Source organism: Amblyomma maculatum, chromosome 1, assembly GCF_055883805.1.
Source record: "Amblyomma maculatum isolate TAMU_Amacu chromosome 1, ASM5588380v1, whole genome shotgun sequence".
NCBI lineage: Eukaryota > Metazoa > Arthropoda > Arachnida > Ixodida > Ixodidae > Amblyomma > Amblyomma maculatum.
This window is the reverse complement of record NC_139344.1, coordinates 56,849,262-56,921,063: the sequence shown is the minus strand read 5'-3', so window position 1 is coordinate 56,921,063 and position 71,802 is coordinate 56,849,262. Positions and strand designations below refer to the sequence as shown.

The 71,802-nt window shown below is 46.2% G+C and overlaps 2 protein-coding genes and 1 long non-coding RNA gene across 3 annotated transcripts; 1 reads left to right on the top strand and 2 right to left on the bottom strand.

Annotated features, from left to right (window-relative positions):
* Positions 1–13,031: 13,031 nt before the first annotated feature.
* On the bottom strand, positions 13,032–14,361 carry LOC146202438 (uncharacterized). The gene is made up of 2 exons (XR_014703710.1): positions 13,679–14,361; positions 13,032–13,123 (listed from the first exon to the last, which is right to left on the bottom strand). It is a non-coding gene; the product is annotated as an uncharacterized LOC146202438 (long non-coding RNA).
* Positions 14,362–15,944: 1,583 nt separating this feature from the next.
* Positions 15,945–31,533, top strand: LOC146202437 (endonuclease G, mitochondrial-like). The gene is made up of 4 exons (XM_084588190.1): positions 15,945–16,100; positions 19,048–19,160; positions 20,814–20,994; positions 31,169–31,533. The coding sequence occupies exons 1-4, from the start codon at positions 16,053–16,055 to the stop codon at positions 31,253–31,255; spliced, it is 429 nt and encodes a 142-aa protein (XP_084444316.1). The 5' UTR covers positions 15,945–16,052; the 3' UTR covers positions 31,256–31,533.
* On the bottom strand, positions 31,270–64,045 carry LOC146202436 (28S rRNA (uridine-N(3))-methyltransferase). Its single transcript, XM_084588189.1, has 8 exons — positions 63,824–64,045; positions 62,977–63,007; positions 62,676–62,878; positions 56,767–56,837; positions 52,747–53,035; positions 49,072–49,334; positions 32,442–32,595; positions 31,270–31,408 (listed from the first exon to the last, which is right to left on the bottom strand). Exons 1-8 carry the CDS (start codon positions 63,869–63,871, stop codon positions 31,325–31,327), a joined length of 1,143 nt encoding a protein of 380 aa, XP_084444315.1. The 5' UTR covers positions 63,872–64,045; the 3' UTR covers positions 31,270–31,324.
* Between the last annotated feature and the right edge of the window lie 7,757 nt (positions 64,046–71,802).

Below are 71,802 nucleotides of genomic sequence, written 5' to 3'. Positions count from 1 at the left end.
CTTCCACGACATCAGCAGTGAATTGCCGACCACGATCACTTATAATAACACGGGGTGCGCCGTGGCGAAGAATAACGGAATGCAAAAGAAACGACGAAACATCAGCAGCTTTTGCGGTAGCAAGAGCAGCGGTCTCCGCGTATCTGGCAAGATAGTCAAGGCAGGCGATAACCCAGCGGCAGCCCTCCACAGTCTTTGGAGAAGGACCGAGCAGGTCAATTCCAATCTTTTCAAAAGGTGAGGTAGGTAGCTTTACGGGTTGTAAAGATCCGGCCAGCGTGGTGGTGCATGCCTTAAGTCGTTGGCATTTTTCACATGTCGCAACGTATTGCTTGGTGGTCTTATAAATTTGTGGCCAATAAAAACGCTGGCGGATTCGGTGCAGGGTACGACAGAAACCTAGATGTCCAGAGGTAATATCATCGTGCATGGCATGCAAAACCTGTGCACGGAAACTTTTTGGGACGACCAAAAGGAGGGCAGCACCGTCAACTGAGTAGTTCTTCTTGAACAAAACACCATCTTCAATAGTAAACTGCGTTGACTCTGCTCTAGTGACCGGTCGTTGCGTTGTTCTCGCCTAAAGGTCGCCATACTAGGTAACGTTGACGCGATTGAGGCTAAACACCCGTCGAAGCCGTCTTCATCGTTAACGGAAGTCCGCAATAGGTGCCGTGACAAGCAGTCTGCATCACTGTGATGTCGTCCACTCTTGTACGCGACACCAAAGTTGTATTCTTGCAGGCGTAATGCCCAGCGCGCCAGACGACCAGATGGATCGCAAAGTCCGATGAGCTAGCATAGCAAATGGTGGTCAGTAACTAGGGTGAAGTAGCGTCCATATAGGTATGGTCGGAACTTATGCACAGCGAACACAACTGCGAGGCACTCCAATTCGGTAACTGTGTAGTTCCGTTCACATTTTGTCAACGTGCGGCTGGCATATGCAACAACGTGTTCAGCCCCACTATGCAGCTGCACAAGCACCGCCCCAAGACCGACGCCACTGGCGTCAGTGTGGACCTCAGTCAGAGCAGAAGGGTCGAAGTAGCGCAACAGTGGTGCTGAAGTTAGAGAAGACTTGAGCCGATTGAAAGAGATTCGCACTCTGGGGTCCACACAAAATGCGAATCCTTGTGCAGTAGAGAAGTAAGGGGGTGGGCAAGTTGCGCAAAACCAGCAATGAGGCGACGAAAATAAGAAGAGAGGCCAAGAAAGCTCCGAAGACTTTTCAGGGTGCGTGGAGTTTCGAAGTCGCGTACTGCAGCAATCTTCTGCGGATGCGGTCTGATACCATCCTCGTTGACGAGGAACCCAAGAACTAAAGTTTGTCGCTCTCCAAAATGGCACTTCTTCGAATTCAAAATGAGGCCCGCTTTGCCAATGCATTCAAGAACTTTATGGAGCCTCTCATTGTGCTCTTGGAAGGTCTTTCCAAAAATGATAACATCATCAAGGTAACACATGCATATTTCCCATTTGAGGCCACGAAGGATAGTGTCCATAAATCGTTCGACCGTTGCGGGAGCGTTGCATAATCCAAAGGGCATTATATTAAATTCGTATAAACCATCTGTTATTACAAAAGCAGTCTTCTCACGGTCGGATGGATGTAGAGGTATTTTTTGCCAATAGCCAGATCGCAAATCAACAGAGGAGAAATATGACGCCGAATGCAGACAGTCGACAGCGTCATCAATGCAAGGTAACGGGTATACGCCTTTCTTTGTTACCGCATTCAAACGACGCGGTAGTCTACACAAAATCGCCAAGAATTGTCTTTTTTTCGCACCAGGATCACAGTTTCGGCCCACGGACTGGAAGATTCTCGGATTATTCCTTTGTGCAGCATTTCGTCCACCTGTTCTTGAATTATCTTGCGCTCTGCCGGGGAGACTCTGTAAGGTTTTCGGCAAATAGGGGGTGCGCTTCCTGTGTTAATTTTGTGCTGCAGCCGAGAAGCTGGGAAATGGCTACCCGATCCATTTGAGGCAAAGTCGAACACTTGGGCATGAGTTGTCAAAATGTCTTGCAGAATACGACGTTCACTAGATGAGAGCGATTTGTTGACCATGCCCTCAAACTCAGCACAATATTCAGACGTGTCTTTCGCGGCTCCTCTGCAATCGGAAATAATTCCAATGGTATGAGTCACATAATTCTCAAATCTCGCAAGTGTCAAACCAGAAGGAAGACGAACAGGCTCTTCTGACACGTTCACAGCCCAGAGGTATGCGCGACCATCCTCCGCCTCCACGACCCGCAGCGTGGCACCAAAATATTTTTTTTTTTTCGCTCCATTCGAGACATCTGGCTCGACGACTATTCCATGTTTACCCATGAAGGATTCAGATGACTTCACGGGGAGAAACGTCGCCGTCATCACAGGCAGCAGCACATCTTCCTTCAAGGCGAGAACTCCTTGATGACTCTGAGACGTGTTGTCTACTAATGCGGGGATAATGTTCGGCTGCAAACAAATTTCACCGGCACTAAAGTCTAAAATCGCACCACACTCGCGCAGAAAGTCAACACCCAAGATAACGTCATGCGTGACACGTCTCAATACAACGAATTCTGTCCTATAGCACTCGTCACCAATTACAACTGAAACTGAGCACAGGACAACCGGAACAAAAGTTTCACCCCCAAATCCACAAAACGTACTGTTTTTGTCCTACACAAACATAACGTTCTGTCGAAGGCGGTTCTTAAATGAAAGGCTCATAACTTACACAGCGGCACCAGTGTCAACCAAAGACCGTTTTAACATTGTCTACACACACTGACACTTTATTCTTTAGCATGACGATAGGTAGAGGTATGCGTGAAATTGACCGTCCGGCGACCTTACCTCCATCGGTCGCACCACCTAGTTTTCCAGCCGTGGAGAAACAAAGCGGCGACATGAGGATGGCGAACGGGGTTGTCGCTGCGGTGGGGGAGTGATGCTGCGATCGGACACAGGGGAGTCATTCCGTGCGTGGCGTTGAGCGGAAGAGGGCCGATAGAAGGTAGCGGGTGGCTGCTGCTCCCACTGGGCACTATTCGTGAAGCGCGGTGCTCGTTGGACAGGGGGTCGGGTAAATTAACGACGCGGGCAAAAGCGGAAAATATGTCCGCTGCCCCCACAGCCGTAACATACGGGTGGGTGGCTGGCGGCTCTGGTAGTTCACTTCAGGATCCCTTGGAGGCCGAGATTGGGCAACAGAAGTGCGACGAGGAGCACCACGAGGCACTTCACCCGGGTGGGCTGGACGCTGCTGGAAATAAGGGTGCGATGTTGGTTGCAGGGTCCGCTCCACGCCGTTGTTGTGAGATGGTTGGCCGTTATTTTGTGCAGCCCATGGCGTGTGTTGTTCCCATACGGACCTCTATGTCGGGTGGTAGGGTACATCGAAATTTGTACATTGCCGCTGAATATCCAGCTCCTCGCGTAAATTCCTCCTGACCATAGAAGTGATGTCTTCAGCCTCCGAAATGTCGATACCGGCAACAGTTGTCACATTTGAAAGACGGCCAAATTTGGGCGCTATGCGACGTGCCTTTAACGCCTGAAATGCCCGGCACTGATTGATGACATCTGCAACTGTGGCGGCCGATGTAGCTCAGTTGGAAGAGCACGGACGCGATATTCGGAGGTCGTGGATTCGGTCCCCACCATCGGCACGTTGTTTTTTTCTTCTACTTTGTGTTTAATTATCTTTCCCCAAAGCAGATTACATTACTAATTTCTGTGATTATCCAAGTAAAAATTTAAAAAAGGCATAAAATACAATCCCCAATGCTTTCCTTGTCCTCGCCGACTGTTCGCTTCTTTCCTTCACACACATATATATATAAGATGAGGTAGGGGCGCACAAACGAAAACAAAGGTTTATTTCCGACGTTTCGGCCGGGGCCCGGCCGAAACGTCGGAAATAAACCTTTGTTTTCGTTTGTGCGCCCCTACCTCATCTTATACATATTTCTGGATCAAGACTTTTATGAAATATATATATGTGTGTGTGTGTGTGTGCGTGCGTGCGTGCGTGCGTGCGTGCGTGCGTGTGTGTGTGTGTGTGTGTGTGTGTGTGTGTGCGTGCGTGCGTGCGTGCGTGCGTGCGTGTGTGTGTGTGTGTGTGTGTGTGTGTGTGTGTGTGTGTGTGTGTGTGTGTGTGTGTGTGTGTGTGTGTGTGTGTGTGTGTGTGTGTGTGTGTGTGTGTGTGTGTGTGTGTGTGTGTGTGTGTGTGTGTGTGTGTGTGTGTGTGTGTGTGTGTGTGTGTGTGTGTGCGTGCGTGCGTGCGTGCGTGCGCGCGCGCTATGAAAGTACTGGTAATGTATACGTCCTATGCTCTTGAGCTACAGTGCCTAGAATATACTGGCTAGTGCGACGAGCGCCCGCGCTTCCCTATGGACGAGGATGGCGCCATTTGCAATAAAAGCCAATAGTTATCAGCAGAGGGCGCTGCATGTCAGGAGGGTGTTGGGTGCCTCGATACCAGCGGCGCACTACATCGTGTGTGTAACTGCGCAACTCAGTGTATGCGTAACTGTGTATCTTTTTGCACTCTGGCCGGATACTGTGTGAGTGTCCACCCGATTCAAAGGGTATGGCCACCAGTTCATCATCATCATCACCACCACCACCACCACCACCACCTGAGCAGACCGATGCGATTTTCTCTCTTCAGAATACGGCAATCTGTTGGTGTTGTGCGCGCACGTGTTAAACCTGTTTCTGCGCGTCTTTTGCTTTCACGAAGGTGCAGCGGTTTATTTATGGTGTTGGTGTTTGCTCATGCGAGTTGTTCCGCCCTTCTACCTGCTCGGCGACGATTGCATTGGTTCTTTTTCGCGTTTTCTGCGCGCGTTCTGTGCCCGCCTGTTTCCTTTTTTCTTTTTTTTTCACTGTGTCGCCAGTGGTGAAGCGAGTTCCTGATTGTCTTTTCCCCAGTGCCTCTCGCTAAACTGCACAGAAAAATGCCAAAGAGAAAGCGGCGGTGCACAGAGAAGACTTGATTTGTTGGCAAACGGGGTTACCGCTAGAACAATGAGCGTACGTATTTTCATGCTTGCCGCGCACTCTGATTCTATGCACGCATTCTGCAGAATGGGAACGAAACATCGATAAAAATCACGGAAGGTAAACGGCAACTGCTTTGCTTGCTTGGGCGAGTCGGTAACCGTGCTGCAGACAGTGTGTAGCGCAAAAGGAGGAAGGACAAGAAAGTGTACACAATCAGAGAAAATGTACACCTGGGTTGGATACCCTTGTCCCTCGTCCTTTTACACTACACATATATCATATATGGATGCAGTTATATATTGGGCGCACGTTTCACCGTAAGCGGCATTACCAACGAGCGGAATTCCTGGCCGCGTCTCGCACGTGCCTATATTGTGTATCTGAGGGAGAAAAAAAAAAAAAAAAGCTTCGTCAGCCTCTTGATTCAAAAGACGGCGACTTTGGCAAAACCTGGTGAGCAATCACAGGCCGCGATGTACCTTTTTTTTTTTTACTTCATCATCATCACCTTAATTTTCATTGTTAGATACGTGTATGATGATTATCAGTATTACAGAAGGAGGTGCCGAAGTATAAACTGTCCGGGGGACCTCTTATCCGCTGTAAGTAAAGGTTTCTCGTTTGTGCTCTGCTGTTCATGCAATTCTGCCACATATGCCTGTGTTTGTTATTACAGATACAAAAAATGAGTGTTGCGCGACTTTGTTTCTTGTATTGTTCACCATATACCCAATATATAAATATAACTGCGCGTACGCGTTTACTTGTCAGCAAGTGTACAGTGCACAGAAAGAACCATATATGCATGTCAATACAACTGAAGCATTTCACTTTGTTCTAAAAATTACAATTATATTTTATATCAATAAATGCCTATGCTTTAATTGTTGTTAGAATAGAAATTTCGTGTGTCCCAATGATGGACTGCCGCCGCGTTCCCCGGTCAATTGTATGTTCGAAACTGCTCTGAACTTTCTTTCCCTTTCTGTTACTTGAATTGTTACTTCCATCCCGGAAAAGCACGACCCTGTACACGTAATTCGGAGTATTTAATTCGATTGTTTCTTCACTCGTGTCGTTGCCTTTTAGAATGTTAATTGCTGCCCTCTAAATGTTTTGTGTATTCCTCGTTCTGAGCCTATAAACGTCTTCTTATTTTTGTTTCAAGTCGACATGTCTTCGTCTCATTCTCCACGTTTGCTTACCGGCTACACCGGGCATCGAACGACCCCCCCCCCCCCCCCCCTTTTGTCATGTCTCGGTGATGACCTCCGGTGTTTACAGAGCGCGTGATAGTGTCATTTGGTTAATGTAGCTCGTTGAACTACAGCCACAAGAGAGCTGTATACTACGTTCATTTCGCATTCATCAGATTCTCGTTTATAGATTGAATCACGCATGTTCTACAGCTGCCACGCACTTGTTCATTTTGCACTCAACGCACAGTGGACCGTGGACTCCCTTTCAGACCGATGCGATCAGCCGATGAGCTACGAAGCATAACTTTAATGATATCGAAGATGCTTCAAAACAAGAAAAAAAAAACGGCTACGCGCGTAAAACAGCGTCTGCAAATGTTTCCCGCGCTTAACACATGTATTGGTATAGGACTGGGGAGCCTATATGAATGGATGGATAGAATATAGGAGCGTCCCCTTTGAAACGGGGTGGTAGCAGTAGCTATCATGCTCATTATTCTTCCTATATCTTAATTATTGTTTTAGATTGGTTAAGTATACCATCATTCTATTTAATGAATTTTTGTTTCGACATTACTACTATTATGTCACTTTTCTGCTTTTAAGCAGAAAAGTGATATTGTGAGTCAACGCTTTTTAGGTATAGGTATTTAAATACTTTAGCTGCCCATCTGTTACTGTCCAATTTCTTCAGGTGTCCCTCATATAATATTTTACTCTGAGCTTCCCGTACTTCGAAAGATGCCCAGCCCATATCTCCCTGTACCGCCTCATTTGTTGTTTTGCCGTGGGAACCTGTAATGCTAATCGTCCGACGGCTCTCTGATTTATGTAGGACGTAACGCTAGCGCCACTGCGCGGTCTTTTAGCGAAAAAGACCGGCAATATCAATACTGTGGAGACGGGCGCGACGCTGCAGGCACTGCTCTCCAGGAGGCGCTGGACTATGCCCCAGACTACCCCAGACTGAGGATAAGAAAGGGGATTCTAAGGACCTTAAAAATTACAGACCAATCAGCTTACTGTCTGTTACGTATAAGGTATTTACTAAGGTAATCGCTAATAGAATCAGGACAACCTTAGACTGCAATCAAGCAAAGGATCAATCAGGGTTTCGGAAACGGTACTCTACTATCGATCATATCCATACCATCAATCAGGTGATAGAAAAATGCTCGGAATATAACCAGCCCTTATACGTAGCATTCATTGATTACGAAAAAGCATTTGACTCAGTTGAAACCTCGGCGGTGATGCAGGCATTGCGAAATCAGGGGGTAGACGAGCCATACGTGAAAGTGCTGGAAGATATATATAGCGGCTGCACAGCAACCATAGTTCTGCATAAAGAAAGTACATAACAAAATTCCCATAAAGAGAGGTGTTAGGCAAGGAGACACAATCTCCCCAGTACTATTCACAGCTTGTTTAGAGGAAGTATTCAGAGACTTGGAATGGGAGCAGTTAGGGATAAGGGTAGATGGAGAATACCTCAGTAACCTGCGATTTGCTGATGACATTGACTTGCTAAGCAACTCGGGGGATGAACTGCAAATAATGATTGATGACCTAGACAGGAAAAGTAGAAAGGTAGGCTTGAAAATCAATATGCAGAAGACTAAGGTAATGTTCAACAGCCTCGGGAAGGAACAGCAGTTTACATTAGGTAGCGAAATACTGGAAGTAGTAGGCGAATATGTCTACTTAGGAGAGGTAGTAACCGCAGACCCGGACCACGAAAAGGAAATAACAAGAAGAATACGTTTGGGATGGAGCGCATTTGGCAAGCACTCGCAGATTATGACTAGCAGCTTACCGGTATCGCTCAAGAGGAAAGTATACAACAGTTGCATCTTGCCTGTACTCACCTATGGGGCTGAAACGTGGAGGCTAACCAAGAGAGTTCTACTTAAGTTGAGGACAACCCAGAGGGCTATGGAACGAAAAATGGTAGGGGTAACATTAAGAGATAGAAAGCGTGCAGAGTGGGTCAGAGAAATAACTCAAGTTACCGACATTCTAGTAGAAATTAAGAAGAAGAAATGGACATGGGCAGGACATGTAGTGCGAAGAGAGGATAACCGATGGTCGCTGAGGGTAACAAACTGGATTCCAAGGGAAGGAAAGCGTAGCAGGGGGCGGCAGAAAGTTAGGTGGGCGGATGAGATTAAGAAGTTCGCAGGGGTCAAGTGGATGCAGCTAGCACAGAACCGGGTTAAGTGGAGAAATATGGGAGAGGCCTTCGCCCTGCAGTGGGTACAATCAGGCTGATGATGATGATAATGATGACCCCAGACTAACCCCAGACATATGGCGACCACCAGGTCACGTGACCTTGACAGTGGTCAAGGGCCTCTTGGTGGCCTACACTTGACTACGCCCCAAAGTCATATGGAGACCACAAAATTATGTTACCTTGGCATTGACAGTAGTCACGGGCTACTTAGTGGCCTACGTACGTGACTATGCCCCAAATTAAGACACATAGCGCCAGGCTTAAAACAAAGGTTTGACCTCTAAATCTCCCTCAACGTGAAAACCGTGCATACCCGACGGCTCGAACTACCTGGCGTAGTGAAGCTTTCGCTTCAAAATTATAGGCCCGTTTCATCTCGATAAGTTGAGCGGTATCGAGCTGTACACGGGCACAGGCCGCTCGGTAGCCCTTTCGCTCGGGCTCGGGCCGGGCCCAGGCCAAGTTATATTTCTTTCGGGCGGACCGGGCCGGGCCGGACACCCCGATCACGAACACATGCAACATTTACGAATGCGCGATTACGGCCATAGTGCGAGTTAGACTTGATTGTTCTTGTTCCAGTGTGTACATGGCCCACAGCCCGACGGCCTGCAAACCATTGTGCGATAAGCGTCTAAAATGCACAGTATCTTCCCGCGTCCTCCCCACGCGACAGCTTCCGAATTCAACAGTCTTTCCTGCCCGCCTCTTCGCCGCGAACGGATCTTTGGTAGCCGTCAGTGAGCGAGCAGAGGGTGGGTTATCTAGTTTAGTTTCGCACCTCCGCTTTGGTAACACCGGCGCTGATGTTTACGTATTCGTTTCAAGATTCGCGCCACGCTATCGCCTGTCACACATCTCTATTGTGACTTACTCCTGCCTCGACATGGCTTCGTCTTAAGCTGGACATAGCTCAAAGCATCTGCGGTGCAAGACTGCCCTCTTGTGTCTCTTGTTGCAAAAATTTCACGCGTGAAAGGCTCAAGGTGAGCCAGACGAGCTCACCGAGTACTTGGCCACAAAATCAACCCCTTGTTTACGTTTAGAGCTAGCGCACTTTTGGAGAACCAAACAATCTGCTTACCGAAAACGGTTTCCTATCAAATAAAGTGACTCCAGCCAAAAGTTGTAGCACCGAAAGAAACTTTAGCGCTGCCGGCTTCGTTATCCAAGGGCGCCGGAAATGCCTCAGTTCAATGGATAACTCATTGTTTTTGCACAACAAGTTAATTCTACGTACAGGGGGGGTCAAAATATCCCAGGCCGCTCCGAACTGCCGCTGAGCAACTGCTCTCCGCTATCGCGGCGCTGTTATCGCATGCATGCCTCGCCGCGCTCGGGTTGCCAGGGTATGCTGTGAAAGGGTGTGAGGCCTCCCTCTTTTTCGCTCTCCTCGATAACGAAGATGGCAAAAAGATAGTGCGGCGTGCGCCTTTATGTTTCGCTCTTCGCTCTTCGAGTACGGCTGTGATGCAGCGCTTCGCGGAGCAGGCGGCTGTTTGCCCAAAAGAAAGCTCAATGCTAGCGGCTATAAAATTTAGCGTCTGCTTCATCCTACTTTTCTGCTTACGATATCTTGCGTTTACTTTCACATAAGCTCTTTTGCGGCTCATTGAGCCAATAGTTTGGCTTTTCATGGACTATAGGACTGGTATTGTTGTTTTATGTTCCTATTTTCTCGTTATTTACTACATTCAAATTGTACCGGAGGTCGCATAGTTGGATTGCATGTCCAACTGGTTTTAGTGCTCCGTTACTTCGAGGTTGCTGTCGCAAGTCTTGTATTATAGAATGAGTTTAGTGCTTCAGCGCAGGTAAAGCAAATGAATTCGCTTGTGTCTGCTCAGTTAGGACGTGTCGCGGATGGTTCTGTGGGTATTTCTTGCATTGCTATCCGGTTTATATGTCTGGCCCTAGCACTCATCCGCCCGTACTGAAATGCCGAGAAGAAGAGTATTTTACTATTATGCCAGAAATAAAGCGCTAACGTCTAGATTTAAAACAAGCCGTTATATAACCAGTAAAATTTGTTCAGATTAACCGAGTTGCTCGTACGCCGTTCCCTCGAAATCAGGTGCCGCGCTTTTCTTAGAGCCACTGATATAAAGCGTTAACTCCGGGGAGGTATAAAGATAGAATGTGGGATTGCCTACTTGAGCCAGGATGTGTTTTCGGTTGGCGTTGCCCCAGGGTTGTCCCCGTCTCGGCGTTCAAGCTTGTTGCATTCGGCTCAGCAATGGGAGTGACTCATATCGCACTTTGACAGCAATACGTGTCTCTACAGTACACGCGCTGCTGCCCAGTCAGAGAACTTTAGTAGCGAGAGCTACATTGGCCACCAAGAGCAAGCTATACCAGAGGCCGCATCAGGATCGAATTCAAGCCCTAGAGGATCTATTTACCTGGGCAAAAAATAATGTCCTGTTAAAGTGCGGTGTGTCCCTCCAATTGCTAGAATGTAGGCACAAGCCCACATTCTATCTTTTGTACCAATCCGAAGTTAACGATGTATAACGGTGCTTCTAAGAGAAACGCGGCACCTGATTTCGAGGGAAGGGCATACGAGCATTTCGTTTAAACTCAACAAATTTTACTGGTCATATGACGGCTTGTCCTAAAACCTACACGTTAGCGCTTGTTTTCTGGCATAATAGTAGAATACTCCTATTCTCGGTATCTTCAGTATGGGCGGATGAGTGCTAGGGCCCGAGATGTAAACATGAAAGCTGCAGAATATTAATAGCAAAGCGTGAAGTACCCACAGAACCATCCGCGACACGTCCTAACTGCGCAGACACAAGTGAATTCATTTGCTTTACCTGCGCTGAAGCACTTAACTCATTCAATAATACAAGACTTGCGACAACAACCTCGAAGTAAGGAGCACTAAAAAACCAGTTGGACATGCAATCTAACTATGCGTCCTCCGGTGCGATTTTAATGTAGTAAATTCTGAGAACATAAAGCAACAGTACCAGTCCTATATCCCATGGAAAGCCAAAGTATTGGCTCAATGAGCCGCAAAAGAGCTTATGTGAAAGTAAACGCAAGATATCGTAAGCAGAAAAGTAGGATGAAGCAGACGCTAAATTTTATAGCCGCTAGCATTGAGCTTTCTTTTGGGCAAACAGCCGCCTGCTCCGCGAAGCGCTGCATCACAGCCGTACTCGAAGAGCGAAGAGCGAAACATAAAGGCGCACGCCGCACTATCTTTTTGCCATCTTCGTTATCGAGGAGAGCGAAAAAGAGGGAGGCCTCACACCCTCTCACAGTATACCCTGGCAACCCGAGTGCGGCGAGGCATGCGTGCGATAACAGCGCCGCGATAACGGCGAGCAGCTGCTCCGCGATAGTTCGGAGCGGCCTGGGATTTTTTTACCCCCCCCTGTACGTCCTATGTTCTTATATATTCAGCAAATTTGTCGTTTCAAACGTGAGAACTGAGCATTTTAATATCTTGATAATGTGATCACCCAGAAATTATTTTCTTTTCATCGCTTCAACTGCAATTTGGCATGACGAGCCGTGCCGGGCTCGGTCCTGTAGAGTTGGGCCCGGGCCGGGCTCGGGCTCAAAATTTCGACCCGTGCACACTTCTGTATCAAACTGCTCCAGACGTCCTGTGCCTGCCAAGGGTGCACGCAAAAGAAAGAAAGAAAGAAAGAAAGAAAGAAAGAAAGAAAGAAAGAAAGAAAGAAAGAAAGAAAGAAAGAAAGAAAGAAAGTTAACGATAACAGCAAAGTAGACTGCAACCGTCGTTGATTGGAGTACCCAGCTTAGTTAGTCGTTCCGACAAGGTATATGTACAATGGTAGCGAAGGTTCCATAGGCTCCCATTGGTCCAAAAAATGGCGGCTCATGGGCACCGCCATATTGGGGGGCAACTACGTATGAGTGACGTTGAATGACGTCACGCATACGTATGTTTTTAGCGCGAATTTTAAAGTGGTCTTTTTAAAGAACCCGCCTTTTCAAGCCGGTATCTCATGAAGGTTGCCTTTCAGTGCGCACCAACCTTTTCCAGTCAAATGTGCTCGAGTTCCTGCTAGTTATGGCCTTGGTAATGTGCAATTCGGAACCCAATGAAAGTTACTGGCAAAGAAGGCAGCATAGAAAGGCAGCAACACTTTCAGACGCTGGCTTATCTTGGCTGGCTAAGAATGCAATCATGCATGATTCGTAGGGGAAACCTTTGTGGAAATACTGGTGCTACTACTTTTGAGTACAAGGTATGATGCACAAAGCACAGGCTCAAGTGCACAGTTTGCAATACAGTGTACGGCAAGTATGGTTTTCATATTCATGCTTTATTACAGCAACCAAACAAATACAGTGATAAAGCACACCAACAAAAAATACACCTCACAGGCAGCTCAAGCAGTAGTTTCTTTAAGCTGGCTATTCATCTTAATGGTCACAGTGCGGATAGAAAAAAGCCCTGCAGTTCCACGAACGTTGCCAGGTAGGAAATTGAAAAGCATAGAAGACAGTGCTGCTTCAATTGAGGCAAACATGACATGACATAAGTAGGCGCATCAACACGGGTAGCAGCTTTTTTGACGACAGATACGCAGACGGTTCGAAGTGCTTGAAAAAAAAAAACCCGCAAGTCTCGCAGCTGCCATGGTGTCTTCTTCTCCAGGCTGACGTTGTGGTAGCACCCACGCTCACGCTCGGCACCTGGACGTGATGCAACGTGCACGTTATTCACAATTGCGCCGTAAGGAATACTGCATACTCCAAACGCCAATGCGTCATTATTCCTGTCAATGCTAACTGCAGTACATTATATTTCCATTATATCTGAACTATGGTAGTAAATGCTCGCCCCAAGCTCTCAGCGCCTAAGAGTGCGGTTACGTACGCTCGTCCTCATGGCATGCGGGTAGCTATACTTTTCTATGGTTAAGATTGACGAGAATGAAGTGCGTTTAAAGTTACCCTAACGGTCATGCATATGCAGGATAGCAATAAGAAGACAGGCAGTAACTCCTGAGTGAATTCAGTTAAAGCACCCTCAAGGCCGGCATATACACGTGGCTGAATTTTGATACTACCAGTTGCGAGGGTCAAATTGGCTTCGCGGTGTTGGAAAACTATACAGTGTTGTGCTCAGACTTGTCAGGCAGCACAATTGGTTTTAAATTGGCCTTCCGGTCAGTGGCATGCGCGTGGTTGCTCCTGAGAGCCCGGTATCAAGTTAACGCTGGTGATAGCCGGCTGCATGAAACTCACCATAAATCAGACAAATGGTGGGCCTGGGGGGCCTCCTTCGCACAGCTCAGCACTTAAAGTGTGTGCCCTGTAGTGTATTACATAAATATCACCGAAAAAATGAAGCCACGTGCGCACGAACTGGTTACAGAAACAGAAGCCCAAACAAACAGAAACAGAAGAAACAGCCCAACGAAAGCATTCGGAGCATACCTAGAGCAGACGCCTTGTAGCAGACGACACTGACAACAGCTCACCTGTGAAAGTCCAGCGGGAAGCGGTGTAGCTTGACACCGACGCCACTGTCCATGCTGTCGCAATGTGCCACGGCGCATCGTTTCTTCACACGCCGCAAGCTCATCTTGAAATAAAGCGCTAAGCGCTTCAAAAGAACAGCGCGAAGCGTGCAAAGACGGAAAAAGACTTCGCACTGGCCGCACGTCGAAGGAAACGACAAAAACCGAGAAAACTGCCGCAGCGGTGCGGCGGGGTGCAAATTTTACAAAACGGTGACAGAGACGCGACGCGCAAGGACGACGAAAACTTCGCAAAAGGGGCATTTCGAGACTGGCGATAAGAAACCGCTTCGTGAGCTCCCGCGGCCACTGTGGCTGGGTGCCGAAACAAGGCCTGCAAAGTCAAGCTGCAAATGCACCGCACACTCATCAACAGGGGGCGTAACAAGAACGTTGCAAAAAATTAAAAATGGGGAGTAATATTTTGCTGAAATAGTTTACCTATTTTATAAAACGTGGCATTAAAATGTGTATTTCTTTATGTTGTTTTATAGCGTTTTTATTTGTGCTTTTGAATTTCATTATCTAAGTGTTTTGGCCCCCCCAAAGTGGCTGTGCTGCTGTCGCGCTGGACCGTTTTTGGGCCCAGCCTTCGCTACCATTCTGGTAACGAGTTTTCCTGTGTCTCTGAATTTGTGCATTTAGTTCACGGCTGAAGACACCACTAATGATGACACCACTCAGTCGTCGAGGGATTCAGCTTCTCGCTGCTGCCGTTGCAGGTTGGGGTAGCTGCCGAGCGTATGACCATTTTTCGGCTAAGAGTCACGTGCATGCGGCGACTTTATTACCACAGACCCCTTCGAGCATACCGGTTGAGCCTGTAACGGGCGCCAGCCGTCAAATGCAGATTATGCGCTTCGGTTTTCCTGGCACCGACTCCATCCGTTTTTTAGACGACTACGTTCTGTCGTACGATCGCAGAAACAGAACTGCGCATTGGGTCTTTGAACACCTTACCAAGGAGACCGTACAGAGGAACGATGAAGTAGACCGGAACAAGTGCGATTTTCACGAAGATTTGCAGATACATCCATATTTTCGGTCCCAAAACTCTGATTACAAGGGAAGTGGCTTTGACCGCGGTCACTTGGCTGCCGCCGGAAACCACAGAAAATGTCAAAGCGATGTGGATCAAACCTTCCTCCTTAGCAATATGGCTCCCCAGGCAAGTTGCTTTCTTTGTATTATGAAAGTAATTTTAAAATGTGAGATATCAGCTTCGGATTAACGTTTGCCTGAATGTCGGATAGAACCTTGGGCTTGTTCACGGTTGTGCTACGCAAGTGCAAATATATACGAGTTCTGAAATGTTAATGGTTCACGCTTTGAATGTATGCAAACACGCGTGCACGGCTACTCTTTTCTGTTAAGGAAAAAAAAAAAAACTATGGCTTACAGTCGGAGATTACTCTACAAACTATATATAAAAGCAACATGCATGTGAGAATAAAACTAAAAATTTGTATCTATTGTGTTCAATATTATAATGAGTTAACAGTGATGCATTTTTCAATATTTAGCAAGAGCTTTGAGCCCCAAAGTACTGCTAGTAGCAGACCTGGTATGTTATTATCAGCAGAATATTTAATCAGTGGGTGAGTATTTTGCCGCATTTTTTCAAAGTGGCAGCTTCCTGCACTGAATTTTTTTGTATTCACTCTCCCATGCTTGTTCATATTTGATCCACACTATGTGATTAATAAAAATGAAATGGAAATATTTGAGTGAGCTGAACAAGCAAAAGGATAACAGTTGTCACAGTTATCCATAAAAACTGCCACCTGATCACTTTAGCTTTAAAGACAGCCACAGTCACAATAACAGTGCCTTTCATTCCTGCTGTCCAGCACAACTGAAGTGCTGCTAGAAAAATCAATTTGAGTGCCAAAAGGCCTTGCATTCTTTCTTTCTTTATTTTGTGCCATCAACCGAAGCAAGCCATAATGTTATTTTGCCATTTTCATAAAGATATAAAGCTTGTAAAGTCAAAAGGTAAGCAAGACATTTGTTTGCTATTTCAGCAGCACGCACTGTGCTCTCGGTGGGAAAGGAGAACCACTTCTCTGGCAACTGTCTCACTTTATGTAATCAAGGCTATGGTGGCAACACTCATGTTTGGAAAGATCAAAAGTGGCACTGAGAAGGTGCTCCAATTTTCTTTTAAGAACTCTTTTAGAAACTTTTCATAGGCCCACTTGTACTGAAACCTAGTTGTGAAGTCAACTTGATCTAATTTGTCATGAAGTTAAAATTGCTCAACCTCTACAGCTAGCTCCAATGGTTACTGCTCATCAGTCATGGGGTTAAAAAGCGAAATATAAAATTATAAGTGATAGAAAATTGGTTTGCTTTACCACCTCATCGAAATGTGGCCACCATAGATTGGATTCGATCACATGGCTTCACTCAGAGCTGCAGGGTGCCTTAGCCACTGTACCACTGTGGCAAATAAGGAAACAGTTTGTCTTCAGCCTGACATTAAAATTGCATGTGGGATAGTTACTTTGGTCCTCACAGAAACTACGTTATTACTCAAAGGCAGTAAAAAACACTCCAATAGGAGCTCTTAGACCAAGTAGGGCATGGAGATATTTGTTACTCTACAGGCTCTGCTGGGACGCGGTAGTCCAAGTACCATGAGGTCACAAACAGTGCTTCATAAAATTTGCCAAACATTTTTTGTGGCTGGAACTGACACATCATGTACTGGGGTTGCTGTAGCAGTTGAGTAGGCCAAGGTCCCAGGTAGCACATAATGTTGGTTCCCAGTGCAATAAATGTACCCCGTGGGCAGTTGGATCTGGGGCAGCCCTTAGAAAGTCTGTATTTGCTCTCCGCAAGAATGAGTGGGCCAGCCCATGTTGGGATTCCCCATGATCAATCCTCCCATACCCATACTGGTATTATTGCAAAGGCTGACCAAGCCCACAACTAGCCTGCATCAATTCCCCGCTTTCTTTGTGAGGGTAGACCTAAACATAAATGTGAGCTGTATACAGGAAAAACCGAGGCATGCCCAAACGGGGCTGGCCAAGAAAAATCATCGTTGGCTCTGCATCAGGCACAGTGGGGCTGGAAATTTGGCACACCTGCATGTTGCCTGCTCGGCCTCTTATTGGCTTCATTAAGGACAGATTGAACATGGCCGTGAGCTTTATGTGGAAAAAATCTTGGCAGGCGAAAGTAGAGCTACCGATGCAATGTCACTGTTCAGCTTGTATTGGCCTTACCGTGGATGAACAAGCCAGCATCCTACTATGTATGCATTCTTTTAATTAGTTTACTTTGGTTAGTTTATGGGGTTTAACATCCCAAAGCCACTGAGGCTATGAGAGATGCCATAGTGGAGGGCTCCAGGGATTTTGACCACCTGGGGTTCCTTAACTTGCACTGACATTGAACAGCACGTGCCGGCTCAGTTTTCACCTCCATCGAAAAGCAGCCGCTACAGCCGAGATTCGATCCCACATCCTTGGATGCAACAATCAAGCGCCTTAACCACTGTACCACCGTGGCAGGGCACATTCTTTTAATTAGCCGGCCTGCATTATTTGTGTGTGTGAGTAATTATTAGAAGTGATTCATATTAAAATTTTGACCTTATTAACTTTGCCGTGGCTTCTGCTGTAGGGGTAACATTAAGAGATAGGAAGCGTACAGAGTGGGTCAGAGTGGGTCAGAGAAATAACTCAAGTTACTGACATTCTAGTGGAAATTAAGAAGAAGAAATGGGCATGGGCAGGACATGTAGTGCGAAGAAAGGATAACCGATGGTCACTTAGGGTAACAAACTGGATTCCAAGGAAAGGAAAGCGTAGCAGGGGGCGGCAGAAAGTTAGGTGGGCAGATGAGGTTAAGAAGTTCGCAGGGGTCAAGTGGATGCAGCTAGCACAGAACCGGGTTAAGTGGAGAAATATGGGAGAGGCCTTCGCCCTGCAGTGGGTATAGTCAGGCTGATGACAATGATGATGCAGACATTCACCAGCTGACCCAATAACAGCTCTTGCCAAAGCTTATTTACTCCATTACCTAAAATTGTGGTTTTAGCTAATATCACAGTCATGTAAATTTCACAGTGATTGCAGCACATATAGGACACATAGGAATAACTGTGCCACTTTTACCAGGATGCACTAGACCATGTGTAACTTTTTCATAACATGGGGTACCTTAAGTGGCACCCATGGGCTGCCCATATTAGGACTAACATTGTCAACTTTGTGGCTTGCCTGCAATAAAGGGGGGGGGGGGGGGGGGGGTAGTGCAGGCAGCTTACATTGCCCTGACACAGGACCTACTGGGGAACATCTTGCTGATTAATAAATAAGACATGGGCTACCTACTTTTGCCTAATATTTGCACAGTAAAAAGAGGTTTGACCTTTTTATTGTAAAAAAGGCCCTAGAGTGCCAGGTGTCTGATGACAACCTTGCTGCATGGCAAGGCAACTGCTCTAGTCATCTCCAAAGTAGCACAAGTACTTATAGAAAGCAGTGTACATATTCAAAACTTTTATACAAACAGAAAAGCAAACAAAGCTTAACGATTCCTTAGTTTTGATGCTCAAAGCATTTTTTTAGTCTGAGCAATTATTCTGACTCAAAACAAATTGTCTCGCATAGCGACTTGCCACAGTGGCTCGGAGGCTGTGACATTATGTTGCTGATTATGAGTTCATGAGCTTGACACCAGCTGCAGAAGCTCGTTTTCAATAGAGACAACGAGCAAACACCACAGTGCACTAAAGTTTCAATGCATGTTGAAATCAGTCCAGAATTTCTCACCCCGGTATGTCTCATAGCACAACTGAACCTCCTTTTGAATTTTGAAGCAAAACATTAAATCTCATTTCTGAAAAGCCACAATTTCACCCCAAGAGCCCATTCCAAAAGTCATTCCTATTTTCAACTGCGACATGCATTTGTATTTCTATATAGATCCCTGAAAGTAAAGGCCTTTGTGTATTTATATTTATATATGCCACAGCTATGAAGACTAGCTAAACCTCTAAGCATGCCTTGCATGCATGGAGGTTTATGAGGTGTATGGAGGTGTATGAAGCAAGAGTTGTAACAAATTTTTCCCTGTCAGGTTGGCAAAGGATTCAACAGAGATGCCTGGAACAGGCTAGAGAAGCATGTCCGAGGCATGGCAAAGCGCTACAAGAATGTCTACGTCTGTACTGGACCCCTCTACCTCCCAAGGTTGTATTAGACATTGCTTTTACTTTTTTTTCCTCCACAAATTGCACACAATGAGCAAAGGTAAAAGCACCTCATCAAAAGCATCAATACTGTCACAACATGCATTAGCTTGCATACTGAGCAAACTACTTCCGAGAGGTACAAGCAGCAAAATTTCAACTGCAGTCTCCTCTTAAGAGTACCACGAATGCAGTGCCTCATGAATGTCACTGCAAAAATGATTACTTTACATCACTATTTTATGTGATTTCAATTTATTAAGCAGTGAGACGTAGTACACCTGATGGCAGAGGAGAAGGAGTTTATTTAAACATGCCTTTCTTTACACTATGATTTAAAAAAAGGACAGAGGTGGGCTTGAGCTATAATTCTCTGAGCTATTATGGGGTGGAGGAGAGGGAAAGAAAGCAGATTATGGTGGGCGACGGCACAGAAAAGAGGTGCAAATGTATGCAAGCATGCCGTCTGCACTCCTGATCATAACCACAAGCCAAGATCTGGATTGCTTCGGAGTCACAGAACACCCAAACCACTGATATAAATTCCTAAGCCTCCGATCAGTGCGTAGTGCAAGGTCCTCTAGCAAACTCATTGATTGATTGATTGATTTATAGGAAGGGAAAGGCACGGTAACTGTCTAACTTGTTCTCTGTGGACACCTCAACTCCGCCGTAAGGGAAGAGAGGAAGGTGGGAGTGAAAGTGGAAAAAGAGAAAGAGAAGCCGTAGTGGAGGGCTACGGAGTAATTTCGACCACCTGGGGATCTTGAACGTGTGCTGACATCGCTCAGCACACGGACGCCTCTTCGTTTCGCCTCCATCGAAATGCAGCCGCCGAGGTCGGGTTCAAACCTGGGTACTCCGGCACAGTAGTCGGGCATCTTACCACTGCACCACCCCGGCGGGGCGGTCCTCTAGCAAAAGTCCATGTTGCCAATATGCTCCAGGGGATCAAGCAATGCTCATCTATTGCACATACATGGGTAGACTAAGCAGTCCAATGCTGCAAGGTCATCGGTCCTAAATCCTAAGGTGCGCAGGATTAGTTGCCATTATGACAGCAGGGCATGAAAATGCAGATATTATCTAGGAGAGTAGTGAGAAATGCCGAGTAGGACGTCTGGCGCTTTAGGGAGACTGAGAGATAAGTTTTAAGAACGTAAGGAGAGGGTGACCATCTATTCTTTGAGGTCGTACAATCTATGTCATTTCCATTATCCCAGACAAGAAACGAGCAAACACCGTAGTAGAAAATGACTTTTCCAGAGCACCATCTTGCTTGCTCTACATCTTGATTCAAGGTGGCAACGTCCTTGAGCATGTGTTAATGCTATACAGAGCTTTTTTTTTATATATATAAGTTTTGCACTTCTAACAAAGGGAAGGATATCGTAGTAGAGGGTTCACAAAATTTCAAGCATCTAGGGTTAACCCCAACTTGTTGGCTGAACCCATGTGGTTTAAATTTCTGAAGCCCTCAAATACAGCATCCCAACCTTCATTTCGAAACATTAAAGCCTGAATGGCTTTACAAAAGCATATTTCTTCTTTGCTTCTGAGCATGTCACTATCCTGGAAAGCACTTTGATTCGAGGAAACTCGTAAAATTCTTGTGTGCTACAAACCATGAAACAAGATTGTCCACTGTTTGCAGACTGGAAAGTGATGGAAAGAAATATGTAAAATATCAAGTCATTGGTGCCAACCACGTGGCTGTACCAACACATTTCTTCAAGGTTGTGGTGGCAGAAACAGAGAATTCAGAGTTCGACTTGGAAGCATACGTGTTGCCTAACGCTGTCATACCTGATGACACAAAACTTCGATCCTTCCTGGTAAGCTGCGAAGTCATACTTTTTATGTTGGTGCATTTCAGTTGAACTTCCAGATGGCACTGAAATATTTGATGTCAAAATATTTCAGAAACTGTTATACAGTCATGCCCCGTTAATATGACCCCCATTAAAATGGACGACCCGAATTATGGACAGTTTCATTAGAACTTCCTGCTGGGCGAGTTGGTAGTTCATCTTGAAGTAGGGATTTTTTAGCGCAAACAAAGACAGACAAGAAAGGCGAGACGTACACACACAAGCGCTAGTGTGTGTACGTCTCGCCTTTCTTGTCTGTCTTTGTTTGCGCTAAAAAACCCCTACATCAATATGGACAGTTTTTCTGGGGACGAAACCTTTTCAATGTATTTATGCTTCGTTAATATGGAAACTCGTTGTCTGGACAATGGACAGGGGAAGAATGCACACGGCCCACTTGGGCCCATGTATATTTGTCTCGTTAATATGGACAGTGCTTGAAAAAAAGCAGAGTCCGAACGCAAGTTAAAGAAGGGTGCTCCGCCCGCGATTCTACGTGACAGCCGATATGGCAGGATGCCTGAGCGAGTCCTGTGGGATTGGAAAGAACCAAAGTGGTCGTGTCACCATTATTGGGGGGGGGGGGGGGGGGGCAAGAGCGTAGAGTAACATACACAGTAAACCGAGGGTCAGCATAAGAAAGACTCCAAAAGGGGGGAACCAGGAGATCTCTGGGTGCAGCGGAAGTGCCACCGCAGTCAGGAAAACAGCAACATGTGGTCGCAATAAACTCTGCTGTGGTTGCAATGAACAGAGAGGCCGGTAAAAGCGTAGGAAAGAAATGACAGGAAGAAAGACAAGTGCCTACAGTGGCAGTGGGAACTGAAGTTTTCTTTCCCAAAGCACAATGTGTGTTCTGGACGCGCTTCCCTCTCATGCTCCTGGTTTTCGTCCCTGTTGTGCTGCCAAACTGCCACATTTTGCACACCAGGCGGTCCGCATATCGGCTTCGCTTTTAAGTCAATGATGCGGCCTTGACAAGGTCTGAGCTCTTCATAGTCAGCTAGCCGTCGTTCTAAACTGTACTTCAGCTTGCAGCGTTTTTTTTTTTTTTAGGAACACATAGAAACGGCGCCAAGAAGATGGGATGTTCGATAGCCCTCTGCATAGCAGCTTGCCAACTTGACTCCCTTGCTTCCTTATGGAAACTGTGCAAGGCAAAAAAAGAATCAGGACGGAAAGGCAGAAAGGTTAACTAGGCTAAAAAGTGCAAAGCATCAGGAGCCTGTAACCCTCAACTTGAGTCTGGCTTTTGGCATGACGGGAGTTAAACGCAAAAGAACAGAGCTGAACGTAGGCGCAAAAAAATTGTTGAGTACAAGCGGCAAAAGCCATCTCAGTCAATCCAAGTCGTGAGGAGCTAGTTTCGACAGCTCAGCTGTTTTCTCGCTTCAGGAGAATCTCAAGCAGCTGCTTTGCTCAGTGACGAGGTCATTTTGGAAGTGGCGGTGAGCAGAGAATCGCAGGCTGATTCATCGGCCAGTGAGGAGTTTGTGCTCGAAAATTCGACCAACACAAAGCCCACCATCACGGGTGTCGTGGTATGCGAGTCTCTTCAGACTGCACTACAATTTTTCGAAGACAACAATGACAGGGATAATGCACTCAAAATTGCCGATGCTCTGTGAAATTTTGAGTCCAGTGCACATTGTTATGTACAAAAGCAGTCATTAATTACAATTCTTTTTTTCTCAATAAAATCCTTTTTGTTTTTATTCATGACTCGTTATTATGGATGACTCGTTTTATGGACAGTTTTGGTCGGAAACCACAGTGTCCATATTAACGAGGCACTACTTGCCTCATGCATGCATATATCACTGAGGCATTTTGACACAGAATTATGCGCTACCACAGTCTGCTGCCCGGAAGTGACAGGGAGGTGAAGTTAATTCTCTGTGCAAAAAAGGCTGCTGTAGTATGGGTTGTCCAAGAGGTAAACTTAAAAAGAATGCTGTTTTAGAATTATATTTTACAGACTACCACCCTGAGCTCTCATTAGTCACCCTTTCTTCATATGAAACTCGCTACAGTAAAGGCATCGGACATGTATTTCAAAGCCCTTCACATAAAATATGACATCTTGGTCGTTGGACAAATTCGTCACTGTCATGCAACACTCATAAATAGCAGCACTGACTAGGGAATCCCTGTTGTATTCATTGGGAGACTATGCACCATTCCCTATACATGTGTGTTAGAGAGAGAGAGTGACACATTTATCATTATTGTGATGTAAAAAAACCAAAGTGCTGTTATGCAATACTGCAGTGTATTTATTTCCAGAGAACTTTGTTCTGAATAATAACTATACTCGCCTGCGAGTTGTGTACTTCTAGTGCAATTCGTTTTATAATATACTATATCATGCTGTGTTAAGAGTTAGCACATACTTCATTACTAATGCAATCTTACAAGCTTGAAGAAATGTTTTTACAAGCATTGGTATTGATAGATGAGGATGACATTTCACTTTTCAGTAGTAATATTCATCAGCCATGCAAATTTCAGTGAAAAAATAAGGTAAGCTACAATTTTCTGGGAGTAAAAGAAGGCACTACAGCAGAATATTTATTTGGAGTTTAACATATCCTAGCAACGTAGGCTATCAGGATGCCATAGTGGAATGCTCCGGGTCAATTTTGACCTCGTAGGGTACTTTAACGTGCATAGGCATTACAGTAAGGATTGAACTCATGTTCTCTTGCACAGCTGTCTTTCACTCGCAATTTTGAATGGACCTGAAAGTTATTTGGACCAGTTACTGTGGCAAAACCTCTGCAAGTCTGTGGCATCCGACGCTTGTTAGTTTGGAGTCCAGAGCTCAAGCCAGCCAATTCTGACAGCCTCTTGACTACATACCATGTCACAATATAACCAGCACAGAAAGCAATCGTCCTGATAGCCTCTCTGAAATGCACGCAAAGGTAGACATGGCTATGTTCAAAGGGCCCAGTCATTGAAGTGTGTGCCGCTTGATATTTTTTTTTTAACTTTGAGTTTAGGTTCAGACTGCTATGGTGGCTGCAATGGCAGCTTGTTTGTGCATCAATCAGCCGAGTAGTTTTGCGGTTTCGGTCGTCTAGTTTCAGACGCCAATTGGCCTAGGTCAGCAGAATCACTCATCAGTTGACTCTCTCGAGTTCACTCAAGCTCATATTCACACCATGATCCGAGTCATGAGTGAGTCCTGGCTCACAACCATCCCATGAACGGCTGTGAGCGAGTCATTTATGTTCCGATCTGATACAAGTCTCGAGCAAGTCCGCACTCTCGCTCGGCTCGCGAGTCTAAAACACACAGCGCAGCGAATGAAGGACAAGTGAGTAGATGGAAACTGCGCTGTTCCCGTCTACTCGCTTGTCCTTCATCCGGTGCGCTGTGTTGCACCAACTAGCTTAACTCTCTATTTTATTGCGAGTCTAGATTTGCATTCACATTGTGATCTAAGTCATGAGTCTGGTTTGAGGCTTAAATCATTATCTGTGGTTTTGTGACAGTGGTGTGCATTTTTCTTTCCCTCATTTGCTGACAGTGGAGTGCAAGCAAAATTTATTGCCGTGATCTAGAACACTTAAGGGCAAGGAGGCTTGGGAATGGCCCTGGGCGACTGAAGAAATTCCTGTGGAAAGTTTTCCTGCATGCACTCCCTGGCCTCATTTGTGTATTTTGCATACAATGAATGTCGCCGCCATTACACAGGCTTTCCTGGCTCTTTGGTTAGCCTACAATATTAAACTTTGTAATTGTGTTTGATAAGGTAAAAACCTTTTGTGACATGCCACCCACATGTTGAAAAGTTGAAAAATGATCAGCCACACTGCTTGAAGCACATAAAATGTAGACACCCATGCAAAGATAACTGTCTTCATTGGTGCCACTTTGGCTAAAGAAACCACTTGGCTGAATGATGAGCCTAAGTGCGTGTCGAGTCGAAACGAGCTAGAGTTCAAATGAGTCATGAGTCAAGATGAACGAGTGAGCCTGAATGAGCGAGTCCAGATGAGTTGGGGGTCAAAATGAGTGAGCCCAGAAAACCACTTGGCTGTATGATGAGCCTAAGTGCGTGTCGAGTCGAAACGAGCTAGAGTCCAAATGAATCATAAGTCAAGATGAACGAGTGAGCCTGAATGAGCGAGTCCAGATGAGTTGGGGGTCAAAATGAGTGAGCCCAGATGGATTGAGAGTTGTAACGAGTGGTTGACTCCAAATAAGTAGCAAGTTGGAATGAGTTTTGGTTTTAGTTCACGATCCCAAGTGAGAACTCTTGATTTTGTCAAGGTATGATAATTAGCGCATCACTGGTCATTTTTCTATAAGGTTTCTCACAGTTTGCCATGCTGATGCACTGCCTTCTCTTCTGTCTTTGTCGTTCTTCCTGCATGCTGATGCTAATCACACACTGTTCAGTGCGCGGCAGAGCCACTTGATTCGTGAAGAGGCTGCACAGTGTCGCACTGTGAACGGCCTTTAGTGGAGCAGTTGTGTGCCGACAATTCCATCAGCATACAGTAAAACGTTTGACCCAGCTGCAAGAAAAATTGTCATTGCCAAGCTGATTCCATCTCAAGAATAGACAACTATCGTGCAAAATTCTACCACATAAATTGATGGGGTTTGTACATTTTTGGCATTTCTGTAGGGCGATTTGTTAACTTAACATTTTTTGCCGATTTCGTGAAGTGCGAATTAACGAGGCTTTACATTGTATTGTCGCATAATGACAACCTGTAAACCGTACTTATTAGCACACTGTTTATTATAATTACATGCTATCTTTTCTGCTCGGAACAAGTACACAGTACGACTCGGGTTAAATCCCAGCCACTGCAGTCACGTCTCGACGAGGTAGGCAACACGCAAAACCTGGCCTGTGTCCTGTATGGTGTCGGTTCACGTTAAAACCCCAGGATGTTCCAAGTTAATCCTATCAATCCTCATAGTCTCTGTCGCTTCTAGACGTTCAACCCCCCAAATTGCAATTTGCCAGTTTTGAAGCAGTCCTTTCCAAAAACAGCAGATACATGTGAAATCTTACCAAAAAAAAGCATGTGATTGATATCCCCGACACACTTGTAAACCTAGAGTGTTGCATTTCTACTATTGCAGCTGGGGTAAGTGAAGTTTACTGTTATAGTCTGTGCCACAGCAGCTTGCACGAGACTGCCGCTACCAAAATTGGTTTTGGGGGGAGGGACATGAGGCACTTGTGGTGTGCCAGGGCATGAAGATCGCAGCCACATTAATTATGGGAGTAGAGGAACCTTGGCAGTGAAGGAGTGTTCAGGCTATGGCTGTGCTGCTGAACGTCGAGTATTCTGATATGAAGGAGCACTGAACAAGGGTAAATGGGGTACGCCTCAGTTCGCAGGTCGAGCCTTCAGAGTCACGCAAGGAGCAGTGTTGCTGTTTTCAATGCACACGCTGCACTGCATGATAGAAACGCCGCATGTCTGGGCAGTGAAAAATGTCAGCATCTTTGTGGTCTGTATATTTTAAAAACATTACTGGTCACTTGTACAATACCCTGCCGAGTACCCCTGCAATTGTTTACAGGACATTTCATTTTATTCTATTTTATTTTTTTTTTATGTCTGCATGAAAATGGCACACATGCTACAAAACTGTTTTGAGCACTGTGCAATTTATTTACTAAGTTCATTACTTGGCATAATAAAGCACTGTCAGGAGTAGCACACTTACTGAAAAAGCTGCAAATCATAGCAGATCTATAGCAATGGTCAAAGCAACCTCTAGGGCGGTGTCATTTGCGGCTGCACAAATATAATTCAGTAATAGACATATTTTCTTTACTAACCATTAAAATTAAATCTAACTGCACAAAATTGTTAAGTTTCTTCTGCTGATTTCAGATACGCAGTTATTTTCCCTGTAGCTCAATTAGTTCCCAAGATACTAGAAAAATCTAATATCCCAAATAGAAAACAAATTGCACACCAGACACTGATTTTTAATGCATAATTAGATACCATAAAGTGTAGGAAATGTAATGTTGGAAGCAGTTTTTAAATTAAGCTACTATTAAAGATTTAGAAGCCTACTGTACTTGGTGCTCCCAGCATGGTGATCGGTCAAGCCAGAAAAAAAATTTACAGATAAAAATGAGAAAACTGCTTTCAACATTGCATCCTTTATACTTCCAGCTTCACATTGCAAAAAAAAAAAAAAAAAAAAGTTATAGCTTTAGCTTTATTATGGCTTCGGCCACAGCAGCCTCAACAGTAAACAGTGAGGTGTGCGACTGTTTGGAAGCAAATGCTGATATCAGAATGGAGGCTCTCATTGCTGTTCTGCATTTGCCACACAAGCATCGTTCCAGGAGCCACATGTCTGAAAGGTGCTCTAATATGGGCAGCAAGGCTTCACAAACAAGGGGAGGCAGGTGGCGGGGAATGCCTTGGTGTAGGCTCACTTCTGGCTTTTTCTCAGAACCGTACCCATGCTTTTTACTTAACATGATTCATGCAATCCTCTTTTTCAATGGGTATGTAACCATACACCTGTTGTTCTTGCAAGGCATGTCCTACTGTCCCCGTCGCAATGCATAGTGGTGTACCACAGGTTGTGGCACTCGAGCAACTGCTTAAAAAAGGAGTAACGCTGCTTCGACCTTCATTTCTCCTGCCTTCTTTGTTGTGTTCTTTTGGCATGCACGGCTGGTAACCCGTTTCATGGGATGAGTCGCCCTCTTTTGGGTCTGACTCGTATGCAGCACAGTAGCTGGTTAGTACTATGTAGTCCAGCACCAAACCGCTAAACAATTCAATTACCGTGCCAATACCAGTTCGGTCATTCCAGCTCCTATAGGTGGCGCAGCGGCAGCACGACATGGCAGATGAGTCTGTGTTAGCGCATGTTTTGACAAGCGGGCCTGCTTCTTGATGTTATGGCGTCGTTTGTGTGAGATTTGGCATTTAGATAAGCAGCACCAAGTCATATCAGTCATAAATGTGGAGCTATCTATGAGTTCGGCTACACTAATTTCAAAATAAATGTTCATTGATACGAGTGCGCATGGAATCGCTAGGTCACAAGTGAAAACTCGGTCAGTATTGCCACAATGTATCAAACATGCTGCATTGAAGGGCGACCAACTCTTTAAGCGGCAGTTTTTCGGATATTCACCTTTTATTTTATGGCATGTTTCAGCCCGGCCATTGAGTGTATATATTGTTTACGTGCTCATATACCCAATATATAACAGCGTGTTTGTCTTCAGCATACATCATGAGGCAGTCTAAGAGGCAAATGTATGCTACTGTTTGAAGCAGTAGCCAGAGGGCCATTTGAGTTTAATGAAACAGCTGAAATTAATGCTCGAGGTGTGTTCTTTGCACTGCCGGAAGAAAAGCGCATGATCAAGTGGGAAGAAGACATCTGTCAAAAAATCAAACCCATTGCTCACCCCATCCAAAAAAATGAAAATACAACTGAAAAATGTGCACATTTCATATGTCGGCGCGGTATGGCCAGGAAGCGACGCTGACAAGTCTTATCCTTCATTTTGACTTTTTTTCAATTAACCTCGTGATGATGAATCAGTTGCATGTACTCACCTATGGGGCTGAAACATGGAGGCTAACCAAGAGGGTTCTTTTTAAGTTGAGGACAACGCAGAGGGCTATGGAACGAAAAATGGTAGGGGTAAGATTGATAGGAAGCGTGCAGAGTGGGTCAGAGAAATAACCCAAGTTACTGACATTCTAGTGGAAATCAAGAAGAAATGGGCATGGGCAGGGTATGTATTGCAAATAGGGGGCAACCGATGGTCGTTTAGGGTAATAAACTGGATTCCAAGGGAAGGAAAGCATAGCAGGGGGTAGCAGAAAGTTAGGTGGGCGGATCTGAGGGATAGGTGGGGTCTGTGAATTCTGAAAACGAGACGGTTGATGGAATTTCAACACCTGCAGTGCGAAGTTCGTCAATGAGCTGCTCACTGCTCGACAACTGCGCGGCGACGCTCTCCTCGTCCGAGGCAGCCAACTCGTCATTCAGCACCAATCCCGCGTGGCAGAATCAATTGCGCAGCATTGTGGGTGCCACCGACTTCCACACGTCGGCGAGCATACTAAGTGCTCCAAGCAAATCGACAGAGTAGGTTTTCCCACTGTCGAGCCACACCACCACCACCAATCACTGGATCACAACACCGACTCCGTTGAGTGCCTTCTCACTGCCGCGTTGCACGAAAAAAAACTCCTTATAAAATCTGGAAACAACTTCTTGAAGAACTGAAGCAGATTCAATTAAATGCAAGCCACAGTAGCGACATAATGTAGTTCTCGCATTAGCGCAACCACGGCTAGGCCTACTAGCTATGCTCGGCAATGCACGTGAAACGCACGGCAAACACACAAAGGAACAGGCAGTCGACGCGATCAAGCGATCCCTATTCTCCGGCAGCGAGCAGCGACGTTGTTCCAGAAGCGAAAGCTGCCAGGGAAATAATATAGCCTTGATATAACATCGGTTTAGCTGAGGAGTGGCACGCAAGGCTGGCACCGGTTTCGAGGCTATCGAAGGAAAAAGTAAACAAGAGTGTCCGAAATTTCGAGCCGCGTAATACGTTGACTTTATAAGGTATGACCTGGGGCCGGGAAAAAGTCCGAATAATCAAGCATGTCTGAAAAATTAGATGTCTGAAAAATCAGTCAACTGTATAGCCTTTCAAAAAGAAGTCAAAAAGCGCTACCATGTTGGACACTAGGTTGTGCTCGCAGCACAGGAAAAGCTGGCAGTCAAGCTGCCCCATGCCTGTCCCACAGCTCAGAAAACCAGTTCCTTTAAGGATTGTGACGAGGTCTATAACATGAAACTACTGTCGTCGCATGTCATGTGAGCAAAGAATAAGAAGCATCGGAGAAAGTTGCTACATACGTGCGTAAAGTGGAGAGACAATGCAAAGCGCTATTATTATTTTTCTGTATAAAAAATGTGCCTGATAAAATTGCTCGGGCAAGATGGCAAGCATATTAGGCAGGGTATCCTATGCATATCTAGGAAACATCCATTTCTTGATCAGAAAAAGCTTGCGTGGTGTACTATCGCGCTCGATATGACTTGCAAACAGTGAGCATATGGCCGCAGCATTTTCCGGAAGCATAGTGGGGCCGAAATGCAGCACGCCTGAATACTAAGTGGAAAGCATTCGCAGCCAGGTGTATCCCCCATGTCACCTGCTCAACAAAATCTGAGCTCATAACTTATCACAGGAGTCGGCGCGTTTAGCCTTGCAGAGGCAGAATTTCATGCTATGGCCGACAGTTTTATCAGGGAAATCAGGTCAACAAAATGAACGACGCAAAGTCAAGTGCGACATGAGCCTAGCATTCGACATACAAAGCGCTTGCAATGCGATTATGTCACTGCCAAGAGCACGGGAGAAGGCAGAGTGCCGGAACAGCAAAATTCTTTCTCTTTCGTTTTCAATTGAGTCTCTTGTCTCTACCACCATGCTTACAAGAACCGCTCCCACCACACTGCATGGGGTTGCAAGTCGTATTGAGCGGGATAGTACTTCTCATGTGTGAGGAATATAAGGAAGTGAGTGGCACAGGATGAAGACAGGGTGTGCGTGGTGCCTTTGCCATTGGGACAGAATGACATCAGATAACTGATTGCACAACTCTTCATTCGACTGCCTGAAAAGTGGGTGTAGTAGCAATCTATTCTGCACTGAGAGGTATTATGTTGCATCACATTTCGATATGTTAGTGGTTACAGTTTGGTTCAGAGAAATAGCAAGCTGTCCGGTTTGGATACAGGTATGCATTAAAGCTTCGTCACACTTTGTCAAGCTCACAAGCATGGCGATTTACTCAATCCTGTGGCCAGCTGGCAAAGCTGGCTGCACAAACTGAGGGTACAAAACCATGCTTGCTTTATTTGCAAGATAAGGCGAGGCATATCTGGGTACTTTTTACACGAACTTGTTGCGCCCCCAGTCTGTGGGGCAACAGAGCTTTTGTGCTCATTTGCATGTGCTTATGACATAGTAGTCTGACACCAACTCTGTGCATGTCTTGGCACCACACGATGCCATATAGCAAATGAGTTCTATACACTGCTTATGTTTCGTTTGACTGCCCAAGCATATAAATTTCTTTTGCTTTGCCAGGTCCCTGTGGACACTATTGAAAGGGCCTCAGGGCTGCTACTTTTTGACAAGATAAATAAGTTCCGCCATGTCAACAGGAAATTATGACTGTACATATATATAGTGGCAAATGTACATCTTCAAGCCATCTTCATCACAAGAGAAAGAGCTGCTGCCTCAGGACGTATCCACGCCACTGTCACTACTTTGTGCCACTGCAATCTTGGGCCGCAGAGTTGACAGGGAGATGAGAATGGCCTCCTGCCAAGTCGAAAGAAAAAAAATGTGCCAGAAGAAACATGAGCGTTTTGCTTACAAACATACCAGATAGCAGCAATGTACAAACCTTTCATCAATAAATAACCTAATAGCTGCATATACAAATATGTCCCAGTGTCTTTATGTGCCTTCATATATATTAAATTTAGCTACAAGAAAAAAATGTTTTGTACCTAGCCAATGTGCATGTGCCAAACAGTTCTGTGACATACTCTTTCAGCACTGACTGTCATCAGTCAGACATTTATGATGATCAGATCTCTATGGCTGACAAACAAGGCTCATATTCTAACTTGGGTGCCTATGAGAATTGAATCCCAGTAGTACTACTGACCATCTAGGTGAAGTGCCACAGGCAATTGTGGCATTCAGTTACTGTCAAAATCAGCAGTCAAAATGCAAAGTGTGCATTGCTACCCAAACATGCTTGAAGTGGCAACTCTGTTCTCCTCCGATATGGCATAAAGATCCAAAGTGACTTAAAATATCTCAGTTGCACCACTTCCAGAACAGTTGCTCATTCATTAGACCATGACAAAGGCACACCACCTCAGTAGCACACAGACTGTAAAAGAAGTGGTTGCAAAGTTTCTCGATACAAACTGCACAGAGCTGTGAAAATATATCATCTGAAATCCACATCATTCAAAACAAACAAACTTTGTGAGCAGAAGCATGAAAAATTCACACAGATCTGTGTATGACTGATGCTTGAGGGTACAATTCTTATCACACCTTATCACCTCCAGTTACACAGGAAAATGTTTGAAACACCTGAAGCTGCATATTGTAAACAAGGCACTTCAGCCAGAGAATCTGACAACTACATATCAACTTGGACCGTACCGTTAAGATTTTACTGTAGTAGCATGCTTCCAAACGTATTTTAGCAGGTGGCATCATCGCCCTTGACTGTACTGTGCCTTTAGTTTGAAAAAGTGATTTACATAACTGCAGCCAAGATATGGGAACATTTTGAGGTTGTAGTAATGAACACTTCAGATTAGTTGCATACCTCTGTTCGTATTGTCCGAGATCCTTGATTAGGGCATGTGTTGAGGTAGTGGCTGAACAAATATGCAGGGTCATCAACATCTAGAGCTTCATCTGCTTCAAGGGCTGCTTCCAAACCCTTCAGTCCTCCAAATACAACAAGTGCATGCTGAAAGCTGGAAAGGACAGAGAGATGTGCCATTACTTAAAGAAACCACACTTAACACAGCCTGTAAGGAATGTCTCTAATGCAGGCTAAAAGAAAAATTATATGTGCGTGTGCGTGCACCAGCATACACACACATATGGTAAAGTGTTTTATGCGAACACTTACATGTAACTTTGTGTTCAACCCATTCCTAACAAAATCACAGCAAACATGCATATCACGTCCACAGCTAACATTACAGTGCATGCTGCATGCTCTGCTGTGTTAGTGTATACTCAGCTGTTCCCGGATTAAAAATATAGAGGGGGTGTGTGTGTGTGTGTGTGTGTGTGGAGGGAAGGGGGGGTGATTTCTTACACTGCTCACAGATCGTTACTTTCAACCCAGAAAGAGATGCTATACACAATACTGAAGTGGTAAATACATTCCTGTGATGTTTTCTGCTGTGATTGCGTAGGCAAATGAAGCTGCAGTATCTTTGTAGCCACTTATCGAAGCCTTCATTGCTACAAGTTAAGACTGAATCGCCTCTAGAAGTTTTATTTATATGCTCCTGTAGGGAATTTATGGGGTCGCAACGGAGCCCCAGAACAAGTGGACCAGCGTGGCAGGCTTCTCAAATCGAACAGCCCATGCCATGCGTGCACATCGAGCGTGTGCCGTTAAACTTTTTCTTCTTTCGCCAGCTGGGAACACTGATCTTAGCACCTCCGCTTTACAGCGTCACTGTGCGCTACAGGGCCCTCTGCCCAGATGTAACGGCGAAATATATACGCTGACGGGGCAGGGATGAGGGTGTCTCGGCGGCACGCATGTCGGCAGATAAGCCAGCAACATCCAAGGGGAGCTCCTGAGGAAGTGTCTCCATTATGTGGGTTTAAAACGATCCAAGGAGACTACATGACCATTCAGCAGGATAGTCGCCAACTTTGTCGTCTTGTTGAGGACGCAGTACGGGCCGTCGTATGAGGGAGTAAGAGGCGCCTTTACAGCGGCTTGCTTTAGAAAAGCATGCGTCAAGGACGCAAAGTCTGGGTGCACAAAAACCTGATGATCAGATGATCCAGGCGGGACTGGGCGCAGGTGTTGAATGCAGTCCTGAAGGCATTGAAGATACTGCAGAGGCTGGGACGAGGGAGCCGAAAGAACGAACAAGTCTCCGGAAAGCCGCAGGAGTGCACAAGTTCGACCGCCGAACAGCAAAAGTCACGACGAAGAATGGCGTGTAGGCCAAGAAGCACCATATGAAGGTGGCCAACCCAATGCTCGCGATCCAGGCGAGCAGTGCCAGCAGTTTTGAGCTGACGATGGAGCCGCTCGACCATGCTGTTAGCACAGGGATGGTATGCTGTGATACGGCAGTGTTTAATGCCGAGTAGACAGGTGAGGGAAGTGAAGAGGGTGCATTTGAACTGGCGGCCACAATCTGTGGTAACAAAGCTGGGGCAGCCGAAGCGGAAAACCCATGCTGAAATAAAGGCTTCAACAACTGTTTCCGCAGTAATGTCCGGAATCGGCACCGCTTCGGGCCAACGAGTGAAGCGGTCGATCATCGTCAGAATGTACCAGCAGCCAAGAGAGGGAGGTAGAGGTCTAAGCAAGTCAAGATGAACAAGGTCAAAGCGACAACCAGGTGGCAGGAAAGACTGGGGTGGAGTCTTTGTATGGTGGGTCACTTTGGTGGACTGGCAAGCAAGGCACGAGCGAGCCCACTGGCGAACGTCGGTGTTAATGTTCGGCCAAACGTACTGCTCGGTAACGAGGCACAGTGTGGCTCTGATGCTAGGATGGCAGATGTCGTGAAGTGAATAGAAAATGGCACGATGAAAGGCCTCCGGGATGAATGGACATGTTAGAGCCGATGACATGTTGCACCAGAGCAATCTGAGCACTAGCGGATGAGGCACGAGCTGCAGACAGAGGACACGGGGGTGGTCACACAGAGCTTGAAGCTCAGGGTCCTCTAGCTGCGCCTGGGCCAGACATTCTCAGTCCACAGCAGATGTAGACACGCCGATGGAGGTAATGCATGAAAGTGCATCGGCTGCCTCGTTGTCGATGCCTCTGACGTGCCGGATATCTGTTGTGAACTCCAATATGCAGGCCAGCTGACGAAGTTTCCGGACGACGTACTTGGAAGAATTCGTACGGAACACATACATCAGAGGCCTATGATCCCTTAGAACGTAAAATGGCTGGCCCTCCAAGAAGTGGCGGTAATGATGGATGGTGAAGTAGATGGCAAGCAGCTCACGCCCAAATACATTGTAGTGAGTCTCGGCAGGTTGGAGCTTCTAAGAAAAGAAACCCAGTGGCTACCACTCGGAGTCGATTTTCTGCTGGAGAACACCACCAATGGCCACGCTGGAAGCATCCACCACGATACGAGTGGGCGCGGAAGTCCTAGGGTGGATGAGAAGGATCAAATTGGAGAGGTCTTGTTTTGCAGCTGTGAAAGCAGCCTGAGCTTCGAGAGACCAGGAAATCGCAGAAGAGGAGGATTTGGTTATGTGAAGAAGGTCGGTCAGGGGGTGAAGAACCTAGGTGCAGTGTGGGATAAAGCGCCGGGAAAAATTCACTAAGCCCAGGAACTCGCGGAGCTTGCGCAGGGTAATGGGTGCTAGGAAGTCTTTAACAATTTGGACGTGAGAAGGCAATAGACGAATTCCCTGCTCTAAGATGTGTTGGCCCAGGAACTCGAGCTCAGAAAAGCCGGAGACACATTTTTGCTTTGACGACCAAGCCAAGTTCTTGGAGGCATTGAAAGAGCTTCAGGAGGTGACACTCGTGATCTCGTGGAATATGACTAGCGACGAGGATGTCGTCGATGTAGGCAAACACAGCCGGGAGTCCGCGCGTCACTTCAGCAATGAATCTTTGGAAAGCAAGGGCATGAGCACATACTCAAACAGGCCGAAAAGTGTAGTGATGGCCGTCTTCGGGCTATCGGCCAGTTTGAATCAACAGGGATTCGATGGTACGCTTTGACAAGGGTCACTTTACTAAAGGTCTTGCATCCTTTAAGATGTCCAGTGGTCAGTGAAGTCTTGGATGTGTGGAAGGGGATAGCTGTCATGGACCATGTGTGTTGCCACACGGACGCCAGTCACCCAGTTCATGGGTACCAGATGGAGTGGTGAGGCCCAAGTGCTGGATGAAGGGCGAATAATACCCAGCTGGAGCATGTGGTCGAACTCCCGTTTATCAATCACCAGATGCTCACCGAAGAGGCGGTGCGGACGAACTGCGACGGGTGGACCACACGTAACAATGTGGTGGGTTATACCATGCTTAGGTGGCTGGTGGAGATTACAAGGCCTCGCGACCTCGAGAAAGACTGCAAGGACTTGGGCGTATGTGCATGACGGGACCAGCATGCGGATGCCAACGGAAGCGACAGCCGATATAATGCCAGTGATGGAAAGGCACATCGTGCTGTCGATGAGACGATGGCGACGCACGCTGATGTCCAGATCAAAATGCTTCAGGAAGTCGGATCTGATGAGTTAGTGGACGTCAGCGACGATGCCCATCGAGAAAGAGAGTAACAACTTTATTTGTCCCAGATGTTGTGAATTAGGGCAGGTGGGTCCTGTGTGGCCCCCAGGTGGTGGTGACATCCTGGGCCCATCGAAACGTGTGCTGCAGGCCAAGGTCCAAAGTGAGAGACCGGAGACCATCCGTGGTGATGGAGGTTGAGTTGGCCGCACGAAAGTCCAGGTGACTTAGAAGTACGCTCAGCCTTGGAGGACGACAGTACACCGACTTCGGCACCAATGTCGACGACGAAGCACAGGCCGTCAGTGACCTCACAGCGCATTTCCCGACCAGTTGCATGGTGGAGCGTATTAGCGGGCATGGTGTTGAAAAGTTCAGTGATACCAGCAAATACGCTGACTGTGAGGAATGAAAGAGCTCGAACCTTTCGGCGAAGACGAAAGGCGACGAGGACTTGAGGAGAAGCCGTGCTGGGCATGAGAGGACGACTGAAGGGCGTCGAGAGAAGCGGCCAGCTGGTCGATCCGGGTCTCTAATCGTGAAATGATGGAGGACTTTGGTAGAGAGGAGAGAGCGGTGACGGAAGGAGAAGTCGTGTCATGGACTCTCAGCTAGCTGGGCAAAGTGGTCAAGAGTCAAGTCCCCCCACAGCAGCCAAGATGAGGCGGGTGGACTGAGGCAAGCGCTGCAGGAAGAGCTCTCTCAACAGTGCACCGTTCAAGTCAGCGTTGCTTCTGCCCGGGAGCTACAAGGGGTGGTGGTCTCCAAACTCTTCGCAGGTGAGCAGCTGCTGGAGGCGCGCAGTCTCAGACGCCGTGGCGCGGTCCAGAATGCACTGCTTAAGTCGCTGGTACGGAGTACTGCACAAGGGTGTAATGATGACATCCGCCACCTCAGGAGGCAGGTTGGAAAGCCCCACAAGTGGCGACAGCGGTGGGCGACATCGGAGCGAGCCGCGGCGAATGGTGCTCACGTTCCATTTTCAATCCGATTGCGCGCTCTTTGTAAGCTGCCACGACAAAAAGGTCGAGCATTCGCTTATTGCTACTGCCTCAAATAGCGACGATGAATAAAGAGCCAAACTAGTCTGTCCGAATGACTGCTTCGCTTAACTTTCACAGCCATGCAAAACCGCTCGTTTGCAAAAACGACACCTGCTCGCGTCTAGGTGATGCCAAAAAAAATGAGCCTTGCCTTCAGCCAAGAAACTAGCTCCACAGTATTACTCGCACCAAATTTGGTCCAAAAAATTAACTTTTGGACACAGGGTCTGAAATATTGGTCATGAAAATGTACACCCTGCTATGGGCCACCTGGCAGTTCCTAAATGAAGTCTGAAATATCACGCAAGTCTGAATTATTGGTGTTCAAAACATCAGTTGGCTTACATTGCCGATAAAGAAGTTTTAAAAATGAGTCTTCTTTTAAGCTGACAGCCTTCAATTTCTTAATACTACAATGCTGTACTACCCACTTGCACAGATCGCACTCACATCTATCTCGCAGGGTTTAAAAATAACAATCTGCAAACAGTAATAAAAAAATCGGTATAAGAAGCCATCTGTGCTCTACTTGCTACGGTCATGAATCAGGTCATGTTATGTGCAAATGTACTTAGTTGTTACTGCAAGCAGAAGTACACAACTACATTATTCCTTCATGCATAATGTGGTTTGGCCTCATGCAACTTCAAGTTTTTATAAAGACTGTAAAGACTAGTGGTGAACTACAGTTTAATCTGAAGGGGGGAGACTGCGTCTGTGAGCAAAAAAATCGCGAAAACATTTAATTTTCAGAACTACAATTTTTGAAATTTCCAACTTTTTTTCTACTGGTTTATGAATTTTCAGAACGCTAGAGTCAATATTTCGGCTGTAATACGATTAAAGAATAAATATCCACGCACACTCGGGGCAGATTTTGATGCGAAAACCACTCTTTCTGCGATATGCAGTTGTCATTCCCCGGTAGTGATTTCCGCCATCTCGGTCTCATTTGAAAGAGCAGCTTTTCATGTTCAATTTCGCGGCATTGCTGCGTGTTTACACTATTGGTTGTGAAGAAAAAAAAAAGCGCCAAAAAAGAGTCAACGTGCGCTACTATTCGCTGGTCGGCGCACGTGACTAAAACCTGTCACCCGATTGGCTGACACGCTTCCCGTCATCTGCTTGTCACGTCTGTGGTGGGCGTCGGCACCAAAGTTCCGAACGACGCACAAGTTCCGAAAAAGTCACTTATTAACAACTCTGTAACGTTAACGACCCTGTAACGGTCTTACGGCTAACAGTATCCATAAATAAACAAAGAACAAGAACTCCGCGGAAACTGCAAGCATCGCAGATATGTCATCGCCTGCATCTAATCGTGATGTGCTGACCAATTTAGGCCTGACGTCAACGCCGGCCACGGACGCAGGAACTTCGGACAGCAGACGCATTCGCCGAGACAACCCGATGCTGCAACCTTCCGATATTGAAGCAATTAGAAGGAAAGCGCATGCAAAATTTCAAAAGATGGCATTGGCCCATGTAACAGAGCGCAAGGTAGCTTTTGTCGGCAGAACCGAAGATGCCCCGGCTACCGCTGCCGAGCCGCTCAATGACGCGACCTTCACAGTTATCAGTTGAGTTTCGTGAATGCGCTGCTAGCATGTGTGAAGTGCAAAGTGTCCAACGGTGATGTCAACATCGAAAAATTTGGCAACGAATATGGCCTTGCGGTGACATTAATTGTGGGTGGAGTTCGCCGCGTGTGATCGGCGGACAAAAAAAAAGAATCCATTCATTGGCTGAGCGTGCGATGCAAGCAACTAGCAATCAGCGTGGTGCACTAAATGATATATTCTTGGTAATGAATATATCTCATCGAGTTGCACAGAAACATGTTGCAAAATATGTCAAGGAGAAGCTGACGCCCGCGGTGGACCGTGCAGCCAAGAAGACAGCCGACTGCACACGATCCGTTCAGGAGGTGTACTCTGAGCTGAATCTCGGACACCCCGGAAATATCGCAGTTTCATTTGACAGCTAGCTCATGAATGACACGCGGGCATTCCTCGCACATCGGAATTGGAACAGTTATCAAACTTTTCACCGGACTTGTGCTTGATTATGTCATGCTGAGCAATTTTTGCGCCGCGTGTGAATGAGGCCCAAAAGATGATGACCCGGCGTGGAAACAAGGCCACAAATGCCAGAAGAACATCAACAAGAAGGTTGGTGAAATGGAAGTAGAGAGGCTGCACTTATTCAAGCGATCCCTACAACAGCACAACCTCCGGTACACAACCATGCTGTCTGATGGGGATAGTCGCACTTTCCTTGCTTTGCAAAAAGCAGAAGTCAATGGCTATATAGCAGTTACGAAGGAAGACTGCATAAACCATGTTAAGAAGCATATGGGAACTGCTCCGCGCAATGTGGTCTCGAAACAGAGAGGTTCTGGTGGAGAATCCCTTGGTGGCAAAGGAAAGCTTATAGGAGATCTCATTTCCAAGTTGAGCTCCTACTATGCATAGGCTTTGAAGTCGCACAGTGGTGACGTGGAGGCCACACAGAAGGCTGTGATGGCCACCTACCTTCATGTCACATCTAATGATGTCACCTACAACCACAGCTTCTGCCCAACAGGCCCCGAGTCTTGGTGTAAGCAGAATGCTGCAGAGGCCAGAGGTGAGACCATGCTGCATCGTCGACACAACCTGCCTCTTCATGTTTGTAAACCTTTGCTGCCAGTCTACAAAAGGCTTTCTGACAAGAGGCGTCTTGAGCGCGTCCAACGAGGCAAAACCCAGAACAATAATGAATGCTTACATTCAATGATTTGGGCACTTGCACTAAGGAACGCCATGCCTCACTTTTCACGGTCGAGGCCGCTGAGGCTGTGATGAAATTTAATGCAGGGAGTGAAAGAACTGTGACATGCATTCTGAAAGAGCTGCACTTGACTGCCAGCACTCAGACAACAAAATGCATGCAGGAGAAAGATAAGCAAAGAAAGAGTGCATGTGCACAGGAACACAAGTCTGCAAAAAATATGCAGTGCACGCAAAAAAAAAGCCATTTAAATGTTAGCAGAGTCTCTCAATACTTTTTTCTGGTCATGAAACTCCTTCGTAACACTATGGGAGAGGTTCATATACCGCCCGCGCCTGCCGCGCCGTGCCGCCACTGGGCACTGAAGGGCACCGTTGAGCTCAGCACTGTCGCGACCTGATCAGAAAGCATCGCCGCTGGTACGAATTTCGATGTCTCGTGTTATGCTGTGCGTTGACATCATGTAACTCGTGCACAGAGGAAACCATGCCGAACACTTGCTGCGTATCAGGATGCCGTTCTGGCTACAAAGGTGCAACCGAGAAGGTATCGTTTCGATTTCCTACTGACAAGGGGCTGTCGGAAAAATAGAAGCGTGCAATACCGCGGGAAGAGACGGGTGACTTCACTTTCTATTCTATATATGCGCGTGATTGTGAAAAGCACTTTCACGCTGCAGACATCATTCTTGTCAAGGAATTCACTGTGAACGATGACGCGGTATCACTACAACGGGGGAAGCCGGCGCTCCGACCTGACGCTATCCCAAAGATTTTTGAAGGCCTTCCAAGCTAATTCACAAATGTCTAAACCACGTAGGCGGTCGCCTGTAGCTCGGAAACACAGAGGGAGCTCAGCTGACTCAACTTGCATTTCACGCGACGCAAACAGCGATATCTGTTTGTAAACAGCTAGTAAACAGCCGTAACACCGAGGCGCAGCCGTTGCCATCGGCGCATTCCTGGTAAAACATTGCGCACACTCGTGAATTGCAGAATCTTGTGCTATTATCCTTAAGCACCCGTTTCTCGAATTCATGGCATAATTGCAAAACAAGCGGCCGGAAAAATCTTCAAGCAGAGATCAAAATCAATTCCACGGGAGCCGTAGCAGACGTGCGCCGAGGCTGTGGGCGGGCTCAAGAGAAAATGGCGGCGGCTTTTGGTCGGCGAGGACAGCGGAGTACCGCGACGACGTGCAGGCCGACACGCGCCCGACAAGCTCCATCTATACAACGTGGCGGCACCGTTGGCACTGTAGCCTGACATTGATATGCCGCTGACCATCACCATAGAGTGACAAGGGCAAATAAAGCACAGAAAATGAATTTGCTGACGATCTGCCAACCGATATCGGGTGACGAAGATCTGTGACTGCGCCCTAGCGTAGCGATCATGCGCAACGTGTTAAGGGGGGACACAGGTCTTTCGGACCAAAAAAATCACGAAAAAATCACTTTTTAGAAAATGTGATTTGCGAAATCAGTAGCTCTTTATCTACCTATCTGCTAAGTTTTTCATCTCTAGGGTCAGTATTTTAGTCACAATGCCAATTTATATAATCGATGTCGCCAAACTTTGGGCCGAAAACGACCCCCGAAACAAGCATTTTTCGCGAGGCGTAGCTCCCATTTTGTGCGCGGCACCGTAGCCATCTTGGTCTCATTTGAAAGAGCCGCCTTTCGTCTTCAAATTGCCGCCTCTGCTGTTTACATTTGCCCATTAGTCGCATAAAAAATAGCAAAAAAGAGAACGTGGCATTTGCAATCCCATTGGCTTTCGGGGTGCACGTGACGATAAGGCGTCACCGCATTGGTGGAGCTGGCTGACGGCGTCTGCTCGGCGCGCCCGAGCCGCAGGGAGATGGCGGAGACGTGACGCCGGCCACGCTTGGTTCCGAATCGCGAGGTGCGTTCACAGCAAGAATTTGTGAAAAAAGTGAAAAAAATAGTTGAGTGATCATCTCAAGTGATGCCCTGTCCCGGCTGTGTGCGCTCAGGCCAACGAAAGGCATGCGCCGAACGATCGTGTGTATGAGCCTGAAGTAGGCCTAGCGTGTTCCCCAGCACGGGAGACTGCTACTGTCAGCGGTCGCACCCGCCGCGACAGTGATATCGCAGGCCGCAGGTGAGCAGAAAGATAAGCTCAAAACAGAAAAAGCTTGAACTCGTGCCAACTCCAGCAACGAAGCGGTAGACGGTCTTCGTAGAGCTCGCCGCGCGTTTGCGCCGATCGGACCTCGTTCATAGTCCTTAGTGAATGTACTTGCTTCCAGTGTAATGCAGAGCACTGGGAAGCAGCAAACAGCTCCAAATTACATTTCTTTTCCGCAATAAACGTTCCTCACTGCAGTCTTGATGCGAGGGCGTAACAAAACGACGTACGATAAAAAAAAAAAAAAACGCTGCCTGCATGTGACTCGTGCAGCCGAAAAATTGACAACTGAAAGTGCTGCAACTGCAAATCAAAATGAAAGAGGCGATACTTAGATGCTGGAAAGCAAAGAGACTACATTCCCGGAGGTTTATAGCCATTTTATATTGCAAATGTGTGCATTGCACCAGTAAACGTCTGTTAATTAATGCCCTGTTTCTTTTTTGCTCTTTTCTCAAAACATGCATTGTCGACCACTTGCAGTTTTGCGGCCTTAATATCTCGGCACCTATTGCAGATAGAGTAATAATTTGTTTTTCACCATGAAGCCAAATATGTAGAGCACACAATGTTGCAAGTAGATTTTTTAATTTCTTCAAAATTTTTAAAATGGCTTTTTTTTTGTGGCCATTATATGCTATATTTTGACCCTTGAACTTCGTTATGCAATAAAACAACAAATAATTGCATAATCAAAAAACTGCTTGCAACATTGTGTTCCTCATTCTTTCTAGTGTCCAGCAATGTGTTCATCTGAAGTTTTTCTTCAGTGGTTATTTGGCAATTGTTCTTGTAAGAATTAGACTAATTGGTGTAATTATCATGAAATAATTGGATCACAAAAGAAATAATTGCAGTTTTGAAATCTGCACAAAAAACTACACAAACCCACCAAGTTGCATCAATTTTGACTGGTAAACAACGAAAATAGTTTTAAGACCAGTGTCCCCCCTTAAAGGTCCACTGAAAGGGGTCACCAAGAAGGGTAAACAATGCCATAACACTGATAGTTATTGAACCACCCATCATTCTCCCGGAAAAATTTTCGATCTAGCTTCTGCAACACCAGAGATATCGGCAATTAAAAATGACCCTTCCAATTTTCCCTCTCAACTCGTACGCCGAAGGAAGCCATAAAAAAATAAAGAATACAAGCAAGTTCAAAGCTCCGCCCAGACATACGTCACTTCGACGAACTTCCGGTTGCCGCGCTCACTCGCTGGCGTACTCGCGTCAACCCGTCCTCGCTCGCACACGCCTGAAGAGTTCGCCAGTTCGCGCAGCGACGGTTAGTGTAACCGCGAACCCGTGGTTACCCTATGTTATACGGCGAACCAAACCATGATTACACCACTAACCGCGGTTATCGCAAACCGAGCTTGGCGACCGCGGTTTGCGTCATTAACCGAGGTTATGACGCCGTCTTGGAAGCTACTCGTCGGCGCTCGAGTGCGCGAAACGTACGAGCGGGTCTGCTTCACAAAGTTATTCATTTGCCCACTGTATCACGTTTAAAGATCGATGTATAGAATATGGTGCCGCCCGACGTCTTCGATTACGGCCAATAGCGCAGCGACTGCGTACTGAAGCCTTGTCTTGCCTGCAATATCGTTTGAACGGCTTGTTGCTGAGCAGAATGTCAAAAAATGCACGGCCTTAGCTATGAAAGTACACGAGTTTGCAACGCTTGCAGCACAGGATGCCGCAAGCAGGCTGAGGTACGTTACACAATTACCACGGGGGTGGGGCGCGCGAGCGCGACGAACGACGGCACCGTGCGTGACCGTCCCTAGTCGTCGCTAGGCCTCAATTGTTTCGCTTCGAAGCCGCGGCGGTCGACGCTTTGGAACATTATCAACGCTGTCGTAAATCGTCTACTTATGAAACTGCCTTATAGTGAATCCTATCCTGCCATAGTAAAATAATTATAGGATTAACTCTGCCGACGCATTAATCGCAGAGCTAGTACGAGCAGATCGGATCAGCCGCAATGCACCAGCGGCAGCTGGCTTGAGCAGAAACTAGCTTGTATCACGGCTATCGCTCTTACCAGCAATTTGCTGCTGGTCAGCGATCCTCACGAGGGCTTCATACTTGATATTCGGCTCAGTATTCCAGACGCCAACAAATTTTAGCACGCTTTATTTCGGACATCGATGCTAACGATCCGCCGTGTCGTGCGCGAACGGTATACGGGAGGAAGGGCCACAGCGGCGGTGTTTACGGCAGTCGAGGAGGTGCTGCCATCGTGCAGTGCTTGACCGTGCTGTTGACGCCTCGTCGGACGACACTCCGGTACTCCTAAACCACGTTATATAAATAAGATATTTGTAAATGCAGCTTCGTTCTGCCGATCCCTGCGTCGCTTCGGTTGTTGTACTTAATGGGCAATGGCCACCTAACCGATAAGGGCGGCGAGCTGTGGAACAGCCCGCACAGAGTTCGAGCAGCGCACGAGCAGACGACTTTCGCAGCTACCAGAAGTGTGTCCGTGACGTCATGGCTGCAGTGGTCGCAGCGAATGGCAGCTTCTAGCAAGCCTTGCCAGTCAACTCACCCATGACGTCACAGATTAAGGAAACAGTTCCATGCGACATCGCCAAGCGACATTCTCCCTGCCCGCGAATTTAAAAAAAACGCTGTTTTTAAAAATTAATAATAAATCGCTGGCTTTGTTCCAAGGAGTTATACTTTGCGTTAATGCTCAAAAGGATGTGTTCTACACACTGAACACGTTTATCAGTGGCTTCTTGGGGGCCGTTTCCGTGGACCTTTAACACGGACTGCGGTGGCGTTTTCGCTTACGTGCCGCAAGTTTTGCGATCGGAGAGAACAGCGTGTAAGATAAGAGACACTGTTACAAGAGACATTTGAAAATGGTTTGGTTGGTTTTCCTATGTCCGCCATGTTAACAACATTGCATACAAGAGACATGGTTACAAGAGACACTCGGTTACTAAGGGCAACTTTTTCAGGTCCGTGGAGTAAATTCTTCACTATTTAGAAGAGACAAAACCCCGGTGTGCTCATGTAATGCATCTGGAACGTACCAACTCGTACATGATGCACTTCAGATTCCCTTAGCTAAATTCTGTTTCATATCAGCGTCGGAACTGGAGTGCTTCCCCATAATTCTCCATGATTGGAAAGTCAAAACGACATCGCATTACTGTTACCTACGAAGCAAATCAAAATGCATGAATGACATCCAGCATTTTTAACTCCTCACTGTTAAAATTTGATCACAAGATGAAAGCTTCGAATTCTGATGTCTTTCTCTTTGTGAATCATCTGAGGGTGATGAGCCTGTAAGCAACTCAGGGTGACGAGCATGTTAAGAATGCCTCAAAGATATTAGAACAACAAGAAGGCTTGCAAAGTGAAGTGCTTTACCTGCAGAATTTGGGAAGCAATACACTCTCCACTCACAAAAATACATATACAGTAAAAGCTTGTTAATTTGAACTTCAGTAATTCGAATTTCGGGATAATTCGAACCATACTACTTGGTCCAGCCTAGCTCCATAGAAGTCCATGTATAAAAAAGCCCGTTAATTCGAACGTGAGTTGGTTCTGCCACGGTTAATTCGAACTACGCGCCGCCGCGCCTGGGCGGCGTGCCGCCTGGCATATGGCCAGAGCAGGCCTTGTCGCGAGGCTGCAGCGGCTGAGTTGCCTCCAAAATGGGGAGAGAAGGTAAAAGCGGGTAAAACCGGTGCCAGCACCCGGCGCAGAGGCTGGAGGACAAGGGGTGGCAGCTGTGGCAACAGCTACGCCCTCTCTCTACCTCCGAGAACTGCGGTTTCCGGTTTTGAGCCGCCGATCCCAGAGGCCTAAGAATCTTGTCGTATAGCTGCAGTTGTTAACCGATGGATGGCGCAACCAGCACAAAAAATACAGCGAATCCAGTACATCGCAGCTCCGCTAGCAATCGAGAATTGAACGAATAGGAGGAGCCTTCGTCAACGTCTTTGTCTTGAACTCGCGGTGGTCTCGGCCGCTTTCGGTAGCCTAGAGTTTTCTGGTTTTCGGCGCGCTTACGACCTTTGTTGTGCGGATTGCTTGAAAAGTTAGGCCTCGGTGGTGTGCTTCGCTGTGCTGACGTGCGGTTTCAGAATGGCGTGCGCCCGCGGTAAATACCGCGCCAAAACACTGAAGGATAAATGCGACATCTTACGGGAAGCGGACGCTGGAGTCTTGTCGAAACAAGAAATCGCCAAGAAGCATGGAATGCCGAAGAGCACGCTGTCCACTTACATAAAAAATAAGAGGGCGATTGAAGACGCCTTAAAGGCAGAAGTTGCCAGCGAAAGGAAGAGGATGCGGCTGGCAAAGTACCCCGACCTCGAAAAAGCGCTTCTCCTCTGGATTAACGAAATGCGTGCTCAGGACATACCGCTGAGTGGCCCAGTCATATTGGCGAAGGCAGCGGACTTCGCCCTGCGGCTGGGCTACGACGACTTCGCAGCTTCAGATGGGTGGCTGCACCGCTTCCGTGAAAGGTATGACCTTGTGTTTCGTGCGGTGTCAGGGGAGATGAAGGCTGTTAACTTGGAAACATGTGAAAGTTGACGCTCCGAGGTCCTACAAGGCTACCTACGGAAGTACTCTCCGCAGGACATTTTTAATGCTGATGAGACAGGCTTATTTTTCAAGTTACTGCCTGCCAAAACGATCACATACAAAGATGACAAGTGTACGGGGGGTAAACGAAGCAAAGAGCGAGTAACGGTGATGGTTGCGGCAAATATGACTGGAAGTGAAAAGCTACCGCTGTTCGTGGTAGGAAAGTCGAGCAATCCTCGCTGCTTCAAGAACATCAGGTCCCTCCCAACAGACTACGCAGCAAACAGGAAGGCTTGGATGACTGGAGAGTCGTTTAAGCAGTGGCTCATGAAGGTAGACAAGAAGTTTGAGCGCTGTGGCCGCAAAATCCTTCTTCTTGTCGATAACTGCTCTGCGCACAAGATTGAAGTTCAAACGAATGCCGTTGAGTTGGCCTTTCTTCCAGCCAACACAACGGCAGTGCTGCAGCCCATGGACCAGGGCATTATAAAAAATTTGAAGACATTTTATCGGCGCCACATACTAGAAAGAATTATTCTATGCCAAAATTACGAAGTGACGCTCTTGAGTGCACTGCATATGCTTGTGCATGCTTGGGAAGTGACAGGAGCTACAATAGCCAATTGCTATCGCCACTGTGGCTTCACCACGCAAGGCGAGCACGTGGACGAGCCACCTGCGCATGGAGACTGCGTCACTAGCGTCACCGCTCCCATGTCGGACGTTCTGAAAGACGTTTCCTTTGCCGACTACGTAGACGTGGATGCGAGCGCAGTTGTCTGTGGTGTGACCACAGACGAGGACATCATTTCCCAAGTTAAAAACATAGAGCCTGTCCCTGCCAGTGACGACGACGAGGAAGACGACGAGGCACCGGTGCGGCCCTCCGCTGCGGAAGTCATGGCCGGACTTAATGCCGCCCGCCTGTTCTTCAGTTTTCAAGAAAGCGAAGAGGAAGCCTTCCGCAACATTCGCTCTTTAGAGCAAAAAGTGCTTGCTGTTGCCTTCAAAGAAAAAATGCAGACCACAATTACGGATTTTTTCAAACATTAAATTGAACTGGCGCCATGCCCTGCTGCTTCCTGGTCGCGGTGTCCTGTTTTTCTTCATTGCTTTCGTTAGTTCGAACTTCGTTTAATTCGAACTGAGATGGCGTCCCCTTGCGGTTCGAATTAACGAGCTTTTACTGTACTAGTATGAATAACTTCTTTAAGCTTTCCTGAACAATTTCCTGCTAATGCGTGTGAATGCATTTATGTACTGATGTGCAGTAAACTAATCAACACAGTGATTTTAGAATTTTGGGTTACAAGAGACATGTTTTTCGGGTCCCTTGAGTGTCTCTTGTAACGAGGTTTTACTAAACGGTGCTGCGGCTCGTTTAGTGGGGCGAGATTGGGGCTAAGGGTGCCGCAATGTTATAAATTTCATTCATAGCAGGTCTATGCTGTGCAGTTAGTTTCACGCCTGGCGTCTGCTCCAATGAGGCATACGCGTATATCATTAGTGTTGTCCTCGTCTCTCGTGCATTTGCCTAATGGAGCACAAGTCCTTACATAATCTAATATGACAATCACGAGACAATTTGAACAGTTAGGGGCAAATAAAACTAGAAATATGACGGTCGCCTGCAGCACCGACAGCGGATATATGCCCTTCAGTGCCCAACTGCGCATCTAGCAGTCAGTGCTGACCCTATATTAAACTTTGGCGGGAGTTTCGTGACCAGAAAAAAAGTATTGAGGGACTCTGATGCTAGCAAGCAATCTGATTACACTCCAGGAGGCTATTAGCAACTTTCCAAGGCGACTTGATGGATAATTTAGAAGTTTTCTTCAATTAACATCATTCTGCTTGTTTTCTTATTTTTCTCAAAATGCAAATTTTGGACTCCCGAGTGAATTTCAAAGTGGCATACCTCACTTAGCATCTATAGCTGAGAGAACCCCAATTCCTTTTTCAGCATGCAGCTAGGCTATCCAAGCATGCAATGTTGGGAGCAGATTTTTTAATTAAGGCTCAGAAACTTTTTTAATGATCTAGTTCTTAATTGCATGTTAGTCACAATTTTTTGTACAAATTTCATTCTGCTGTAAAATCAGTAATGATGAGAAAATTAGAAAACTGCTACATTGCGTTCCATTTTCTTTCTAAAGTCTAACCATGTGTCATTTATGAGCTTTTATTTTTTACTTTTCTCTATTGTTCTAGTGAACATTGGGGGCTAATTGTACTTTGAGAACTAATTGCCCTATCAAAAAGTAATCACAGTTTTGAAATCGGCATGAGAAATTAGTTAAGGATACGTAATTTCATTGAGTTTGGTGGAGAAATAAAAAAACTTTTTCCAGAAGCAGTCTTCCCCCTTAAGTTACACTGACAGAACAGGTTTAAGGCATACATTCTAACATCAAGAACAGCCACGAAATCATTCTCAAAGTGAATAGTTACCAATGGGGCAGCTCGAGTTCATCAACAGGCGTACCTCGCTCTGAGGTGCCTAGAGTGATGTCGTAACCACCTGGGAATGGGCACTCAGCCAAAACTGCACCAAGGCTACCAGCTACTCTGACCTCATAGCCCCAGTAGAGGCCTGCTTCTGTCCTAGGGCATGACGGTGACACTGCAGTGCCTCGGAGCTTTTTTCCAGGTGTTCCTTCCTTCAATTTCACAGTAACGCGCACTCCTGGCTGCAGGCAGCGGTCTATCTTCACCTGCACAAAAATTAAATGCACACTTGAAAGCACAATTCTTAAGCCAGGCATAAATGCAGCATCACGGGGTTATATTACAAACAAAAACTCAAATAGTCGAGTGCTAAAAGCATTACTGCACACAGTTCTCCACTGCTTGTAATGAGGAAAAGGCACTAGGCTATACAGTACAATTGACACAAAAGCTGTAAGCCTTCTATGAATTGCTCCACGTTACTGACTCAGCAGTTTGGGTGCTCGACTGCTAATCCCAAGAATGAGGCAATGAAATGCGAAGTGCCCGCAAAATGCGTGTTAGGAATCCCAGATGGTCGAAAAATCTAAAGCCCTTCACTAAGGCACTCCTCATAGCCAATGTCACTTTGAAACATTAAGCCCTACAAACCAAACCAAACCATGCATGTGGTTGTGTTTTGTTCTTTTTGAGTAATCCGCGCATGCGGTCACTGCCACCATTTAGGTCTTTCAGCGGAATGCAGGCAGCAGCGCTGCTTCTCCCCTTTCGAAGAAGAGGTATTCAGAGAAATGCTGTGAATCTCCCTACTTTCTATTTTTCCCCATTCAGTGTCGCATCCCCACAGGATCAATCTGAGTGCCATTTAGAGCCCTGTTTCAGCGAGAGGTCACAAGCAGAACATGAAAGTGGAGATCACCACTGAATAGGGCAGCAATAAGGTGCATAGTGTTTCCCTCCCGGTTCCCTGGCCTTTGCCAAGGAACCATGAACACGGGTGGCAAAACACATGAACCTTGTATGTTTGCCTGAGTTGAGGCCTGAACGAAGTCATGTTGTCTGCATAAGTGGCATTGGTGAGTCGAGAGGGCCTGGTTTGGCTAAGTCTCCATCCCAACCAGCCATTGCCAACAGTGACGCACAAACAGCCATGGATGTGAAACCTATGTCATCGAGGTGCACTTGAAGAATTACTCGTTCTTTTTCATGTTGCGTTACAAAAATTTAACCCTTTGGTTCGCCGTGCAGCCTATGCGTGCCCTTGGCTCTGCATGAACATATGTAGTCTTTGCTTTACACATATGCAGATTCATGAGCCTGCTTTCAGATGCTGCATCAGAGCTATCGATTGTACTGAAGTTCAGGGGATTTTTTTTATATAGCATTGTTTATTGACTCAGGGCAGCGTTTCTCAAATGGTGTCCACAAAGCAATTTTCTGGGCCCGCGAAACCTACGCCTATATACAAAGTTTGATGCCGCCATCGGTGAAACTCAAGCTCTGGCTGCACTGATGGATAGGGCTACAATGTAAAGCATCTTGGGTTTCTTGACAAGCAAGCGGCGCAGTGTAGGGAGCTAGGAGTTGAATCTCTTGCAGCGGCATGCATACTGGCGCAGACATGTCGATTCCTTCCCACGTTCACTGCAGGCCATGGGGAAGAAGCCGGCTTATAGAGTGCGCATTTTTTAGAGGTCAGTTTAGCCCTGACTCAATCCCAATCTCGCAATCTGCTCCCAGAACTGCGGCAGCAGTTCACAAAAGATCCCCCCCCCCCCCCCCCTTGCTTTCAAGGGGTGTCGCCGCATGGGTCCACACTGGGTGTTGCCGGGTACCCACCGGGTTTTTAAATGAGTAAAAGATTTCCTCCGGCCTAGTGCCCGGCTCTACTGGCATGAGATTCTCGAGAAAGGAGTCGTCTACCAAAAATGTCGCGCTGATGGGTCAGTGATTCGTTCCATCATTAGACACCTTTAAGTTCCGTTATTAGACACCCCATCTGTCGCGCATGTTTTTTTTTATAAATTGTTGGTTTGTTTGTTTTGTAAGGTTTAATGTCCCAAAGCAACTCAGACTATGAGACAGCGTTGTGGAGGTCTCCAGAAATTTTGACCGCCTAGGGTTCTCTGACATGCACCGACATCGCACAGTACATGGATGTCTTGCTTTTCACCTGCACCGAAAAGCGGTGGCCGCCGCTGGGATTTGATCCCATGTCCTTGGGTTCAGTAGTTGAGTGCCTTGACCACTGAGCCACCAATGCGGGGTCCCCGACACATCCATGGCTGAGAAGCATTGCCTCGGGGCATAAAGAGAGTTGTGATGAAAAAAATATGAGGGGGGGGGGGGGGAGGGGGGGCAATAAATGCATGAAAAAAGGTTGGCCACCCTAATGAAGTAAAGGAGAGAGTGATGAGATGGTCCCTGCGTCCAAGCAGTAGAATCTTGGTGATGCAAATCCAGTTGATACAAATGTTAAGATGATACCATCACATGATAGCAACAATGCTGAAAGCAACAAGCAAAAAGACTGAGGTTGTCCTGATATGAACTCTTTATTGGGCTGACCTGCACCCGCAACAGAATTCAACAACTCGACAGCAGCAGCAATAGCAGCAGCAATAGCAACAAGCGTGCAAGTCGGTCATCGAACTACAAATGCCCGCAGCATTCGGCAGTGCTAAATTTAAAGTTGACTAAGAAATGCATAGGTAAACTGGCCAAAGGAAACTGGGAAAAAAAAAATAAAACCCTGTGCACTGCACAATATTTTTTTTTCCTGGCAGAAATTTTGTGCCATTTTGAATTTTGGAGCCATTCCAAGATAGCGCCCCTCCCCCCTCCCCCCCTCACTTTGAGGGATAAATTTTGACCTTTATGTGGGAGGAGGGTGCTTGCTCTGAATTTTAAGGTACTTTCCCTTTTGCCGCTAACTTGCTGATGGTCTTCCTTCTTACTAGTTCCTTCTGTTCCATGCTCAAGTCCGGCTGATTCAAGATCTCATTATCCTATGATCACTGCACTGCACATTACATAGCACCCCCACGTCTTGCACGATGGCAGGAGGAGTGCACAATATGAAGTCTACTTCATTTTTAGTCTCTTCATTTTGGAATCTTCCACACCCACTTGCAGATCATCCATTTGCGCAAGAAGGTATCCATGATGCAGCTCACTGAGTAATAAAACACTTGTGCTCAAAATTAACTGCACCTTCCTTTCTTTGGAGCAAGAGCACAGGCACGTGGTGAACACTGCCTGAAGCCTACGTTATGCAGGTGAAGCACATCTAAAACCGTCCATTGTATCCACAGAGCCCGTGTATAAACGACAATACTAATTTTAGTTTAGTAGTGGAGGTCTACGGAAATTTCGACCACCTGAGGTTCTTTTAATGTGCACTGACATCACACAGCACGTGGGCACCTTGCTTTTCGCCTCCACCGAAAAGCGGCTGCCATGACCGTGATTTGATTCGGCAGCCTTGGGTACAGAAGAGCACAAATAAGGTCTTAAGGCATGAGACCAAAACAAAGTGCTGACCTGCACCTTAAAACCACACTAGCTGCTTCTGCCTCTCACCATTCATTACCAGCATCCACCTTTCATGCCTAAGCCTTATCAACGAGTGAGATGGCCGAAAGGAACAGCCCACGCAACAAAGAAAAAAAGCATTACCTCTTTGCTGAGCCCACAGTTGACATAAGATCCGCTGCCTTCTTTGATAGGCAGGCGTGCCACAATGCCTTCACGGTATGGACTCTCCTCAGTGGCACGCAAGTGATGAGGGCAGTCGAGTGGATTGAGCAATCCTGCAAACTGCAGGTCACGATGCAGGGGAAAGAGATGCTTGCGCAGGTACTGCGGACACTCTAGGTATTGTAGTACACGTGCCAACTGCACCACCCCTTGACCAGATTCACCAAGGCCACCAAACTCTCCGTCGACTGCAGCCCCCTTTTTACCCCTGCAATCAATGTCAACAGCGTTGCAGCTTGTCAATGTGCGATGGAAGGTGGCACTATTTTTGCAAGAGGTTTTTAGGCCACCTGGCTTTCTGCTTAACCATGTAGTAAGGCTCTGTTGGTAACATTGGCAGTTGATAGCTTCTGAAGAAGTGGTGATAAAATTTTTCCCCTTACCCCCTTCAGGTTTTGGGTGCTACACGAAATAAGCAGTAAAGATTAAAAGTGACACCCATGGCCTGGAAACCTTATGGTATCCCTAAATTCTGCACATTCAAGACATTATCTCCAATATACTAACATGACAGCACAAGTAGGGCAGGCAGTCCACAGTTACATCATGAGCAGAGGCAGATTGTGTCATGCCTAATAAAGACCTCAATTAAAGCTAAATGCAATAACACTGCCACAGATATAAATACCTGCCTAAAATTTAATTTCCACCACCACTTAAAGCAAATGACTGCCCAATGTTTACTTACCCTTTTATATGACAGTGGGACACGTTTGTCCCATGAGCATCAAGTGCTAGCAAATGGACACTGACTCACCCATTTACGACATTATTCATGCTGGATACTATCTATCAAACAAACCATTCAGCATATTTTTATCTTTTACTAATAGCCCTGCTTGATGTTCTATATGTTTCTACAAGCACAGGTATAATAGTTCGAAGTGGAACATCTTGGCAAGAAAAATTGACTTTCAGCTTTTTAGCCTTTCCCATCAGTAAGCTGCCTCACATTACTTCTTGAAGCAACTTTCAATTCTAATGCAAGCTTTCTTATACACTGAAAAGACTTACAAACATGCCACACCTGAGCTCTTTTTGAAAAGTTATTGGTACTAATGCTTAACCATTTTTTTTTCCTACAAAACCACTGGCTGAAATGGCTTAAAAGTTACATCATTAAAGTTCCAGAGCCATTCTGAGTTCAATTTTAGCATTTGTATTCATATGAGACATGCATGTATCTTATGACATATAAAAGGTTAAAGGTATACACAGTTCATCTGTTTGCAAAAGTAGAAAAAGGAATCTCTAGACCATGCTGATTGCTTTTCATATGCACTTGGATTTTCTTAGCCAAATATTTATTTCAAAAGAAGCCGTCTATTTCCTGCTTTCTCATATACTATTAGTACTATATTTGATGCCGCCACAGTAATGCCCATTGGCAAGATATGGGTAATTTTATCAAGATAAAAACTGTCAGTCTCGCTGAGCAAGGACACACAAAGGACTCAGTTGGTTTACATAAAATAACAAGGAACTGAAATCAAGAATGTGTAAGCTTTTAAGGCATACAGGACCAATGCTTCTACCTCCAAAATTTAATTTCCCTAGTGCTGACCACTAGCAACCTACATTTGATCAATCCTTGTAACAACTCTGTTCACACGAGCAACCAGTGACTCTTACTGGCTCAGTTCAGCATAAAACCACTACAAGCATGTGTTCTAGCTTCACTCCTCAATGACCACACCCAGCTATAGACAGAGACTGACTGAAGAAGAAGAAATAAATGTGGAAATTAAGACCAGGCATGACATCTTGAATGTTTCCCTTTGTGATGGAAAACAAATGTACGACAACAGTTCACAACTCATTTTTTTCTCTAAGCTAAGAATGCAATGCACTATGCAACCAGCTCCCCATATCTAGGTAGGATAGGCAAAAATATGTTTTGCAGCCTAAAAGCAAGAGCTTCACGGTGACCATTCTAGATAGCACCTCTTGTGGCATTGTAGAAAGGTTTATTGTATTTACTCGCACAATGATCGCACTTTTTTTTTTCCACAAACTGACGAAAACTTCAGGGTGCGATCATTTCCAGAGGTAAATTTTCCACAAAAATTTTTTGAGCACCGACAACGCAAACAAGTTGCAGGTCAGACGTCTTAGAACAGATATCTCGACTACAACCAAAAATAAAAGTTCAGCAAGGCTTATCTTCGCAATAAACGCGCACATTGTATAAGCATCACATGAACTGCCCATTTATTTTTTCTCAATGAGTACTCTAATCTTAGTCTGAATCCTCGCCATCCTCACTTTTATTGCTGCACGACTCATCATCAGAAACAGCAGTTTCATCGCTGGGAGCATCTTCTCAATCCCACAGAAAGTCGACTTCTGTTCCATCCAACGCTTTCGATATGCCAGTCTTCTTGAAGCTCTTGGCCACTACCTCGTCGGGGATACTGTTCCACGCTTCGATGATCTACGAGCAAAGCATCTCCATGGATGGCCTTCTGATGTTTCCGCTCGGCGTCAAATAATGCTGGCCCATCACCATCCACTCTGCATACAGTCTTCGAACATTGTCTTTGAATGGTTTGTTCAGCAACACGTCGAGAGGCTGCAGCAACGAAGTCAGACCCCCAGGGATCACTGCAGTGTCCATGCGCAGGCCTTTAAGCTTAGCACACACGCTGTCCACAAGGTGATCCCTAAAACTGTCCAAAACCAGAAGCGAGCGAAGCAGAAGTGCCCCTGGTCTTCATCCCCAAACAGTCTTAATCCAATCGACTATCAGGTCTGCAATCATCCATCCTTTCATTTGTACACGCATACGGATGCCACGGGAAAGTTACCCTTCGGAACAGTCTTCTGTTTAAGGATGACGTATGGCGGCAGCTTCCGCCCGCCGGCCGTCACAGCAAGCATGACTGTGCATAGCTGCTTTTCTGCGCCAGACGTCTTCGCGAGGACGCTCCAAGCACCCTTCTCGTTGAGAGTTGTGTTTCAGGGCTTGTCGAAGGTTAATGGAGTTTGATCGGAGTTTCCAATTTGTGACGTGAGGTAACCGCTTCTTTTGCAAAGCCTAGTGGACGAAGTGATTGAAGTCTATCACTTTGCTTTCATACGTGGATGGGAGCCGCTGGCACAGCGACATCCACCGCCTCAGCGAAAGTCCATTTCGTCACATAAAGCGAGTCATCCAACCGGAGCTAGCGCTGAAATCCTTTGCGGCGATTCCCAGCTTCCTGGCAGTTGAGCGTGCCTATGTCTGTATCATTTCTGACGATATTGCACAACCATCTTTGCGCAGGTCCCTCACATATTCTAGGACCGCCTTCTCAACATGAGGGAACTTGCCCGTTTTGGTCCGCGGAAAGCCCGGTGAATCTTGTTTGTAGCCATCAGCTTCTTGCGCTGCTTTTTCCAATAGCGTATCCAGATTTTGTCGATGTCGAAATGCCTGCCAGGAGCGCGGTTACCATGCTCCAGTCCATAACCAACAGCCTTGAGCTTGAAAGTGGCGGTGTATCTTGCATACCGCCCCATGGTGAAATGGCGTAAATTCACACAAAACCACAAAGCACGCTGCCGAATTGCTATATAGTGAACGCCGCAAAATGCATTTTAATCAAGGAATCATGGGAACTCGTTGGAATGCATTCTCTGCAAGATAACTGCCGATCAACCAGCAGGCGGCTGCCGCTATAACAGTGCAGGACATGAAAACAAAAATGGTGGCAGAGGCAAATTCCATGGCAAGTTTGGGGTGCGGTCATTATGCGGGGAATATAAAAAAATTGAGTGCGATCATTACGCGAATGCAATCATTATGCGAGTAAATACGATACTTGTGTTCATTTAGCAACCAATTTTTCTTGTAGCAACACAGGTCCTGGAATATTACTGTCTGCCTTCGAGCAGGTCATAGCAGTGACATGCAAAACACCAGAGAAAAACAGCATTCACAAAAATTGGCATACATACCGAACTGTTGATCCATCATCATCATAGACAACAATTTCATCCACACAAAAGACAACTGCTGCTCTTGCAATCTGAAAGTGACAAAGGTCTTTTAAGGAAAATTTGGCAGCTACCGCACATATTAGACACAAAACAGCCCAATGCCGCTGGAAGCTTTTGCAGAAAAATTGAGGTAAATTCGATTTAATTTTTGTTCTTAGTGAATTTTGACTGTTTGATCTTTTGTGGCTCTGTCGACATTCGTCGGGCAGCAAAATATGCCTCTATAGCCAAGAAATTCAGAACTGAAAATGGAATACTTCTTTCTAGCCACTTAGTTTATGTTGGCTGAAATTAGACGATGGTGAAGTCTAGCCTCAGAAATCTACAAACAAAAATGTATTTGGCATCACTGCAGTTTGCGTACTGAAATGGTTCATGGCAGCAATGCCTGCATTATATTTTATGGCCTTTCCTAGATATATAAAGCTCCGGTTTCAGTGAAAGCAGCCTCTTTATGATTATAGTGTAGTAATCAGTTGATATAGGCTCACTTCAATTTGTCCGTACTAAACACTCCAACTGCTAGCTTCTTTGATATAAAAACTAGATATAACCTAGTAATCACGAGTTGCTATGAACGACTCCCTTAAATATTCTATTACAACCCCTCAACATTGTTGTCAAAGTGTAAGTAAAGCATTTATGCCAAGCAAATCCAATTAAGCTACCTTGTGCAATGTAAAATCTTACCAGATTTTTTTGGCGTTCTTATAGTACTTCTGTTGCTGCTTCGTGCATGTGTTTAGATTTATTTTCAGACGTTTTAGCTTTACACGTTGTATTTAGGGAAAAGATGCGAGTTTCAGTTTATTTCTTTTAACGCGCAAGGCTTCTGCCATCTCGTCAAACAACAGGAGGGGCTGCACCATGCGCGCCACCATCGAGTGTATATTTTGTTCCTGCAGGAATGCAATCACGGACACTAACTCAGTAGAGAGGTGCAACGCGGCCGCTAGGCAGATGTCAGGCAAAAACTGATGGCGTCTCTTCCAAGCGCTAATAGATCCAAACAAGACAAGCACCGAGACGCAGAAACACCTGCAGAGAGCAATACACGCATTTCAAGGAAATACAACCCAGCTAGCGCTGAAGCTCCGAAACTAAACTTGTTCTCTATCGCTAGCGAAGTTTAAACAAGCAAACAGAGCCACACAGCACTTCTCTGTCCTCCGGCGAGAGTTTGGAAATGAATTGCCTTTTTTCCAGCTTTAGGTTTAGAGTTATAGAGAACAATGGATGGGTATAAAAGGCTGGCAGGAATTTCTACATGGAAATAATTATATTGAGGAATGAATATAAGTTTCAGGTCATAAGCTTGATACAATTTAAGGTTGTCTTATTGATATCTTTGGCATGTTAGCAAAGCACAACAACACAGCAGACGTGTCAAAAGAATAAAATGACAGCACAGACAGCTGCGCAGCTTTTCTTTTCGAGCCCATCTCCAGTTTATGGCACTAATCCAAATTGTTTGTTGGCTTTGCACATCAATGTCTCGCAAGTGCTAGAGTGAACTTTGGTTTACGTTGGCCTTGCCCGAATGGGGGATGTTCAATGGTGCCATACCATGGTGAAAAATGGAACGCTTTGAAAGAATAATTCTGCCACATAAGTAGCCTCTGTGCTAGAGGTAGTATGAAAAGGAGAATGCAGCTCTTCAGAAGCATGAACAGTAATGAAATCATGTAAAAGGCAAAAGCGGTGGCCACATTGCCAACACTGTAAAATCTAGTTAATTTGGCCTCCAGGAATAATGTTCGAATTATCCGAATGTTGGAATTATCGAATGGCCCTAAAACACTGCCGAAAACTGATTACACTACAGCAATTTTATTTGATGAACACCTTCAATATGGTTATCTATACATTTGACATGAAAGCTAAGCGACGACTTTTCGCAAGTTCGTCAAGTGTTTTGGTTTGCACACACTGTCGGAAGTATCGAAAAAGTGCTACAAAATTGCAAGTTCCACCGAGGCCCTTTTCGCAGAGCAACGCAGTAGCAGTGGTGCCTTGTTACTAATGGCCCCGTTGTGTTTTGAGGATGCTTCACTGTACGAGTTACAGTCAGTGCAGTGAAGCATTTTCAAATCACAACGGTTCCGCTCAACTTGGCGGACTCAAAGAGCAGAGCAAGCACGTGGATGCAAGAGAGAAAAAACATGAGCAGGTGTAAAGCGACGTGACGTCATCCCGAAATAAAACTAAATGGCCAGTGACGTGTGCTACAAAGTCTGAAACGGCAAGGTTGGCCACATCGCAACATCCACAATTTTAGTTCATGTATGCAAAAGAAGCCATGGTGGCAACTTCAACCTCGGAGCACCATCTAGTTTTCTGAACTGAAACCATTTTTTCCCATTGAACCGACTTTCTCTTCAGGCCTGGAAGAGACAAAATCATTGCCCAAAATAAAAAATAAAGACAATTTAGCACTCCTGAATGTTGCTGTAGGTGAGATGAGACCGAATTAATGCCTAATGCACCGTTTATGACCAATGAACAAATTCCGCGAATGCACACTTAAAGCATGTCATCCCATATGCTTTACGGCCGCTTTACTCTGGCACCACATTCCGCAGCGTGACCATCGCCTCTGCACTCACCATAACTTTGGTAGTGCCGCAAGTACTGAGATAGAGTATAGGGATAGCATGTCTGACTAGGGATGCAAGGGTCCCAGTGATTTAATCTCCATCTCGTCCTCCTATCTCAAAGGAGCTGCCCGAGTTCACAGCTCCTGCCAACTCAGCCATGACATGTATTCTCGTGACACCACACAACCCAACGATCAATCAGTGTGTGGCCATGTCATCTGCCAACTAAAACCAGCCAAAGACATGCTGATGATTTTTCTCTCAAACTCCAACGACGTTGACGCCGGATTTCCTGGAGAATAGGGCCTTTAGTGCTGTCAAGTTAAAAAGTAGGCGGGTTAAATAAACGCTTTATTCAATGTGATTTAACTTATAAAGCAAAACACTCTTCAGCATGGTTACTGTACTTACAATATTTAGCTGAGCCCCACATGTACAACTCACCTAATGACCTATAATTCCGTCCAATGAAAGCACAAGTAGAGTTCACTCTAGCACAACACATAGCATTTAATGCAAAGCTACTATCCTTAAAAGACTATAGACACCAAATTATTGGGGCATTTTTCTTCTTGTTAATGCGTAAGTCATTGCTATTTATCAATCCGCATGCAGTTTTTGCCTACGACCGCTAAATAATTTATAATTGATTTTTCTTTTCTGATTAGTTTTGGTTTCGATAGCGGAGAGATGGCTGTGACGTCACAGTCATGTCTTGATGCGTGGCATGAAAAAAAGCGATATAATCGCTCACTCTTGACTTGTAGTAGTGATTCCTGTCCTTGAGACAGGCTGGCTTTATCACTGTAGTGAAATCAAATGACACAGCAATGATTACACCACTGTATTTTCATCCCTCATGTGACCTAGACTTGATTGTGACATCACAGCCATCACTCAGCTGTAGAAACCGAAACAGTTGAAAAAAGAAATTGGACTATAAATTATTCAGCAGTCTTAGGCGAATGTGACGTGATGATCCGTGTACAGTAATGTCCTAGGCGTCATTACAAATGATAAAACACGAACCCAATTATTAGGTGTCCATAGTCCTTCAATATGGCAGATTAAGCAAAGAAGCCTCTTGTGATCAGCACATGGTTTCTATTGGTTGTCAAATTCCTTGCAGAATATTTTTAACAGCGGTTCACCTCGTACAGTGAGGTATACAGGTTAGACATTCAATAGATAAGGCTTTATATTTTTACATAGTTGTTTAAGCATAAAAAAAAAACTACAGTTACCAGTGTATAACGAAAATGGCCAAGTAATAGCTATAATATGACGACAAAGATTTTTCCTTGCAATCAGACAGACGGTGATGAATTTGAACTTGCCCATGACTGCAGACATACGCTGCAGTGAACTTTTTCAAAACATCACGGTTATAGAGAGTATGAATTTAAACCTACATGTGAACATGGCAACACAAACCACTAAGTAGCCTTCCTCCAGTTCATGTTGAACCACTTTTTGCAGGCAGGTATTGGAAACTACGCTTGTCATCGAAAAAATGCAGCAGGGGCCATCCTAGTCCAGTGGTGGGTTTCAAACCAACAATCTTCCACGTAGGTGACCTAGTGGCCTAAGCCACTAGGTCACCTATTGCCTCCTACCTTCTGTTCAATTTTTCCTAAATGTAGAAAAGGAGTTTTACCTTTCCCCACTACTGTGTTTTGATGACCTTGCCTCAAGCGGTGCATGAGCAACAAGGGCGCATTACTGTTCGGTGCAAGCATATTTCACCATGGATAATTCACCCATTCCTCAAGCCCCGCCTTTAAGGGCATGATGCCACTAGGTTATTGAGCCCCATCCACAGCTCCCCTTTTTAATTTACATTCTCATTCGTGAGATTTGCTACTTGCTAAATCACTATTTCCTTAAGTTGTGATATGTCATATCACATGTCATCTCATACACAGAATACATTTGTACGGTGCGACATTATATAAAAGATAATTCCAAAACAGATATAAATCCCTGCTTTAACCAAGCCGTCCAAATGCCCCTGCATTGCATATGGATTGCATGTCTTACTCGGGATCCAAGGGCTCAAGGTTCGATTCCTTTGTCGCCTTCCCACCCGACAGATACCAAGTTGGCAGCCAGACGCTCGGGTAGCAAGCTATACCACTTCCATGCCTGCAATCCATGTAACCTGCCAACTCCCACATGCCAAAGGCATGCTCACAATTTTTTGTCCACAAAAGATAGCACTGACCACAGTAGCAATATAAGGTTTTCTGCCATACATAATTTTGCAGGCTAGATTATAAACCTGCCATATATTTTGAAACAATTAAAATGCAATTAAATTCATGCACCTGACTACAGTGCGTATCACAGGGCCCCACTATTAAAGTCCTCCAATATGCCATGCCTCATTGTACAGATCCAACTTATTTAAGCAACGGTCCATCAGTAAAGAAAACTGATAGCAAACAACTACCACATTAGACAATAATTCCACAAAGCAGGCAGCCTCTGCAGTTTAAAATCTCTAGTAAGACATAAAGAGATAAAGACCTACTATAGACACAGTAAAAAGTCATGCAGCTTGCAGAATTAGGAAGTATGCAGTGCTACACTATAGGCTTGTCAATGCTCTGGCTACGCAAGAGTACACAAATTCCAGTGAACAGGCACCTCCTTTGAGGTAACAAACAACCAAGTTACTCAAAGCTAAGCCAGCCAAAGCACTCCTAAAACCATACTGCAGTTTCAAGGCCACTCTGACTGGCTTTGCTTCACTGCAGCTGCCTTTCATGAAAGCTTCACTGGCAGTGCAAGAGGCATTCAGCATAGCCGTGCACAGGGTTCTGCATTGGGGGAGCCAAGTTTCACTGCAACCCCCCCACCCTTCCCCTCACCTGGCCCCTACAGCCAAAACACAGCACGAAGATGAGGAATGGTTATAAAACATTTATTTTGATGTGATGGAATAGCAACGCAAACAAAATATTCTGTGCTTAAGAAACAAAAGTTTCGCCATGAATGCAGAATATTACTCGACGATGCGCTTCTCAAAATGGTTCCTTAATTAGGCCCCCGGCTTTCTGGAGGATAAGGTGGCTTGGAACGCAACAGCAAGAGTCCTCGGCACTCCCCCTTAGAGTATTAGGGGGGAGGGGGGGGGCACCCCCCTCTGCCCACCGCCCCTCTGCACAGGCCTATGGCACTCAGCTGACCAGCAAGCATGTTGTGGCATATTACATAATCTGTACATGACTACATTAGCAATGTTGCGCTTGTCATATACAGACTTACCTGGCCGGCCAAATACGTCCGCAATTCTGCATTTTGTGCATTGTCCATAATAGAACCTGGAACAGCAATGCTGAGAGTGTACTTCCGGCCTGTCAACGTTTCAGCATCTCCAGCAGCCTGCTGCTCACTGGCCTCCTTAGCTTTCTCTTTTTCAAGTTTTTTAATGAGTCTCTCCTCCTTCCATTTCAGAAGTTGCTGCTTCTCTAGAGAAATGAAATCAGAAAGCATGCATTACACCAAGTCAGTTAATAACAAATAAACATTTTGCCCACTATTTACTTATACTGCTTGTGCTACTTACTTTCCTTACGCCACGTTTTCCAGTTGCAGGGCTGAAGAAAAAAAAAATGAGAAAAAAGAAAGATCAGCCACTCTGCATAACAGAACACCAGCAGCAATTAATGAGATCGAAGTGTGTGGTCAGCAATGGTTCCAGTCTGAAGTAACCAGCTGCAGATGATATCCGCAGCCAGCAAGCACAGCGTGGGGAGAGATCAAAAATGCTGAGCACAGTCAAAGTTCTTTCACACAACACTTGTCATACTTATTCTAGCGGCAGCCTACTTATACAGTCACCTTGCTAGTAGTATGGTAAAACTCACTAGCAGCGAACGCATTTGAACGGCTGTATGTGAACTGGCAGAACAAGCCTGTATGTAAACAAAATTCCCAGAAGCGCTGTCATCTAACATGGCCGCAGTTTACTAATTGGACAACACATACTCACGCGTATGTATACGAGGTAAACACACGTAGTGCTGAACGACGCAACGTTCGTACAAGACACATAGTCTGGACACGGCCTTTTTAGCGCTTGACCGAGCCAGTACGGCACGGCAAGTTGCAGAGGCGCAGTAGAGCAAAGGATTTCGCTAAGACCGAGTTTCATGGACCTGACCGATGTAACGTGCAAGCCGCGTGAAGTCACATACCTCAACTTGCGATACCCATATTCGATTGTGTTGCGCGTAATAAAGCTGATGGTGTAGATACATGTGAAGCTCAGGAGCACAGAAGCCTAGCAAAAGACTAAATGATACAACGCCCGAAAAAGGCCATGTTCGGTTTGAATTGTGATATCTTGAACATTTTAGCCGCGCTTTCTATTGCCCTCGAGATCCAAAAGCATTCTTGCGTGTAATACGCACCTCATCTTCATTAAAGCGAGATTTTTTGCCAGAACCTTGCTTTTTCATTATTGTTGATGGAAACACAATCACACAGCGCTTCAAAGATCCAGCAAGGTATCGCAGGCAGTCAAACGGGCACTTGAATAGATGAACAGAGAACTACCCGCAACTACACGCACTGACGCGTGCATGGAAGCATGGGGAAAGAAGACGGGAAGAGAAAGAAAGCCGCTATATAGTGCCTAGAATAGCCGCTATAAAGGATGGCTGGAAATGGATTATTATTGACTTGAACTTCGACTACCTGACAGGTTGCCAGGCGAAAATGCATTTCCCTCCAAAGTTATAAATTTGATATGTTGAGACGTACTTTTTTCTATGCTGTAGTAGAGACTCAGTCGGAGCGTGTTGGTTATTAATGATTGAAATGTACAACGCAAAGAAATACAAGTACATAATGAAAATACATGGGACGCACGAGCGCTGACTTGCCACTTTATTAGAACCGTTTTGAAAAATTCTCCCGCCTCAACCAGAGAATCATTTGCGCTGCAACTGCACACAAAGCTTGCCTGTTTTTATCCCTTTTGCTATGTTTGACTATGGCGTATTGACAAACCATATCCCGTAGGAGCACGGGAGCACTCGAGCAGACGACGCTCCGACGCACAAGCACGTGACACAACGTCACTTCCTTTAAATTGTCTTTTGCTTGTTTCTATTTTTTTTTACGCCAAAGAAAGATGGCGGCGCACACGCGCGCGCCGACGCTAGCGTTGGGGCGTTGGTCAGCCAGACAAGCGCGTATCCTTCTACCATGGCTTAGTGGGAGTGCCTGTGGCTTAAGGGGTGCTGCGGCCGCATTTTGAGGCTTTATAAACGCAATGGCCCAAGCCGTGCCATTTGGATGCTGGATACTGTAATGCTTGCAGTTCGAAACAAGTGTTTTGGCCGTCATGTTTGACTCTGACAGCAAGCGATATTGTGAAGCCACGACTGCTGAACTTTTGCTGCTTAAGCATGCTGGATGCCGACTGTGCTGGTGCTGGATGTGCAAGTGCGTCGATTCCAAGAAAGCTGCGCAGCGCCGTTGGATGCTCGCCTTGGAGCCACTAGTCGCTGAAAATGCCGCCTTGGTTAGTAGCACTGCAATGTTTGGGTAAGCACCGCGGGAATAAGGGGGTTAAAAAGGGGGAAAAAAAGAGAAAAAAACGTGGTTACGTGGTGTATTTGTGAAACATTTGCTGTGATGCTGCATCGCTGCTCGAGGGGGTCTTCGCCAGGGATGCTAAAGCTACTGGCCTACCCAATGGCGTATGACTGCTACCGATGCTAAATTACATCTCAAAGGCCGTCTCTCATTTTATGCTACCTTGTGAGCAGCTGTCTGCACTCGGCATTTTTTCTTTCTTTTTTTTTTTTTCAGTTTCCGGCATTTAAATACGGAAATGTTTCTATATGGCAACATGCTGGGACAGCGGAGCCAGTTTTCTGAAATTAGCGGTAATAATCCTTGAAATGAAAACATGTTCTCGTTTTGTGAACGCACGCATGATTACGGCGCCCTGTTCATAGCGGCAACCACCCTTTTCTGAAGCCCATAATCTGGCGACGTCAAACTATTGATTCTGAAAGTAGTGGGATATTAGGTGAATTCGATAACCAAGTACTCACGCTTCTGTGGCTAAAAACAGCGCTGACAAGAGACGAAGCAGAGGGGACACGATGCTGTTTCGTCTGCTTCGTCTCGTGTTAGCGCTGTTTTTAGCCACAGATCATGCACCAACCAGCCAGAATTTCCACCCTCGAGTACTCACGCTTGTTTGAGAGCACTGCGTTGAATGGGCATTTGTTGAGCGCAGTAGCTAACTTAACTGCACCTGTTAAGCAGAGGCAGTGGCATAGCATGCTGTGTAATGTGTTTTTTGTAACTCTTTATGTATGTGATCGGTATTCTGCTCAAGTGTCATGGCAAGAAGAAACAAGAGTGTTTATTTTTGCAGTCGTGGGCACCTCATAACATGCTTATGCAGGATGGTGCAGCTCAATATTGAGTCAAATAAATAAGTGCTGGCTTTCACAACAACTGTTTATTCCTTGTATACATCTCAAAGTGACCTTGGCTAACTTGAATTCCAAACTATCTTACAGCCGCTTCAAAAGCTTCTGAATTAGGTGACATGTTGTACTTGCACCATTATGCCTACCAATTTTTTTGAAGAAGGAAGCATTGCTACAAAATTAAAGGATTAAGCTCACAAATTATAGCAACACTTGAAGAGGGAGAACCAGAGTATTTTGACATCACTCCCTTATGGTTTGCACACTGGTCAGCTAGCAATCCAACTTTTCAAGAAACGCTTGTTAATGTCATCATCATGTGCCACAAGTGTGTTTATAGTAAATTAGTCCTTGTGGCTGTAGTAAATTAGTACCTAATTAACTATAGCCACAAGGACTAGTGGCTATAGTAAATTAGGTAGTACAAGGCTATCCCGATGAAAGTCGTCTAGGAAATAGTATGAAACAACCAGTTTTAGGCATTTAAATTTGAGGAACCCGAGTTCGATCCCAGCCATAGCGACCATGTATTGATAGAAGAAAATGTAAGGCACCCATTTACTGTGTGATGTCAGTGCATGTTAAAAAGAAATCATTGATCAAAAATGAGCCGGAGACCTACACTACAGAATCCTGCAGTTCAGTTCAGTCGTGTCCAACTCTTCGTGACCCTATGGACCATGTCACGCCACGCTTTCCGGTCTCTCACTATCTTCCTAACATCACATAACTTCATCTGCAGTGCCTCGAGGATGCCATCTAACCATCGCGTTCGCTGCCTACCCCTTCTCCGGCGACCCTCAACCTTTCCCAACGTCAAATCTTTCTCCAGCGACTCCTCTCTTCTCAAGAATCCTGCAGAGCCTACGTCAAATTGGGACACTATACTTAACAAAACTGAAATGCACTGCTTCTAAATTGAGGTGAAACAATGCCTTTGCTGTTTAGTAAATGCACGACAAGCAATACATTGTAAACCATTTATGCAGAAGCAGTTTGTTTTACTGGCAAATGCCTTCAACGTTTTGGCAGGAAAAAGTGGCAGATGTGACTTCAGTTCTACAAATGACACTGGGCAGCCATGCAGCCATCAAAGAAACTACTTTGAATTGCAAATAGCCACATTTGTGTTTGCAAGGAGGCCCAAAGCACAGTGAATAAGCAAGATAGCGATGAAAATAATTCAATGAAAAGAAAGGTGGAGAGTTTGACCAGCAGCAATATGACCCTAGCGTGCTGCTCAACACTAGATAAGGGAGAAAAGGGAAATAAAAGGAGAATGATGATTGGTTCGAGTTATAGAGGAGACCACGCACACAGTGGATTGCACTCGTCTCGCATAGTCGACGTATAACACATGAAGTGCATGTTCTCCACATGGACCAGTTGTCATTGCACACATGCAACGCGCAGCTACACACTTTCACTCTCATATTCTGGTCCAAATGCATACACAGGCTCGCCACGCACTGATTCTGAAAAAGCTCGAACTAGACAGAAACATGATTGATTGCACTGTAAGCAGCTGTATAGGCATGTGAAGCACAGCACTAAGCAGCTGTATAGGCATGCGAAGCACAGCACTAACAATTTGTGATGTGTCACATATGGAATGGTTTGACTGTTAAAGTAGTGTGGTGCTGCTAGCATGTTTTTCTGAAAAAATCTTTCTGTGCAGCTAACTTCATTGCAACATCTGATTGAAGCTTGAACACCTGCAGCAGTACCAGACAACAAGACAAAAGTGTCCATGCAGATTGCAGAACTTTTGTAGACATGGAAAATAATAAAGTATAATTCATACTTATGAAACCTTTGCCCTTGTCTTCTTTTTGATAGTGCGGCCCTAGGCAGCTGCTGCACCAAGATTTTCATAGGTCAACCGGCCCACCAGAACCAATGCACCCAACCGACCTTCTGCAGGGAGACCTAGCCGCTACAGATTCCAGTGGCTATGGGGAATGTGTTAATAAACCAGTACTACTGGAACTAGTAGGATCCTAGCAAAAAACCAGTAGGAAATTTTTACCTTGGATAAACAATTTTCTTCGACATTTTTCAGCAATTGCTCTGATTGCTCTTATAAAGTGCTGTACTCTTACAAGCAGCTCACGACCCCTAAAAAGATGTTGGCTACATATCTACAGAATATCATTTAATATCTCATCAAGAGATGTGTGGGCATATGTGGGTATTCGGTACATGTCCACTTTCTGCTCCTTCAACGTGGACATTATAATGTATACTATAATGATATATTATTAACATTTGCAGCAGATATTCACTGGATGTTCACTGACTATAAGTTCTTAAGCTAAGATTTCTTTTTTGTAAACTGATTTTACGAACGTTTACAAGGGAAAGTTATCAGATTGATGGCATGTGACTAGCACTTTGTGTCATAATTTCTACAATTAGTCATTTAGCTTCGAGGTGATGACTTCCTTCAAAAGTCTCTTCTCTCGAGCTTGCCAGCTAACTGCATAGGTCTGCATGGAAACTATCGCCTAATATTACCTTCGTGTACTTTCGACTCCAGTATAAGCGAGAAGTGTAGCTCCGCTTTTTATTAAATTGACTAAAATCCAACCCACATATATAGCACTAGCCGAGCATAAATTATTTGACAATGATTGAAATTATACTGCTAAGAGCAATACGGGCTGATCGGCAATGTACGTACCTTTCTTCATCCTTTTGAACCTTTTGCACGATCCAAGACGTGTTGGTTTCGACGCTGTAGGCTTCCAGCCATTAGTAGACGGCTCCCTCGTTTGCCAGGTTCGCGCGATACACCGATTCGTGCCCTTTTGACGCGAGCTCATCTCTTACGAGCTCGAGCGGCTCTGCAGGAGCTCGTCCATCATCTCTAGTTATCCGCAATTGACACACAAGTTCGTCAAGCACAAAATCACCCTGGCTAGCGCAGCGCGCAACGGATGAGCCATGTGCACGAGATTACAACCCAGAAGCACCGGACGAACTGCGCGGAGCTATGCGGATGGGGAGAAGTGCAAACTTCGGGGTGTAGCCGAGCCGGGCGACGATTCCAGAACATACCAGAAAAAAAAAAAAAACAGCCACGCAAGTGACCACTGGACTGAAATTTACGTGGCACGTGACCGGTAACCTACCGACGTTTACAGAACACCAGAGGAAAAAGCCCGCACAGTGGTCACTGGACCAAAATTAACGTGATCGCGTGACCGAACTTTTAGCCGACGGCAATTTGCGTGACTTTCGTGAAATTCAGCTGACAGCCGTGCGGAAATACGAGCCCTGCGCGAAAACGACACCGAAACATGCGTACCTTTGACAAACACCAGTGGGAAAAAAAACGTAAATGCGAGCCCTGCGCGAAACGAAACTGAAACCATGAGGAGTCTCGTCACAAGGCGCTAAGGAGAAATAGCAGAAATAGTGTCACTGCTACTCGCGGAAGTGACGTTGTGTCACGTGTTTGCGCGTCAGAGCGTCGTCTGCTCGATTGCTCCTACGGGATATGGTTTGTCAATACGCCTTGGCCACACATGGTAAAAAAAAAAAACAAAATCCTCTGCAACCATGGAGGAAGGAAAGCTTAGGAGAGGCCCTGACGTCATTTTTTTTAAGCCGGCGCGGCCGCGCCCCGACCGGACGTTGCAACGTCTCTCCTTCTTTACCCTTTCTCGCGACGCTCACGCAGCTCACGTACTGTTAGCTGTTGGGGTCGCGAGCGCCTGGGTAGCGTACCGCGCCGCTGCCACCAGTTATTACGGTTGAGGCTCGCGTGCTCAGCCCACCGCTGACGCCAGTTGTTACGTGCGGCGCGCGGCCCCTCGGTAGCGTTGGCCTGGCGGCTCCGTGGACGGCGGACGGCATCAAAGGTGCCAGCAAAGACGAGGCGTCTTCTAACGAAACAACCTTTACTGCAACATCGAGAAGAAACGGGCAGTGAAGCTGACCCGGAGAGATTACAGACACTATCACACAGCTGGTGTCCAGCGTCGTAACAACGGCGCGTCAAAGTAGTCTCTGTCTCAGCGGAGTCGGCCGCTGCTTTTTAGTTTTTGCAGTTCACAGGGAAAGGGTAAACCCTCACAGGAAAGGGAGAGCCAAACATGTTGGTTCACGACGAATGACTCAATCGCATCCGACAAGCTCGCCCGCAGGGAACGAGCTCTCCTCCTACGCCTCCGCACCGGAGGTTCCTGGACGCCCACGGAGATGTATGTCCGTGGCCGGGCCCCCACCCCAGCATGCCCCTCCTGCGGTGATGCAGGAACGCTGGGGCACCTCCTCTGTGTGTGCCCGGCACACGCCCACCACCGTCGCAAGATGGAGGCAGGCTACCGGGCCCTCGGACTTCCTGCTGCCACCGAGGAGCACCTGCTCTTCCCGGCCAGGAGCCCCCTGGCAGCCCACCGGCTCCTGCTGGCCTTCCTGGAGGAGTCCGGCCTGGCTGCAAGACTGTAGCCCACCACCGGGCCTGCTGACCTGCTGGCCACAGCGCTGGCGACGGAGCCGATGACAAGGACGACGAGAGCGACTCCACGACACGATGATGACCCCCCCTCCCCCTCCCAACATCCCATCTCCCCTTGCCCCGGACACCAAGAGTGCCGCCGCAAATTAAGGCCGGCATAACCCGTGTCCGGCATCCCCCCCCCCCCCCAAGAATAACCCAAAGACCCCAACCAACCAACCAATCGCAGGTGTTCCGACCTCATCCCCTCCACCTCCTGCAGACAGGAGAGGGCGACGCACTTTCCCTCGATCTCCAGGCTTGGCCAGCTTTTGCACACACACGCACGCACACACATTTGGCGCGTGGCAGGAACACACTGAAACTTGTCGGCGGGAGGAAGCGTTGCGCGGCCGATGAACGGCGTCGAAATGGCCGATCCGCTCGCGGTTCTGCCTGTTGCTATGCGGTGGCCGCGTCAGCTGTCCCACTTGTCGGTGGAGAAACGTAACAGACTGCCCCGCCGGGGAAGGGAGATCCCGAAGGGCAGGGGACTGCATCCGCTGTCTGGAGGGATCGGGATGTTGCTGCTAGCCGGGTTCATCCGACTCTGTTTCTCTTGAGCCAGTCAGCCTGAAGAATTCCTTGGCAAGTCCGGGTTTCCAAGGCACTCTGCAACTTGTCTTCAGAAGAGATTTCTGACAACCTAGAGCATCACAACCACGCTAAAACTCAACTGGTCAGCCAGCAAGCACGGCACAATCTTCATTAAGTTATGCCAGACTATTTCCCTCTTATGCCCCCATCTATATTAAGAGGCAGCTCAGCAGCACTTGGAACGCGTCCACAAATTTGAAAATCGCGCTTTCAAAAAAGTCCCTTCAAACAAAGATAATACAATGCAATCTGTTCAAAATCCTATATCAGGAAGAAAAACACCAAGAAGTGAAAACTGGGGCTGTTTCTCACGTTATGGGCTCCGACTTAAGCCATCGGCGTTACCGTTGAGATCACCCTTTTCACTAAAGCTTCGGCTGTCCGTTGCACGGAACAACCGTACCTTCCTGTTTCTGTGCAAAGAAACAGATGAGCATAAGTCACTCACTTTCCTAAACAACCTATCCCTCTCCTTACGTGTGGCGCACCAATCACGCATTTTCTTTGCACGGGCGCATTTGTGCCTTTGGGATAGTCGCTTTCTCTTTCGCGATAGCTTCAACTTTCTCGCTTCTTTCTCGCGCCTGCCTTTCCGTTTTTGTTTTTTTTTTTTTTTCTACGGCAGCACTGAAACACATGCTTTGTGCTTTCTTTTCGCAATCTTTGGAGTTTGCTCTCCTTACGATGGCAGCATTCTTTCTCGTGCCTGCCCTTTCGCGTTTTTCGTCGGCAGCGCTGGAATACTAGCCTTCTGCTTTCTTTTTGCAACCGTTTGAGCTTGCTCTCCTTACGACGGCAGCAATCTTTCCCGTGCCTGCCCTTTCGCGTTTTTCGG

Excerpts from the sequence above, each read along its gene's own strand:
- LOC146202437 (XM_084588190.1), top strand. The coding sequence starts at position 16,053 with ATGGTGGCAACACTCATGTTTGGAAAGATCAAAAGTGGCACTGAGAAG. Across the intron at positions 16,101-19,047 it reads TCAAAAGTGGCACTGAGAAG|GTTGGCAAAGGATTCAACAG; the intron begins GTGCTCCAATTT and ends TTTCCCTGTCAG. Across the intron at positions 19,161-20,813 it reads GGACCCCTCTACCTCCCAAG|ACTGGAAAGTGATGGAAAGA; the intron begins GTTGTATTAGAC and ends CACTGTTTGCAG.
- LOC146202436 (XM_084588189.1), bottom strand. The coding sequence starts at position 63,871 with ATGAAAAAGCAAGGTTCTGGCAAAAAATCTCGCTTTAATGAAGATGAG. Across the intron at positions 62,879-62,976 it reads GAAAACGTGGCGTAAGGAAA|AGAAGCAGCAACTTCTGAAA; the intron begins GTAAGTAGCACA and ends TCATTTCTCTAG. Across the intron at positions 56,838-62,675 it reads GGACGTATTTGGCCGGCCAG|ATTGCAAGAGCAGCAGTTGT; the intron begins GTAAGTCTGTAT and ends TGTCACTTTCAG.